This window comes from Panicum virgatum, chromosome 2K, assembly GCF_016808335.1.
Source record: "Panicum virgatum strain AP13 chromosome 2K, P.virgatum_v5, whole genome shotgun sequence".
NCBI lineage: Eukaryota > Viridiplantae > Streptophyta > Magnoliopsida > Poales > Poaceae > Panicum > Panicum virgatum.
In genome coordinates this window covers 59,944,826-60,014,370 of record NC_053137.1, presented here as the reverse complement: position 1 = coordinate 60,014,370, position 69,545 = coordinate 59,944,826, and the positions used below count along the sequence as shown (strand labels likewise).

General features: G+C 49.5%; 5 protein-coding genes and 1 pseudogene across 8 annotated transcripts; 5 read left to right on the top strand and 1 right to left on the bottom strand.

Moving 5' to 3' along the window:
- Nucleotides 1-16,809: 16,809 nt before the first annotated feature.
- On the top strand, nt 16,810-20,942 carry LOC120690981 (probable mixed-linked glucan synthase 3). Of its 3 annotated transcripts, none has more exons than XM_039973923.1 (4): nt 16,814-16,844; nt 16,988-17,324; nt 18,153-18,894; nt 19,202-20,942. In XM_039973923.1, exons 2-4 carry the CDS (start codon nt 16,993-16,995, stop codon nt 20,822-20,824), a joined length of 2,697 nt encoding a protein of 898 aa, XP_039829857.1. In that variant the 5' UTR covers nt 16,814-16,844; nt 16,988-16,992; the 3' UTR covers nt 20,825-20,942. The 3 variants fall into 3 exon arrangements, with proteins under 3 accessions (XP_039829873.1, XP_039829857.1, XP_039829865.1); XM_039973931.1 differs by having other exon boundaries at nt 16,814-16,895; XM_039973939.1 differs by having other exon boundaries at nt 16,810-17,324.
- A 5,803-nt stretch (nt 20,943-26,745) lies between these two features.
- LOC120690971 (probable mixed-linked glucan synthase 3) lies at nt 26,746-29,881 on the top strand. The gene is made up of 3 exons (XM_039973913.1): nt 26,746-27,068; nt 27,376-28,111; nt 28,221-29,881. Exons 1-3 carry the CDS (start codon nt 26,827-26,829, stop codon nt 29,805-29,807), a joined length of 2,565 nt encoding a protein of 854 aa, XP_039829847.1. The 5' UTR covers nt 26,746-26,826; the 3' UTR covers nt 29,808-29,881.
- A 10,038-nt stretch (nt 29,882-39,919) lies between these two features.
- On the top strand, nt 39,920-44,050 carry LOC120690961 (putative mixed-linked glucan synthase 1). The gene is made up of 3 exons (XM_039973904.1): nt 39,920-41,234; nt 41,414-42,155; nt 42,237-44,050. Exons 1-3 carry the CDS (start codon nt 40,987-40,989, stop codon nt 43,881-43,883), a joined length of 2,637 nt encoding a protein of 878 aa, XP_039829838.1. The 5' UTR covers nt 39,920-40,986; the 3' UTR covers nt 43,884-44,050.
- A 9,894-nt stretch (nt 44,051-53,944) lies between these two features.
- Nucleotides 53,945-61,561, top strand: LOC120690944 (probable mixed-linked glucan synthase 8). Of its 2 annotated transcripts, none has more exons than XM_039973871.1 (3): nt 53,945-54,507; nt 58,826-59,564; nt 59,702-61,561. In XM_039973871.1, the coding sequence occupies exons 1-3, from the start codon at nt 54,152-54,154 to the stop codon at nt 61,343-61,345; spliced, it is 2,739 nt and encodes a 912-aa protein (XP_039829805.1). In that variant the 5' UTR covers nt 53,945-54,151; the 3' UTR covers nt 61,346-61,561. The 2 variants fall into 2 exon arrangements, with proteins under 2 accessions (XP_039829805.1, XP_039829815.1); XM_039973881.1 differs by lacking the exon at nt 53,945-54,507 and adding an exon at nt 58,047-58,320.
- Nucleotides 55,908-57,652, bottom strand: LOC120690954 (annotated as a pseudogene).
- A 1,013-nt stretch (nt 61,562-62,574) lies between the features above and the next one.
- LOC120690868 (probable mixed-linked glucan synthase 9) lies at nt 62,575-67,519 on the top strand. Its single transcript, XM_039973732.1, has 3 exons — nt 62,575-63,274; nt 64,692-65,454; nt 65,563-67,519. The coding sequence occupies exons 1-3, from the start codon at nt 63,048-63,050 to the stop codon at nt 67,252-67,254; spliced, it is 2,682 nt and encodes an 893-aa protein (XP_039829666.1). The 5' UTR covers nt 62,575-63,047; the 3' UTR covers nt 67,255-67,519.
- Nucleotides 67,520-69,545: the final 2,026 nt, after the last annotated feature.

Below are 69,545 nucleotides of genomic sequence, written 5' to 3'. Positions count from 1 at the left end.
AGCCCAAGGCCCATCTCACCCTAGAATTAAGCCGCAGACTCAAGGCAAGCCCCGGTGCACATCCTATTATTTTAAATTTTGACACCTATATACGTAACTATTACTTGTGTATTAGATTTAGGAATGGTTTGGAACCCTAGTTGCATGATCCCTAGGATTCCCTGAGTTATACTAGTATGTATAGGACGATAGAAGTGCTATACTTAATGGTTTTCCGGTAGAAGACGAGTGATCTTTTGCACTCGCGAGATATATGATGTTTAGAAGTCGAGTAATTTCCGGTTACTCGCGAGATATGAGATATAGTTATATTCCAGTACATGAGATGTTGAATTTGAAATGATGAGGATACATACGAATGGCAACAGGACAGGGTTCCTGGGTGTCTTAGTCCCGTCTGTGTCGATTAAGGACTAGTCATTGTCGGCAGTGCTGATCGGGGATTGAATTGTACTAACCGCATGACGGGAGTAGGAGGTAGTCGAAACCGGTAAGCCGAGTACTGTCTTGCTTCGAAAGTACAGGACTCCATCTCACCTTCTGGGGTGGTCGAGTAGTCGCGGAGAAACGGGGATGCATATATTACTTTTGGTGGTCTCACGGTTAGCTCGGCTGACCATATGATGGTGGGGCGGTCCTGTAGTTCGAGGCGGGGAGGGGAAAGGTCGATGCGTGGGGTCCGGCGGGGCTTTTGCGTGCCGTGTTGGTTAGGTCCACCTTTCAAGATTAAATCGAATCGATTCGCCGTGTCTCGCGGTTATGAGGGCCTTGATCTCTTTGCTGCATCGTAGTCTCATGATAGAATGAGAAGGATATGTATAAATATGACAATGAACACATGGAATTATTATTTGATTGCACCAACATATTTGCTATAGTTGACTCATGCAAACATTTGATTAGAGTTAATTTGTATAGAATATGGAGTTAAAATACTGAAAGTAAGAAATTATTTTAGTCGCTTTTCTGCAAAATAACCACTAGCCAAAAGCGTTGCATGTCTAGGTATGTGGGCTAAGTTATAACCACTGGTCGGGTAAGTCTTGCTGAGTATTAGTTGCTCAGGGTTATTGCCACCATTAATTTGTTTCAGGGCACCTTGACGTCGATTTCTGCCCCTGCTGCGTCAAATTTATCCGCCGAGATGCAGAGGGGTGGGAAGTTGTGGAGAGAGACCAGTAGACTATAAAGTCGGCGGGTTGCACACTTGAGGGCAGAGTGTGCCACCCTCAGTTTTGTTCAGACCGGTCTGAAGGACCTGTCTGACTGGTGTATACGTGGGGAACCCATGCACACCGGTCTGTCCGGTGGGACGCACCGGTCTGATTGATGGTGTTAGGCAGAACCTCTAGGGGTAATGTAGTGTAGTCCTTTCCTAGTGTAAATTCTAGTTTTATTTGTTGGAAGACTTGTATATCCATTATGTTATTAAACCCTATTTATAAAATTATTGTATCTGAATTTGGTTTGTAAGAAGTTATATATTATTTGTGTCGCGTTGTTCTATTTTCAAGTATTTTGTCATGTTTGTACCATCTGCGCCCACCTTCGCGTGGGACTACCGGTGTTGTTTCGATCGGGTCGTGGGTTGAGAAAGGATCGCCAAATTAAACCATTAAGCTAATGCGCCCGATGTGTTCAAATGACGACAATTACGCTTAATTTGGAGTTTTAATTTAGCGGTTCCGTCACAGCTGGTATCAGTGCCGAAACACACTGGGGGTGGTACGAGCATGACTAATTTACAGATATTACAAATTAAAAATGAATTTCTAACTTAGTATAAAAGTTGTTTAACGAAATGGGTGGGATTACTCGTAATAGCCTTGTATAGTGTTGTTACAATCGTGAGTAGATGTTCAGTTTGGTTGAGAGATTAACGTAGGACGTTCATGCATCATGTCATTGTGTTTTCTTTGTAATTGAAAGTTTCTGTTGTAAGTCATGCATCATGGCATTCATTATTTTCAATTGTGTTTATGAATTTAAGTCAAGGGTTGTCACCCGGGTCTAACACCGAGAGTTTTAGTTCTGGGTGGTGACCGATCTGACCGGTCTTTGACACCGGTCTGACCGGTTGGTCCTCGTGCAGTGTCATGCAGGCCATGCAGACCGGTCTAACCGGTCTCCTGCACCTGTCTGACCGGTTGTGCGCAGACAGAAGCCCCTAAGTTGTGCCTAAATAATTTATTTCCGGTGCTTTCTTCCATGATTCGGATATTAGTTGCAGTGATGGTTATTTTTATGTAATCAAAAAAATATAACGAATCCAATCATGGTTGAATGTAGAATGGCAGGCCCACTGAACCCTCCTGATTTGGCCTAGGCATTGCGGCTATGCTCACCGGACGAGACGAACAGACGGCACTCCTCCGGGAGATTGTGGAGCAGGGCAGAGCGCAGCGGCCTGAGCATCACCACCAGCCAGCTGTCCCTGGATATGAGCAGTTTCTAAGCACCCAGCCGCCGCTGTTTCACAAAGCCGATGAGCCACGGGAAGCAGATAGCTGGCTCCGGACCATAGAGTCAAAGTTCACCCTGCACCCGTACAATGATGGGGACAAGGCCGGATTTGCAGCCCAGCAGCTCAGGGGTCCCACACGCACTTGGTGGGACAATCACGTGGCCATGTTTCCCGAGGGCACTCGGTTCACCTGGGCACAGTTCAAGGAAGCTTTCAGGGCACATCATATCCCTGCAGGGGTTATTCGCAGGAAGCTCACAGAGTTCTTGGCCCTGAAACAGGGTAACAACAGTATCCTACAGTATGCCCAGGCCTTCAATAATTTATCACAGTATGCGGGCTACCACGTGGACACAGATGAGAAGAAGCAGGCTTGCTTTAGGGAGGGGCTCAGCAGTAAGCTCCAAGATCGCCTGGCTATGGTCAAGTTTGACACCTTCATTGAGTTGGTCAACGGTGCTATCATTCAGGAGGATGCCCACTTGGCTCACAAGGCAGAGAAGAAGAGAAAGGCGCCGGCGGCGGGGTCTTCGAGCAGCACTCCCCAGAGGTTTCGCTTGGTGCAGTCGGGCCCACAGCGTGCCCCCTTCCAGCACCAGCCACCACAGCAATGAGGATACAGGCCCCTCAGTACACTCAGCCACAGGGGACAATCAGGCCTCCTGTTCCTCCACAGAGCGAGCAGAAGATTTGGGTGCCGCAGCAGGGGGTGCGCCCAAATTTGTTCCCATGCTACAACTGCGGACAGCTTGGACACTTCGCACGTAATTGCCCCATGCCGCCGAAGCAGGGACAGCCATCCAGTCAGCAGAATCAGAAAGGCAAAGTCGCTCACTTCAAACCTGGACAAGTGCATTACACCACCCTTGAGGGTATCCCGGAGAGAGCTCCAGTGATGATGGGTACGTTTTCTGTAAACGACTGTCCCGTCACCATATTGTTTGACTCTGGGGCATCTCATACATTCATTAGTAAGGAGTGTGCCATTAGGCTGGGATTGAGAATAGAAAACATGCCAAATCCAAACAATATTCACTCGCCCGGGGGCCAATTAATTACCAACCAAATTGTCAGGCGAGTACCTCTCCAGTTACAAGGAAAAAGATTTATAGCACATCTTATAATACTCCCAACTCAAAGAGTGGATATTATACTTGGCATGAACTGGATGAAGGAACAAGGAGTTATTTTAGACACTAATGCACATTATGTGTACATAAAAAACCATCTGATCATGGGTCTATGACCTTATCTTTAAAGAACCTTGAGTCAACCACTTCCACTGTGAATCACACTGAGGGCAAGGCTTTGGCTGACATACCAGTGGTGTGTGAGTACCCGGATGTTTTTTCGGAGGATTTACCCGGGATGCCACCGGATCGCAATGTGGAATTTGCAATTGAATTGTAACCGGGAACGGCACCAATTTCCCGAAGACATTATCGGATGCCTCCCAATGAACTGGTGGAATTAAAGAAGCAACTGCAAGAGTTACTCGACAAAGGCTATATTCGTCCTAGCACTTCGCACTGGGGCTGTCCAGCACTTTTTGTTAAAAAGAAGGATCAAAGCCTCAGGTTGTGTGTGGACTTTAGACTTTTGAATGCCGTTACAATCAAGAATACATATCCACTTCCCCGGATTGATATTTTGTTTGATAAGCTATTCGGGGCCAAAGTATTTTCTAAGATTGATCTCCGCTCGGGTTATCATCAGATCAAAATCCGAGCCGAAGATATTCCTACGACGGATTTCTCTACCAGATATGGACTTTATGAATATCTGGTGATGTCCTTCGGGTTAACAAACGCCCCGGCACATTTACTGTATCTCATGAACTCAATATTTATGCCCGAGCTGGATAAGTTTGTCGTGGTTTTCATCGACGACATTCTTAAATTTTCCAAGAACGACGAAGAGCATGCAGAGCATCTTCGCATTGTCCTTCAGTGTCTTAGGGAGCACAAGTTATACGCCAAATTAAGAAAGTGCGAATTTTGGCTCAAAAAGGTGCAATTTTTAGGCCATGTCATCTCGGAGGACGGTATTTCTGTCGACCCCAGCAAAATCCGAGATGTGCTAGATTGAAAGACCCCTGAGACAGTTCCGGAAATTCGAAGTTTTCTTGGGCTAGCAGGATATTATCGCCGGTTTGTACCGAACTTCTCCAAAATTGCTAGGCCCATGACAGAATTGCTTAAGAAAGGGGTGAAATTTGTTTGGGACGACAAATGTGATCAGGCTTTCCAGACGTTGAGAAAGCTTTTAATGTCGGCCCCTGTCCTGGCTCAGCCAGATATCATTTGACCCTTCAATGTTTATTGTGATGCATCAGGTACGAGTCTTGGCCGCAATCTCATTACTACCTTTGGCTTAGCCAGGTATTACTCTGTCCTTGACGTTTGTGTGTAATGCATTAGGTACGGGACTCGACTGCGTCCTTATGCAAGATCAGCGGGTGATTGCTTATGCCTCCCGAGCACTTCGCCGGCATGAGGAAAATTATGTGTAACAGAACCGCCCAAATTAAACCGGTTTAAGTGCGCTAACTATCATCTTAATGGTTAATCAAGTTACCATGCACTTAAAACGGTGTAATCCGGTCGTCTGTCGGGTTAAGGATCGAAAAACACTAGAAGTCTCGCACGAAGATGAGCACAGATAATTACAAGCAGACAAAAATTCTCAAATTTAATTTACAAAGCAGAGCTTTATAAAATGAGTTTTAAACAAATTATCAGAGTTCAACATGCAGTGGAATTTAAATAGAAGTTTAGTTTAAAACCCACGATAACTACGATGACGTGAGGACGTCACATCGAGCCCACCAATGTGAATCCTGGTTAGCTCCAACCAACAGTAGTTACCTGAAAACAGGGTGACAACAAACCTTGAGTATACTAATACTTAGCAAGACTTACCCGACACGGGTATACTTAGCCCACTATCTAGACATGCAAAGTTTTTGGGCTCTGGAGTTTGTTTTGCTGAAAGGCTACTAATACTGGATCTTTACTTTCAATATTTTGGCTCAATTTAAGTTTATCAAGTACCAACTAGATTTGCTTGACATCTAAAGCAAGCATGGTTGATCACATTAATCTTTACAGAGTACCACAACCATATCTCATCATACTTCTCTTCTCATTTTCACTTCTTTAGTACGATGTGACACAGTGACCAAGGTTCTCTTAACCGAGAGAGATGGCGAATCGATCCGATTTAACCTTGCAAGGTGGACCTAACTCACACGACACGTGCAGCCACGCCGGACCACATATGTCAACCGTTCCCATCATTACCCCAACGTCTGAATCACGCCTGCCAAAACCCGGGTGAAGGGTCCCTCACAGCGAACTCTCAGAGAACTAGGAGGCGACATACACTCCAACACCCGCCATCATCCCACTCCCAGAGTAGCAGGTCGCGATTCAAAGTATCATTGCAAATCAGATATTTAGCTTACCGGTTTCGACTACCTCCTACTTCCGGCATGTGGTTAGTACTGTTCAAACTTGGTCAGCAATGCCAACAATGGTACGGTCCTCAATCGACACAGGCGGAGGCTTACTTTCCATCCATTTCATATCTAGAACCAATTCATCTCCGCCCGGTCTTCATTTCTCTTTCCTCATTGATTCATTCTCAAACCACATTGCCACAAGTAACAAGATCTTAAATCTCGCGAGTGACAGGAATCACTCGACTTCTACCGAGATCCTACTTAGCAGAGCATTTCTAACGACATCTGCATACTAGTATTGACCCTCAGGTACCTAGGGAGAACATGCATACTAGAGTTCCATACAACTCCTAGAACGTAAATGCATGAAATACTTAAATAAACATTAAATACTTAAAATTAGGGTTATGCTCCGGGGCTTGCCTGGGTTTGACACAAAGTCAGTTAGTTAGCTTGTAGTCTTGCACCGGCTTGCCATCATCCCAGTCCAAGCATGCACTCCAGTCGGTCCTTCCGTCTTCTAGATTGGTCCACCTGTGCACCATCTTCTGGCTCGGCTTTAACATTGCCCTCCGGTTCCACGTGTCACACATTTTAGCGTACCTAGATGATATGCAACGATGCAATGCAATTAAATGAAAGACATGACTGGGCAATCATTTATCGAGTAAGCACCGCAAACAAGCTCAAAAGGCAAAAATGGTTTGGTGATACCATACGAGAGTTCATTCAAGTATTTTAGCCTGAAGTGTTTCCTACTAAAAAGCATTACTAGCTTGCTTAGAAAATGCTAAGCAAGGATATAAAGCAAGAAAGAACAATTTATTTAACCAGCAAGGCATAAAAGTAAAATAAATAAAAGCAACCCATGAACTGGTTCTCAAGAGGTTAACATAACTTATACAGGACTAACTTAAATTGTTGGAATTAACAAGCAATCATGATTTTCCAGCATTTATTGATAACAGGAGGTAATTAAATTAACCCCAACATGACATACAAATTAACTTAAATCAAAACATTGCAAGAACTCACCAAAAAGGATTAGCCAAACCTGTCTAGCTAACAAGAGTTAATATACTTCACCCAGAAATGACATAACTTGATGGATTGAAACATGCAGAAAGGAATTGCTTAGCAATGCTTTTGTAAAAAGAAGCTATAGCTGGAAACTAAACAAATACAAAAACTTTAACTTGCAGCCATGTTTCAGTAACAAAAAAAATTAACTGGCATGATAAAATATTGGTAAAGAGTGTAACAAAAATTTATTAACATTTATCGGTGACCGAAAACATTTATTTTAGCCCTAGGATGGAAATCCAACAATAATAGATCCACAAACAGACACCTAGGCTATGTACCTAAAAATTTTCCAGTGAAATACACATGCAAAGAGTAGGCTACCACAAAATTTTCAGGATTTTTAGACAAACAGAACAACAGATACAAAATAAACTAGATTAAACACAACCCAAAATTTTAGCAGGGGCAAAATTGACATTTCACATACATGAGTATTTTTCCTCTGAAGATCTTGATTTAAGAAACCTAACAAAATTTAGTTTGCATTTTCCTGATTTTTCTATGATTTTCAATTGAATTTAGAAGTTCACTGTTTTTAAAACTAAAAACGAAAAAGAACTTTGCAAACAGGCCCCTGGAAACTTGCACCGGAGACCCTGGAATTATTTGGGGCCTTGCAATTTGGCCCTTGGCCGGCCAAAACAGGGGAGGGGCGCAGGGAGAGCGGCGCCGGCCGCTTCCGGCGACCGCCGTCGCCGGCGGTGAGTGGACCGGGGTGGATGGGCTAGAGGACGTCGAGAGCTACCTTGGGGAGGCTTCGGTGCGAGCTGAGGTGACCGGAAGGGGGCACGCCGGCGAGGACAGGGGGCGGCAGCGGCGCTCCGGCGTGGCTGGGCGGTGGTGGCCGGGCCGACGAGCATCAGCGGGCGACGGGGAAGCTCGCTAGCGGGTCAGTGGGGGCGGATGAGGGTCAGACAGGGGAGCTCCGTGGCGAGCTTGGCGGGGGCGGCGGCCATGGCGTGCGGCGTGTGGCTCTGCAAGGCCGGCGAAGTCGGCGCGCTCGGCGGCCAGCACTGGACGGCGCTCCCGCGGCCCGTGACGGCAGTGGCAGTGGCGAGCTCGGCCGGCGCGGCGGCGGCGCAGCTCGGGCGTAGGCAGGCGGCCATGGTGCGCGCACAGGCGGGTAGCGACGCGGTGATGGCGTTTGTGCGAGTAGGGGGCCTCGGCTTGGGGTTCTGGGGAGTGAGGGAGCGAGGGGAAGGAGAAATCGAAGTTGGCTTCGTAGACGACTTGAGCAGCGGCGAGCTGCACCGGCGCGGCGACGCGTGTCTGGGCACCAACGTCGAGACGGCGACGGCGTTGGCGCCGTGTCGAGCAGAGCACTCGCAGGGGCGCGTGGCGAGCGCAGGAGAAGCCAGGGCGAGCGGTTTTGGGTGATACTAGGGGCGCACGAGATTGATTTGGCCGGGGCGCGGTGCGAGGCCGACTAGTGGCCGGCGCCGGCGGCGAACGGCGTCGTCACGGCGAGAAACAGAGAGGGGGGAGAGAGGAAGATGGTGGTGAGGGTAGTTCTGTAAATTAGGTCAAAGTTCAAAATTTTCTTTTGTAAACTCAATTTTTCTCCATTTTCATGGCCTCAAATGAAAAACTTTTGAATACCAAACTTGCTTAAAATTTCGAGATCTACAACTTTTGTTTTAGTCACTTTTTCATTTGAATAATGGTTTGAAAGATAAAATTTGAAACTTGAGTGCATTTGAAAATGTCCTATTCAAAGCAAAATTAAAGGTTTTCTTTAAATTTCGTGCTGAAACTTGAAATTTAGCCAAAATGAAAGTTACATAGGAAGAAAAGTTCTACAACATTGATGTTGGGCAAAAGTTGATTCGAGTTTTGGATTTGGGAGAAAACAGGGGTCAAAGCTAAGTCAATATTTGAAATTTAACTAAGCCTACATGATTAACACTAATGGCCATGCTTAAGTGATGATTAGTGACTAAGCACGGAATTAGCACCTAAATTAACACTGGGGTGTTACATTATGCCACCCATGATTTGGAACTGGCAGCAGTGGTGCATGCATTAAAGATCTGGCGCCATTATCTTCTGGGCAATCCAGTGCATATATACTCAGACCACAAGAGTCTCAAGTATATCTTTACTCAGAATGAGCTGAACTTGCGCCAGAGACGGTGGTTGGAATTGATTAAGGACTGAGATCTGGAGATTCATTATCACCCAGGTAAGGCTAATGTTGTAGTCGATGCCTTAAGTCGCAAAGCCAGTTGCAGTTGCATCTCAGCAACAATGGTGTGTGCAACTTTATGTCAGGAAATGGAGAAATTAAATCTAGCTATTGTATCTGAAAGCACATTTGCCAATATCACCCTCACACCTACGCTACAAGATCAGATTGTTGATGCACAGAAAAATAATACAGGCATGGAGAAGATCAGACAAAGGCTTATGGAAAATGACCCTAGGGCTGCATGTTTTCACCAGGATAGTGAGGGTGTTTTGTGGTTTGATAATCGCCTGGTCATACCTAAAGATTTAGAGCTACGGAAGCGAATTCTTGATGAAGCTCATCTCTCGAGGTATTCAATCCACCCAGGCAGTAAGAAAATGTACCAAGATTTGAAGCATCGCTTCTGGTGTACAAGGATGAAACGGGAAATCGCCAGATATGTGTCGGAGTGCGACACTTGTCAGAGGGTTAAAGCGAGTCATTTGAGATCAGCCGGGCTTTTACAACCCTTGAGTATTCCATCCTGTAAGTGGGAGGATATTAGTATGGATTTTATTGTCGGCTTACCAAAAACATCCAAGGGTTATGATTCAATATGGGTTATTGTGGATCATCTCACCAAGTCGGCACATTTTCTGCCGGTAAAGACAACACATACGGCAAAACAATATGCCCAATTGTATATGGACCATAATGTGAGTCTCTACGGGGTTCCAAAGACAATCATTTCGGACCGGGGTACTCAATTCATTGCCCGGTTCTGGGAACACTTTCACGCCGCTCTTGGTACACAACTTATCCGCGGTTCAGCCTATCATCCTCAGACATATGGCCAGACCGAGAGAATAAATCAGATTCTGGAGGATATGCTCAGAGCGTGTGCGCTCACCTATAGCCAAAAATGGGATGAATGTCTACCCTTAGCCGAGTTTGCCTATAACAATAGTTATCAGGAGAGCATCAGAATGGCTCGTTTTGAGGCATTATATGGGCGAAGGTGTAGGACCCCATTGAACTGGTCAGAAGCCGGAGAAATGAACTTTTTCGGACCCGATATTGTTTGCGAAGCTAAAGAACAAGTCTGGGTTATTCATGAAAATTTAAAGATTGCGAATTCAAGACAAAAGAGTTACGTGGATAAGAAACGTCGATCTGTCCTGTTTCAGGCGGGAGATTATGTTTACCTGCGGGTCTCTCCAATGAAAGGGGTTCAGCGATTCGGCGTAAAAGGAAAACTTGCACCTCGCTACGTTGGGCCTTTTCTTATCATTGAGCAATGCGGGCCGGTAGCGTATCGCCTGGAACTTCCTGCCCAATTATCCGCGGTTCATAATATATTTCATGTTTCTCAGCTCTGGAAATGTCTCCGTGTTCCAGAAAAGGTGGTTGACATAGAGAAATTGCAACTGGAGCCCGATCTTGTCTATCCAGATATCCAGTAAAAATTTTCGATCACAAGATTCGGGTCACTCAAAATCACACTAGCAACTTCTATAAGGTGCAATGGAATAATCACTCCAAGAGGGAAGCTACTTGGCGGACGGAGGAATTTGTTCGGACTAAATGTCCGGAATTGCTACAAACCTATCGAGGTACTCACCAATTTCTAACTTTCCATTTAGCACCCTCATTAAATCTTGGGACGAGATTTCTTTTAGGGGGTAGGATTGTAACCCCCAGGTATTTATCCTCGGTAATTAAGTTAATTAAGGTCATTAGTTTCAAACTCACACGGCAAAAACACAAAACCAAAACTTCTCCTGTCAGCCTGGGCCGGACCGGTCTGACCGGTCAAGACAACCGGTCTGACCGGTTGAACTGGGTTTCAATCGTTTTGGGCCCCACAGCATTTAAACCACACTCTCTCTCTCCCTCACTGACTCCTTCACCCTCACCATGCTCAGCTCGCCTGCTGAGCTCTCTCCCTCTCATTTTTCTTCTCCAAACCCTACTCCCCAAATCTTTCCTCTCCATTTGATCCAAGGCCGAGGAGAGCTCTAAATCCACGTGGGGGATCATCTCTGCTTTGTGCTCCTTCCCGGAGTGAAGTGGAATCCGAGTTTTTCATGGGGAAGAGGCTCATTCAAGGTATTTTGCTAGGGATGGTCGATCTCCTCTTCTAGATGATTTTAGGTGATTCCCTCCTGTCAAATACGTTCCAAAGTATCCCTGAACTGGTTCCTAGTAGGGTTTTAGGATTAGTGGCCGGATTTCACCACGATATGGATTTTAGCTTTTGTTCTGGGTAGGACCGGTCTGACCGGTGGCATGGTTGAATTAAGTGTGACTGGTCTGACCGGTCGGATGGACCGGTCTGACCGGTGGGGTATTGGCTGAGTGGGTGAAATGCGGGGTAGTTGGTACAAATGATTAGAAATCAATTGGGTTATTAGTTACTCATAATTTTTGTAAATCATGCATGCCTTCTCACGTCATGTGCATATGCATACATGTAGCAGCCACGGCGGAGGAGGTTGTGTACGAGGTGGTTGCGGAGCCACAGGAGCCGCAGAGGCAAGCCCTGCAGCAGGAGGATCGTGGGGAGTCAGCCCAAGGCCCATCTCACCCTAGCACTGAGCCGCAGACTCAAGGCAAGCCCCGGTGCACATCCTATTATTTTAAATTATAACACTTATATACGTAACTATTACTTGTGCATTAGGTTTAGGAATGGTTTGGAACTCTAGTTGCATGATCTCTAGGATTCCCTGAGTTATACTAGTATGTATAGGACGATAGAAGTGCTATGCTTAATGGTTTTCCGGTAGAAGACGAGTGATCTCTTGCACTCGCGAGATATAGAATGTTTAGAAGTCAAGTAATTTCCGGTTACTCGCGAGATATGAGATATAGTTATATTCCAGTATATGAGATGTTGAATTTGACATGGAATAAATGGAGAATTGAGACCGGACGGAAAATGATAAGGATACATAGGAATGGCAACAGGACAGAATTCCTGGGTGTCTTAGTCCCGTTTGTGTCGATTAAGGACTGGTCGTTGTCGGCAGTGCTGATCGGGGATTGAATTGTACTAACCGCATGCCGGGAGTAGGAGGTAGCCAAACCGGCAAGCCGAGTACTGCCTTGCTTCGAAAGTACAGGACTCCATCTCACCTTCTGGGGTGGTCGAGTAGTCGCGGAGAAACAGGGATGCATATATTACTTTTGGTGGTCTCACGGTTAGCTCGGCTGACCATATGATGGTGGGGCGGTCCTGTAGTTCGAGGCGGGGAGGGGAAAGGTCGGTGCGTGGGGTCCGGCGGGACTTTTGCGTGCCGTGTTGGTTAGGTCCACCTTTCAAAATTAAATCGAATCGATTCGCCGTGTCTCGCGGTTATGAGGGCATTGATCTCTTTGCTGCATCGTAGTCTCATGATAGAATGAGAAGGATATGTATAAATATGACAATGAACACATGGAATTATTATTTGATTGCACCAACATATTTGCTATAGTTGATTCATGCAAACATTAGATTAGAGTTAATTTGTATAGAATCTGGAGTTAAAATACTGAAAGTAAGGAATTACTTTAGTCGCTTTTTTGCAAAATAACCACCACCCAAAAGCCTTGCATGTCTAGGTATGTGGGCTAAGTTATAACCACTGGGCGGGTAAGTCTTGCTGAGTATTAGTTGCTCAGGGTTTTTGCCACCATTAATTTGTTTCAGGGCACCTCGACGTCGATTTCTGCCCCTACTGCGTCAAATTTATCCGCCGAGATGCAGAGGGGTGGAAAGTTGTGGAGAGAGACCAGTTGACTATAAAGTCGGCGGGTTGCACACTTGAGGGCAGAATGTGCCGCCCTCAGTTTTGTTCAGACCGGTCTGACCGGTCTGAAGGACCAGTCTGACCGGTGTATACGTGGGGAACCCAAGAACACCGGTCTGACCGGTGGGACGCACCGGTCTGACCGGTGGTGTTAGGCAGAACCTCTAGGGGTAATGTAGTGTAGTCCTTTCCTAGTGTAAATTCTAGTTTTATTTGTTGGAAGACTTGTATATCCAGTATGTTTTTAAACCCGGTTTATAAAATTATTGTATCTGAATTTGGTTTGTAAGAAGTTATGTATTATTTGTGTCGCGTTATTCTATTTTCAAGTATTTTGTCATGTTTGTACTATCTGCGCCCATCTTCGCGTGGGACTACCGGTGTTGTTTCGATCGGGCCGTGGGTTGAGAAAGGATCGCCAAATTAAACCAGTAAGCTAATGCGCCCGATGTGTTCAAACGACGGCCATTACGCTTAATTTGGAGTTTTAATTTGGCAGTTCCGTCACACCCTCCCCTCCCCTAGCTCGCCGACGGCCGCTCCCCCCTCCCTGACTCGGGGAAGAAGATGAACAGGGACAAGTGGTGCTTCTGCGATAGGTCGGATTCCACTAGCGCGCGAAGAGAAATAGCCTCCGTGCCGATAATTGGACCGACGAGCTATATCCGTCGGGCCCGCCTTAGGCTGCCAGTTTTGTTTCCAAGCTTGGGCCAGCGGCATCATCGAGCCACAAAATTGTAGGAGTGGCCCATTAGGCTAGTCTCAATGGGGTTTTATGGAGAATTTCATGACATTAAATATCATCAATTTTGATGATATGGCAAGGAGAGAGAAGGATAGGGTTTTATGGGATGTGAGGAGAATTTCATCACCATAAAACTCATTTGGCACAGTTATCTAGTTCTCAGTTTAGATAATTATGGCTAAAAAACTCCCACGGAGACTCTGGCGTTTGTCGCTGATGCATTGCATCTGGACTCTGGCGTTTCTATGGGCGCGGGTTGGGGTGGTGTGTGTGTCGACTAGACGTGGCTAAAACGAAGCAACAACTAACTGGTCTAAAGAGCACCTATCGATCAAAGTAATTAATTTAGATGTGATACAAGACAAATTGGTTGTTGGAATGTCGTTTTCTTTTCCTAAAAAAAACAGGCATGGCAAGTACATGCCGTTGCATTAAGGCCGCTGGAATAACGACAAGAATTCAGTAGTCTGTTTCAGTGGGCATGGGCTGCTGCTTAAGGTGCAAATCGGTGACCGTTATGTGCGTCTCGAACTCTTTTTACTTCAAATATTTATACAATTTTTTAAAATAGAAATTTATTTTAAAATAATATTACAAATATTTAAATTAAAGATGGTTGGAGGTGCACATAAAGACCATCAATTTCACTCTACTTGACTCTAAACTGGCACTAACAAATAAGATAGAAACCATTGTGAAGGAGAAGGACCTCAATTTCCCATCATCCAATGAATTTTCTCCAACAAAACTGCATTATCCACAAGGACAAAACTTGCAAGTATGTTTTCCACGTTACCTTACCTAAACAATTGTGTTTATTGGGATCTTAGCTTCTTAGACGCCCAGATAGAGAGCATGAACAGTATGAAGATGGCAATGAAAGTAGGTGCTCAATTCTCCAGTAATAACCAGAAAATTCAACATTTTACACTGTGGAGAGAGGGGGCTATTTATACCCCTAACCCTCGGCCAGGTTTTCCTAAATTGCCCCCTCCCAACTCATTTACAGCTCACTTTTAGCCGGCTTCGGGATAAATTACAAGGTGAGAGGTGTACAAATCCGACCTTCTCACGTATTCGAAAGGTGTACAAATCCGACCTTCTCGCATATTAACGTTTCACACACACATCTACAACCGACGAAGGTTTTCACTTCCTTCGGGGACCTCCGGGAGTCACAGCCGTGAAGGTTCCATCAACGAGCGATCAGCCATCACCTTCGTTCCCGAAGTTGATCCCTTTACCCGAAGGTCCTGGTCTTTGAACTTGCGCTTCTGAGCAACCGTTCGTCACCTTCGTCCCGAAGAAGGCGATATCCTTCGTAACCGAAGGTATTGGTCTTTGCGCTTGCGCTTCTGAGCAGCCATCCGTCATCTTCGGGCTACAGAAGGTGATATCCTTCGTCTCCGATTATTTGGTAAAAACTACCAGAAATCTCACTTTGGCACTGTCGAGCTTCTTGTTCTTGTTGCTTTTCCTAGAACGTGATCAAAATGACAGGGTCGCCCTCTGACAGTACACACGAGGAGTCAAAACACACAAGGGGGCTACCGCCTTCCGGTAGGTAGTAGCTTAGGCTACCTGGATACGGACCTTCTGGGTCAAAAAACCAGGTCGAACTCTTTCAATCCTCTGGAACCTGGAGTCATCATCAGCTCAGCTGTTTGCGCGGCACCTAATTAATCAAGTTCCTGGCTGGACACATGAGAACCGTTTGTATCTAGAATAGTGGACCAGATGAGAAGCATGTCTACCCAGGGGAGGAGGCGAAGAATCTGACTTACCACCACTGCCGCACAACGCACCAATCAATCTGCACGTAGTGAATTCGAATCAAAAACGTTCAGGCTCTTGTCCACATTTTTCATACCGATCGAGATACCATCGTCGCGCGCAGAAAGACAAAATCTTCTTAGCCCTATCCACGGTAATCGTTCGTGTCCGCAAACGTAGCTGTAGCTACGAGGACCAGGACTGAGATATATTGTGAGAACAGAGAACATATGCTGCACTGCATGCTTTGGTGGTATGCGCAGTAGTGGCACACCGGCATGCACTGAAGAACAAAGACGGCACTCTCTTGGTCCTGTGCGCCGAGGGCTAACTCCTGCAATTCATCATAGCATGGCTTGGTTTTTACCTCCCTGTTACTGTCGTCCTTACGCTGATGACGTCCCTCTGCATGACGCCCTGGGGATGATATCAGACAAGATCTACCCAATGTGGGAACGAAAACACTAGCGCTGCCAGCATGCCAGCTGCAACCATACGTGAGACACGTTTGGCCTTAGCTTAGTGATCCTACGCGCGTTGCATGTGAGTAGTGGCGGAGCCAGCAAAATTTTTAGGGGGTCCGGAAGACCAAGGGAAGGCGAGCCTATAGTATGACCGCAAGTCCGCAACGGTGATAGCGCGGGCGTGCGGTGGCGTTCCTGCCTCCGCATGCGGCATGCCTGGAATCGCTGTCCACGAACCTTGAGCTCTCGTCCCTGTGGCCTTCTTCAATCTGCCGCTCCTACTGAAACAGCTCCGACTACAGTTTTTAATAAAATTGAAACCGAAGCTATATTTAAAAAAATATTTAGTAAAACAGCTTCAATTACTTAGGTGCACAGTAGACGTAGAAGCTGCAATTATTTGCTTAAGTCGCATAGGCAAAACCATTTTACGTCTTATTCATAGCCCACATAATGAAACCATTTTGAAAATGACACTTTGACAATAATAAAGCCGGTGAGGAAGCTATACAAAAAAGGGAGGAATTTCCCTAAGGCAACCCCCCCCTCCGCGTTGCATGTGAGAGGTGATGCAATGGATTATTACTCAAGTTTGGGGGCGTGTGGAGAAGGGGGACTAAAATATATCGGATATTTGGACACTAACTATAAGTATTAAATATAGATTTATTATAAAACTAATTACATAAATGAAGACTAATTGCGAGATAAATCTATTAGTCCATAGTTTGACCATGTAGTAAGCATATACTACGATGCGACGGAACTCCCCCCTCCTCCAAACACCCCTCCCTAACGAATGGGAGTAAACAGCCTATTATATAAGGCCGCGTGGCTACCTGCTGCGGTGTACGTACGGAGCACCATACAGTCCTCTCCTCCCTCTGGGTACGTTGGCTACTTGGCTCCCAATAGCTACGAGCAGCAGCATCCCCTGGTGTATGGTGGCACGAGACCACTAGCACTAAGCTAACCAGCAATTTCATCGCGCACATCTCGAGGAATGTAACTAACCCTGTGCATGATTGCAGGCTCCATGTCTTCGGCGCCGGTGCCGGGTACCAACGGAGCAGCAGCTCCCGGGGACGATGCCACCGGCCTCAGCGAGCCGCTGCTCGCCGTCGGCGGCAGCGACGGCGGGTTTCACGCCGGAGCGCTGACCAAAGTGGTCGTGGCTACTGCGCTCGACGGCAAAGCCAAAGCGAACAAGGGTTCCGTGAAGGCGGAGGCGAAGGACGGGTACTGGGTGGAGGTGCCCCGACAGTTGGACGCGACGGCGGCGGCGGACCTGGAGAGCGGCGGCGAAGGTGGCCGGCCGCTGATGTTCCAGGAAAAGAAGGTCAAGGCATCACTTCTCTACCCGTACAGGTGATCAGAAACGCACGCACGTTTAAAAAAATAGTGCAACTTGAAAATAGGACTTGCATATACATCATGCTCATCATAATACTGTGGATTTGGCTCCCGTCTGCACCAGAGACAACTATTTGGGTTGATAGTTTTCTCAGCGGTGGCAAAGCTAGCGCTAATATTACCGCGATGCACTACTTCTCAAGAAATCTGCAAAATTTGTAGCAATCCATGATGAATGTAAATCAAGTTAGTGGTAATTTTTTTTATTACCCAGGTGCATTTAGCACCAGGCTGTTGAACGTAGAGTCACCGTACACCCGTTCTCAGTGGGCCGGAAACCGTAATATGAATTCTGTTTAAAAGAGGTAAGAAAAGGTAAGATGGAGTACCGTAGCATAGCCCTTTACTCAAACATGGTTTAAATTGGTGGACCAAATTTGACCGAAATCTGGATTATATATATGATCGTGACACCAGAATCCGAAAATAAGAAAAAACCAGGTAGAAGATGATGAATAATTGAATAGTGTGGAGTGTGAACTTAGTGGAGGACTGAAATCACCAAATTTCGCAGAAATTTCTTAAATCATTTTTTCGAGCAATAACTTTCTGAAATCATTCACCCACCCACCGTACCCTATCTCACTACACCACAACACCAAAGTTGCGTCGGATGCGAATCAGAAAACTTAGTTATCACCGATAGACTGAGAGACTGGTGGTCGGTAAAGGTAAGTCTTCCTTCAGCTATATATGCATATATATGAGAAATGAATATGTAACTACTATGATAGTTTCGAATACAAAGGTTAGTCTTGTTAAAGCCATGTATATGATAAACAGGTTATTAATTCTGATACGCATCATCGCAATCGTCTTATTCATCGGATGGCGCATCAAGCACAACAACTCCGACGTCATGTGGTTCTGGGTAACCTCCGTCGTCGCCGACGTCTGGTTCACCTTCTCGTGGCTGCTCTACCAGCTCCCCAAGATCAACCCCATCAAGAGAGTCCCCGACCTTGCCGCGCTGCAGCAGCACTACGACCTCCCTGATGGTAGCTCCATCCTCCCAGGCATCGACGTCTTCGTCACCACTGCCGACTCAGTCGACGAGCCGGTGTTGTACACCATGAACTGTGTCCTCTCCATCCTCGCCGTCGACTACCCCATTGACAGGTACGCGTGCTACCTGTCCGATGACAGCGGCACGCTGATCGAGTACGAGGCGTTGGTTGAGACCGCGAACTTCGCCGCTCTGTGGGTGCCCTTCTGCCGGAAGCACTCCATCGAGCCGAGAGCGCCAGAAAACTACTTCCAGCGGGAGGGGATGATCTACACCGGCAGATCACCGGGTGAGTTCATGAACGACTACAGCCATGTGTGCATGGAGTACGAGGAGTTCAAGGCGAGGTTGGCGGCGCTGGATGGCACTATTCGGGAGAGATCAGATGTTTACAATGCTTTAAAAGCAACAGAAGGGGATGCAAAGGCGACTTGGATGGCTAATGGGACAGAGTGGCCAGGGACATGGGTTGAGCCAGCAGAGAACCATGTGAAAGGGCATCATGCAGGAGTTGTTCAGGTACAGAATCATCTTTATTTATGGCTATCAAGAAGCTTAAATAACTTAGACATATATATTTGTCTAAAATCTGAAAAATCTAGATATGTGCTACTCCCTCGGTTTCAAGGTTATTTTGACTTTTCTAGATGCATATAGTTTTACTTACATAAAAAAGTTATAGTTGCATATCAATAACTATATACTTAAAAAAGTCCAAAACAACATATAATTTAATTTGGGACGAAGAGAGTAGTGTATGTATAGTTAATAGTTGTTGGCTTGAAAATTTTGTAACGATGTGTCGATGTGTTCCTCTGTTTTACAGGTTGTGCTAGAGCACCCTAGTAGTAGCAGTAAGTCGCAACCTGAGGTTCAAGTGAGCAGTGTGAGCCTACTCAACTTTGACGGCGTTGATGTACGCCTCCCAATGCTCGTTTACATGGCTCGTGCAAAGAGCCCAGACTACGACCACAACAAGAAGGCGGGCAACCTGAACGCGCCGCTGCGTGTGTCCGCCCTGCTCTCGAACGCGCCCTTCGTCATCAACTTCGACTGCGACCACTACATCAACGACTCCAAGGCCCTGCGAGCAGCTATGTGCTTCATGCTGGACGCAAGGGACGGAGACAACACGGCCTTCGTCCAGTTCCCCCAGCGCTTCGAGAATGTCGACCCCACGGACCGGTACGGCAATCACAACAGGGTTTTCTTCGATGGAGCCATGTACGCCCTCAACGGCTTCCAGGGGCCTTCTTTTGTTGGCACTGGCTGCATGTTCCGCCGCCTCGCCCTCTATGGCATCGACCCGCCGAGATGGAGATCTGACGATATTCAGGTCGACACTGTCAAGTTCGGTAACTCTGTTCCCCTCTTGAAATCAGTATTGGCAGCCTTAAACCAGGATCGCGGCATCGTCACACCACCCGCAAACCTAGATGACTCATCATTCCTTGCTGAGATGACGACGGTCGTGTCAGCTTCCTTTGATATTGGGACCGATTGGGGCAGGGGTGTTGGGTACATATACAAGATAGCAACCGAGGACATGGTGACCGGCTTTCGCATCCACGGGCAAGGGTGGCACTCCATGTACTGCACCATGGAAGTGGACGCGTTCCGTGGCACCGCACCGATCAACCTAGCCGATCGCCTCTACCAAATTGTTCGATGGGCTGGTGGATCTGTAGAGATGTTCTTCTCCCATAACAACCCATTGTTCGCCGGACCCCGGCTCCACCCGATGCAGCGGACCGTATACCTCAACTACAACATCTACCCCGTCACCTCGGTTTTTATCCTACTCTATGCATTGTGCCCGGTGATGTGGCTTATCCCGGAGGAAATACTCATCCAGAGGCCATTTACTAGATATGTCATCTACCTCATCATCACTATCGCGCTGATTCATATCATCGGCCTCCTGGAGATAAGGTGGGCGGGCACCAACTGGCTGGATTGGTGGCGCAACGAGCAGTTCTTCACGATCGCCTCACTGAGTGCGTACCCGACAGTGTTGCTGCACATGGTTGTGAAGCTCCTCACGAGGGGTAAGGGCATCCGCTTCAAGGTCACCTCAAAGCAGACGACTGCGGAGGATGACGACGACAAGTATGCTGAGATGTATGAGCTGCGGTGGGTGCCGATCATGATTCCGGCGGCGGCGGTTCTATTCTCCAACACCATGGCAATCGGCGTGGCCATGGGGAAGACGGTCGTGTATGGTGCGGTTTGGCCTAAGGAGCAACAGAAGAATGCGGCGTTGGGCCTGTTGTTCAACTTGTGGCTCATGATTCTCCTCCAACCATTTGCTTTGGCGATCATAGGAAGACGGAGCAAGAATCCCAACATCCTCTTCGTCTTGTTTCCGGTGGCATTCGTGGTTTTCGCATTGGTGTACATTGGTGTCCATTTTTTTGTTGTCAATTTCTTCCCGTCCATGGAGATATAAAAAATATTGTAGTTTTAGTTGATTATAATGTCAATGTGATCAGTGTCAAAACTTGCTGTAAGAAATTAATCCTTTTTTATATGAAATAAAAAGGAAAAACCTTTTTTTCTGGTTAAAATTGTGAACCATGGGCCCATGTACAAGGCCGATGCTGACAACGTAGTAACATAACCACCAACCGGGATGCATATCCTGGCAAGATTTGCTGCGCCCAATGAACAGGGAAACCAGCTTGTGCCTTGTGGTCGAGCCGAAACCACCAGCCGCCCGGGCGCCGAGTCTATTTCTCGCTCGCGCGAGTGCGAGCCGAGCCGTCGCAGACGCCCCTCCTCCTCGCTGCCGGTCACTGCACACCGGTTGTCCGGCCCCACCTGCCCGGCAGTGCTCCCGTACCGCCTCGCCTCCACCACCGGCCGAACCACCACCACCGCCTCTAGCCCCCTCCTCTAAGTATGGTGGCCACCCCTCGCCAGCCACCCCCTCCCATCCCCTGGCTCGCCGGCGGCCGCTCCCCCCCCCTCCCTGGCTCGGGGAAGAAGATGAACAGGGACAAGTGGTGCTTCTGCGATAGGTCGGGTTCCAGTAGCGCGCGAAGAGGAATAGCCTCCATGCCGATAATTGGACCGACGAGCTATATCCGCCGGGCCCGCCTTAGGCTGCCAGTTTTGTTTCCAAGCTTGGGCCAGCGGCATCATCGAGCCACAAAAATTGTAGGAGTGGCCCATTAGGCCAGTCTCAACGGGGGTTTCATGGAGAATTTCATGACATTAAATATCATCAATTTTGCTGACATGGCAAGAAGAGAGAAGGATATGGTTTCATGGGATGTGAGAAGAATTTCGTCACCATAAAACCTATCTGACATAGTTACCTAGTTTTCAGTCTAGATAATTGTGCCCTAAAAACTCCCACTGAAACTCTGGCGTTTGTAGCTGATGCATTGCATCTGGACTCTGGCGTTTCTATGGGCGCGGGTTGGGGTGGTGTGTGTGTGTGTCGAAAGCAACAACTAACTGGTCTAAAGAGCACCTATCGATCAAAGTAACTGATTTAGATGTGATGCAAGACAAATTGGTTGTTGGAATGTCGTTTTCTTTTCCTAAGAAAAACAGGCATGGCAAGTACAAGCCGTTGCATTAAGGCCGCTGGAATAACGATAAGAATTCAGTAGTCTGTTTCCAACAGGCATGGCCTACTGCTTAGGGTGCAAATAGATGACCCTTATATGCAGGCCCGTCCAAGAGAGTGTGCGAGGTAGACAGTCGCACAGGGCCCCCAAATAGATGGAGCCCCAAAATCCAGTATAGGTATAGGCCCTCAGCTATTCTGAAAATCAGTCATCCAAATAGTTGATGCTTTGGTAAAAATCGATTGATAAGCTAATAATAAATACTCGAATCAAGGTGTAAGTAGTCACTTGTCATTGCTCCTTTTCAAAGATTAAATAAAATTGAAAATATCTCAAAATATTAAAAAAAATAAAAACATCTCAGATGCAAGCAACAATGGCTTGAATGTTTTATTTGTTCTATAATCCGACAATTATCCATGTATTTTTCTTTCGGAAAAAGTCTAAATTACTACCCTCAACTATAGCCAAAATCTAGATAAACCCCTAAACTATCGTTTGGTTTATTTTACCCCTCAAATTATGCTCTTTGGTTCAAATTACCCCCTAATATAATTTATCTTTTTCATTTCTCCATGTATAGGTGAAGTTTTAAGTTGAAATTTTACAAGATGATAGTACACATCATAACACATGTTAGAAAAATATATCGTAATTTTTTATCATTATTGTGATATGTTAGAATATTTAACAAAAATTAAACATTGGAGTTCAAAATTATATGAAAAATAAAGTTGAAAAATTACAAAAAATTTCTAAAATATGCATCGTGATGTCCACTACCACCCTGTAAAATTTGAGGTTAAAATTCATCTTGTGTATGGAGAAACAAAAAGAACAAATTGTATTATGGGGTAGAATGAACTAAATGACATAATTTAGGAGGTAAATTGGACAAAGTTATAGTTTAGGGGGTTATTCGGACTTTGTCTATAGTTGAGGGTAGTAATTTAGATTTTTTTTCCTCTTCTTTATAAATAGAAAGAAGTTTGTTTCCTCAATCGGTTAATCCTTGTAAAAGAAGACTCGACTAGGGGACGAGACATCTCCTTGATATTACGCTGCAGCTCAGAACCCAAACTGGCTAAGCGAACCACTTCTCGGGCTAGTTCGGCGGACCAATTGCACCATGAGAGTGTTGTGTCGTTCAATTCTCATCATTTCTACTAAAAATAGAACGTTGTTCTAAAATGTGTAAGAAGAGATAAATACTATAAGCATCCGCTCAATCTTAATTCTTAATTAGTTATATATTAGATAAAAATATTTTTTGAAACATTAGGACCCCAATTTGCATTTCGCACCGGAGCCCCAAATTTTTGGAGGCGGCCCTGCTTATGTGCACTTCTAACCCTCACAAATATTTAAACTAAAGAGAGTTGGAAGTGTACCTAAGGACCATCAATTTGCACTCTACTAGACTCTAAACTGGCACTAGCAAATAAGATAGAAACCTTTGTGAAGGTCTGAAGGAGAAGGACCTCAATTTCCCATCATACAATGAATTTTCTCCAACAAAACTGCATTATCCACAAGGAAAAAACTTGCAAGTATGTTTTCCACGTTACCTTACCTAAACAATTGTGTTCATCTAACGGATGCGTGTATGCAAGCTCATCTTTTTTTTAGATCCAACATATGAACCACCAGCTTTATTGTGCTCATCTAGCTTGTTAATAGCAGTACGCATCTGGATCAGGCGTTCTCTCGAATTTTAATTTGATGGGCATGTTGGTACGATAGTTAAGACATGAGATGAAATAACTTGAATTAAAAACATCATATGGGGTGTGTACTTGAGCAGGTATACTTTCTGGATGTAAAATATTAATTCAGGCTTGATCCAATGATCTATGATCACACTATATTAGATGCAACTCTGAAATCTGAAGATACAAATTTCTTAGAAATGATCATCTTTTAGTTGTGTATTTCATTGAGTAGAGAACAAGATTAATTGATGCGGATAATTTTCAAATATCAATTCACCATGGTCCTACTAATATTTCTGTAGAAACTTATGGCCATATGTAGTAAATTCTAGCAACTTTATCCATAGCTGATATTTCCCATTGGTAGTATGCTTTTCACCCTGGGCAGATAGATGCCAGTGGGATGCAGACTTACTATATACTCCCTCCATTTCAAAATATAGGTCATTTTGGCTTTTTTAGATTCATAGTGTTTGATATGTATCTAGATATAACATATGTCTAGATACATAGCAAAATATGTGAATCTAGAAAAGTCAAAACGACCTACATTTTGGAACGGATGGAGTAACACACATAATGATAGTTTCACGAATGCCTTTATGGAAAGTTTCCACAAAAAGTTCAGATGATGATGATGTGCAGTTGTCCACCAATTGGAACAGAGACATCTGCTGCAGTGCTGTATGGGCCTTTCTTGTGTTGGGAATGATTACGAGTCTAAAGCAAATTCTAGATGAGTAATAAAAAGTATGGTTTTGGATATTGTTTGTCTAGCAGTTTTGTGGGTTTTTAGTGGTAAGTAAGAGTCACATTGCTTTCCACAGTATCGGTTGTACTGGAGCACTTGTCAAGGTTATTTGGGAAGAATGATATAAAGCCTTGCAAGGTGGCAACCAATATTCCCTCAAAAAAGGTAGCAACCAATATTCAAGGACTCCATGCAAATTAACCAAGATGGATCACTGGCTTGTGTCTGAAGACAGACACACTACTGGAGGTACCTTTACAGCTGAAAAGCAAATGAAAGACATCAATATGGATGGAAGGCTGGCACTGTGTGGAAGCACTCATGGAGAAGAATATTTTAGTGACCACATGGCACAGATGTAAACGGGAATGTTCCAGTAGCAAATCTACTGCAGCGTGAATGTTCTTATATGGTCCCAGACTTTGTTCATTTTATTAACTACTGTAGATAGTATAAAATATTTTGACTGCTCTCTGGACCCAAGTCTCATTTTAATGGAACTGAGGCATAAATTTTCGATGCCCTGTTAGTAAAAAAAAAATCACCAACTAAACATTTGCAGCATAAAATTTAGTATAAATCTTTTTTCCTTCAATGATTGAACCCATGATCTAGCTCGTGCAGCTCACAGTACTCAACTAACCCGTAAATAAATGATGAGTCTGGCCATATATTAGGAGTATTAACCCATGAATCTTTGAGCCTAAATCCCCAAACCGCTCCATAATAATAGAGGCACTAGATTCTCCTCGTCTTTTTGATTAGCACGTGAATTTGTAACCATTTTTCTGTAATCAATTAGACCAGATTCTCCAATTTCCATCGGTCAGTAGGCACACGAAATTATGTATGCATCTCTTGGCATTTATTTGTGTTTGCATCAAATCAGATCAGAATATCAGATCTGATCTGATCTGATCGCAGCCGCTGCAAGCTAGCTAGAGGTTCCTGGCCACAAAGGTGCTACGGTCCTCTCTCGCACGATGGAACACAACGACAGGCAGGAACATGCGGCACGATCATGGCAGGACTGGAATCATGGTCAGAGTAAACAGGTGCAGGCACGCATCAAGTTGTACTTAAACTAGAATACTTGATAGCTATCTGGTCCCAGATCTGGGAGGGAGAAGCCAACAAACAAACAAACTGCGCCAAGAATGTGCATGATTTTCTTGCTCCCCTTCCATGTTCCCCCACGGTGACAAGATGTCAAGATCTGGTTTCATTCCCATGCGCTGCTGATGGTAAAGGGCTAAAGGCTGCTGCCTGCTCAAGGCAGATCCGATCTCCATCCAGGCAGCCACGAGAACTTACTGATGATAGATGTGAGGTCTGTGGAGAATCAACTAAAACTACCGCCCATATACTATTGCAATGCGAGTTTGCAGCCTGCTTCTGGGAAGAACTGGGAATGGACATCTCATCGAGCGACACAGATAGCGTGCTTCTGCGGATCTCTCGACCACAGGCGATGCCAGAGAAGCACTTCAGTACCTTCATCTTGCTGTGCTGTTGGGAGCTGTGGAAACGCCGCAACAATGTGGTGTTTCGGGGAGAAAGAGCGACGATTCAAGAAACGCTGAGGGCCTGCCGAGCAGATGTAGAGCTATGGAAACATAGACTACGACAAGAAGACCGCTGGGTAGTGGCGGCCTGGTGCGCGAGGCTGCATAATGGCTAGATAAGCTAAAAAACGTGTTTGGTGTTGGAGTTGAGTGGGTGACACTTTTGGCAAGTGTTCGCCAACTGTAAAACTTTCTTGAATTCAGCCATTTGGGGCAATTTGGCAATACAATCAGGTGGGGATCCTCTCCCCCGTTGACAGTCAAAAAAAAAAAAGAGAACTTACTGTTCCAGTTAACAAACCAGAGCACAGCACATGCGTCTTCTCCTGCCGCATGTTAGCTGGTTCTCACCAGCACGCCTGACAGGCGCCAGCCAAAGAAAACCAGCGCTCCCAGCCGCCATTTGCACCGGCACCACGACGTGCCCGCCGCGAACTCCCGTGAACCCCGGCCGGTGCGTTGCGGTCAGACACATGGACGCCGCCGCCGGCCCGGCCCGGTGTCCGTTCCAGCCCGTAGTTTTTAGTCTGTCTTGCTGCTACACACGCCGGATCATCGACCGATCGATCCATCGGGCACAGATGACAACTAACAAAGATCTGGGTGCGTTTTTCACGGCTGGTGTGTGCAACCTGTGAACTGCCCGGCACCCGGCCGGCACGCCCCAGTCACCCTCGTGCATCGACACGGCGGCCGTGCCCCCATCCTATATAGGTGCAGCCCCCTGGCTTCCTCTCGTCGTGCGCCACTTCACTGGCTTGAGTGTCAGTGTCCTCACGTTCCTCTGGTCCTTAGCGGAACTGAAGAGGAGAACGTACGTCGCAGCTAGCTAGGCCTTGACTGGCATGGCTTCGCCGGCGCCGGCAGCCGGTGCCGCCTACGCGGCCAATGGCGGCCTCACCGACCGGCTTCTAGCGAGCGCGAACGGCCACGGTGCCGACGCGAAGAAGCCCGGCCACGGTGCCAGGGGCAAGTACTGGGTGGCCTCCGACAAGGCGGAGCGGCGGGCGGCGAAGGAGTCCGGCCGCGAGGACGGCCGTGCGCTGCTGTTCCGGAGGTACAAGGTGAAAGGCGCCCTCCTGCACCCCCTACAGGTAATGCCAGCTCGCTCACTGAATTTACTTTACTTTGTTGGAAACTAGCCAGAAACCATCAGAATATGTATGTATGCATAACTTGCTGTGAGAATACTAGATTTGTACTAACTTTGGGAACTGTTGATTTCAAAGTTGACTTTGCATGCCTGAATAGACCCTGCTGGATTAACATACTCTCCTGGAAGATTTGACTGTATCTTGTGGTCACCAACTAACTCACACACGATGGCATAATGATTAATAAACATTAACTTGCACGTCTGGGGCGAGACCACCTGACGAAGGCATGTTCTCGTGCTACAGGCTGCTGATCATCGTACGCCTGATCGCCGTCCTCCTCTTCTTCGCGTGGCGCATCAGGCACAACAAATCCGACATCATGTGGTTCTGGACCATGTCGATCGTCGGCGACATGTGGTTTGGCTTCTCGTGGCTCCTGAACCAGCTCCCCAAGTTCAACCCCGTCAAGACCATCCCGGACCTCGCCTCCCTCAAGCGGCACTCCGACCTCGCCGATGGCACCTCCAGGCTCCCAGGCATCGACGTCTTCGTCACCACAGCCGACCCCATCGATGAGCCGGTGCTCTACACCATGAACTGCGTCCTCTCCATCCTCGCCGTCGACTACCCGGTCGACAGGCTTGCCTGCTACCTCTCCGACGACAGCGGGGCGCTCGTGCTCTACGAAGCGCTGGTGGATGTTGGAAAGTTTGCGCCTCTCTGGGTTCCATTCTGCCGCAAGTACTGCATTGAGCCGAGGGCACCGGAGAGCTACTTCGACATGGTGGCGCCGCCGCAGGCCGGAAGAGCTTCGCAGGAGTTCTTGGACGATTACAGGAGGGTGCAGATGGAGTATGATGAGTTCAAGGTGCGGTTGGACAAGCTCCCTGATGCCATCCGCAAGAGGTCTGATATGTACAACAGCATGAGAACTGCAGAGGCGACTTGGATGGCAAATGGGACGCAATGGCCAGGCACATGGATCGATCCGACAGAAAACCACAGAAAAGGACACCATGCTCCAATTGCTAAGGTACTAAAAAGTTCAGGTTGCTGTTGTTGTCTATCTTTTAGTAAGTAAATAGCTGACGAGACACTAATGCAATCCCCTAACTTCAGTTCTGGAATCTTATTATTAACAGGTTGTCCTGGATCATCCGAACTGTGGACATTCACAACCGAATGCTGAAGGCAATCTCAGCATCAGTGCCACTGATGAGCGCCTCCCAATGCTAGTCTATGTCTCTCGTGATAAGAACCCAAGCTATGACCACAACAAGAAGGCAGGTGCCCTGAACGCGCAATTGAGGGCCTCTGCTCTCCTGACTAATGCCCAACTCGTCATCAACTTCGACTGCGACCACTACATCAATAATTCTCAAGCCCTACGTTCGGCGGTCTGCTTCATGCTAGACCAGCGAGATGGTGACAACACTGCCTTCGTCCAGTTCCCGCAGCGCTTCGACAATGTTGATCCGACGGACCGATACGGCAACCACAACCGAGTATTCTTTGATGGAACCATGCTTGCCCTCAATGGCTTGCAAGGGCCCTCATACCTCGGTACTGGTTGCATGTTCCGTCGCTTAGCACTCTATGGTATTGACCCACCCCACTGCAGAGCAGAGAATGTCACGGTAGAAGCTACCAGGTTTGGTAACTCCACACTCTTCCTAGACTCAGTGTCAAAATCCCTAAACCAGGAAAGGTCAGCCACACCGCCGCCACCACTTGATGACACATTTCTCGCCGAGATAGAGAGGGTCGCGACCTGTTCTTTTGACAAAGGGACTGATTGGGGCAAGGGTGTAGGGTATATCTATGACATAGCCACAGAAGACATAGTGACTGGATTTCGCATCCATGGGCAAGGGTGGCGCTCCATGTATTGTACAATGGAGCATGACGCATTCTGTGGCATTGCACCAATCAACCTAACAGAGCGCCTCCATCAAATTGTGCGCTGGTCAGGCGGGTCTCTAGAGATGTTCTTCTCCCACAACAACCCGCTTATTGGCGGCCAGCGACTACAACTTCTTCAACGGGTCTCCTACCTCAACATGACGATCTACCCAGTCACATCAATCTTCATCATGATCTATTCTCTTAGCCCAGTGATGTGGCTTATCCCTGATGAAGTATACATCCAGAGACCATTCACTAGGTACGTCTTGTACCTTCTCGTAATCATCCTGATGATTCACATGATTGGGTGGCTCGAGATAAAGTGGGCGGGGATCACATGGCTGGACTACTGGCGCAATGAGCAGTTCTTCATGATCGGCTCAACAAGCGCATACCCGGCAGCAGTGCTGCACATGGCAGTGAACCTCCTCACAAAGAAGGGCATTCACTTCAGGGTCACTTCCAAGCAAACAACTGCTGACACCAATGACAAGTATGCCGACTTGTATGACTTTCGATGGGTGCCGATGCTCGTCCCGACAATGGCGGTTCTGATTTGCAATGTTGGTGCCATTGGTGTAGCCCTGGGAAAAACCATGGTATACATTGGAACATGGACAGCAGCCAAGAAGATACATGCAGCGCTGGGTCTGCTGTTCAACTTATGGATCATGTTTCTCCTCTACCCATTTGCACTAGCAATCATTGGACGGTGGGCAAAGAGGCCGATCATCCTTGTAGTCTTGTTATCGGTTATCTTTGTACTTGTTGCCCTATTGTATGTAGGTCTCCATATCTTACTTTCTAGTGTTATTCCATTCTAGGTGGACAGCAAAAACAATGTAATTTCTTGTGTAGTTACCAAGGGACCAATTATGTTGTTCCCAAAAAAAAGGGACCAATTATGTCCCACTGTATCAAATAAGCTGATGCATTCTTACTAGGTAATAATTAAAAATGGTACTAATTGAATGCAGACCATTTGAATTTCGGCCTCACACAACCCAATTCATCGATGGCAGGGCAAATGTACATTTGGCAGCTAATGTTAGCAGTTGTTTTTGCTTTTTTTTTCGAGAATACGTAGGAGAGCTGCGTATCATTGCATTAAGAAGAAAAAGGATTGTAGTTTATAACGCGGGCCTAGAGGGGCACACGCACACCTCAACCGAACTTTAAAAGACTATACGGCCCTAAAAACAACCGAATAACACCTGGAAGAACCCAACCAACTAGCTAGAGATGACGCTTCCACCTAACGACGACTGAAGAGGCCCGCCGATTCCAGCAAGTTTTGTCGCACCGGTCTGAATCCAATTGCCTCCCTCAGCGATGATGTCGGTCAACAGGTGATTCAGAGTCCACTCAACGTTGTTGAACACCCGTGCATTCCGCTCTTTCCACACCATCCAAGAGACGAGCATCACGGCTGTATACAGTCCCTTCTTCTGATCTTTGGACAGATCTTGACGCAAAATAAGCCACCATTCTAGGAAGCTTAAATCTGCAGTAGGCGGAGGGCTTTGGTAACCGAGCACAGTAAACATGGAGTGCCAAACCTGCTTAGTGAAGCTGCAAGTGCAGAGTAGATGATCGGCTGTCTCAACTTCCTGGTCACACAATCGGCAGTATGTATCCGTTGTTAGCCCACGACGATGCCTACGGTCAGCTGTCCAAATACGACCTTTGACTGCCATCCAAGTAAAAAATTTGACTTTTAGGGGCGCCCAAGCATTCCAAATTGGTCTTGCTCCCTTGAAACGAGTGCTCCCAGGGAAGAATGCCTGGTAAGCTGACCTAGCCGAGTAGGTGGCATCTGGAGTCCATTTCCATTTGATAATATTCTCCACGCCCAGCCTCAATTGCACGCCTTCAACAGCCTCCCATAACAGTAAGTATTCAGAGATAGCTTGGACAGTAAGCGTGCCAGTAATGTCTTGAATCCAACTCTTGTCAACCATGGCAGCGGCAACTGTTCTTGTATTCCACAACTTCAGTTTGATGAGCTTGCAGAGTTCAGGTGCTAACAGGCAGGGTGAGTTGTGGCCGAGCCAATGATCTGACCAGAACAGGGTTAAATTGCCATCACCCAGCTCGATGACGATGGAGGCATTGAACATCGCCTGCACTACAGAATCTTTGCCAAAGTCCAGTTCCAAATTTTTCCAAGGTCTGTTAGCATCCGTACGCTTGAGCCAAAGCCACTTTAAACGCAGAGCATAAGTGGCTAAACGAAGGTCCACCACTCCCAAACCTCCAAACTCTGTTGGCTGGCGAACAACAGGCCAGGCCACCAAACAATGTCCGCCATTAGCTTTCTCTTTTCCAGACCAAAGAAAGCCCCGTCTCCTTTTGTCAATTTCTTGGATCACCCAATCAGGCACCTTGAGAGAGATTAAGGTGTGCACTGTGCACGCAAGCAGCAGACATTGTGACTTTCACCAGGGTTAACCTGCCGGCTTTGTTCATAAGTGATGCCTTCCAAGTCGGGATATAAGCTGCCACCCGGTCAACCAGAGGCTGAAGGTGGGCTTTGCGCAGACGTCTCACCGTCAGTGGCAGTCCGAGGTATTTTATAGGGAAATCAGCAATCTCAGCCGGCAACAATTGGCCAGCAAGGGAGACTTCACTGTCACTACATGCAATGGGTGCAATCAGACTTTTCTGCAAGTTTGTAAGCAAACCAGAGGCATCTCCAAACAGTGCCAGTATCTCCTTAGTGGTGATCAAATTTTGGGCCGCCGGTGACACAAATAGCACGACATCGTCAGCATACAAGGAGCACTGATGTTGGATGACATGGCTGGCAGGTGGAGACAGAACACCCAGTGATGCATCTCTCATGAAGAGACGCTGTAGCATTTCCATCACAAGTATGAAAAGCATCGGCGAAAGCGGATCACCTTGACAGAGGCCCCTCACATTGCAGATTAATCTCCCTGAATCGCCGTTCAGGAGCACCCCTAGTCAAAGCAGTGGAGACAAGTGAGGCAATCCAGTCTCTCCATTGTGTGCCAAATCCTAGAGCTTGTAGCACCTGCAGCAGGAATGGCCAGGACACCGTATCAAACGCTTTAGAGATGCCCAACTTGAGAAGGAGCGCCGGTTTCCTCTTCCTGTGCAATAGCCTCGCAGCTTGCTCCACAAACTTGAAGTTATCATGAATGGATCGCTTCTTAATGAACGCACTTTGATTCACTCCTACCAAGTTATCCAGCTCCGCACTACTACAAAAATCATTTACCGAGGCGGGCAAAAACACTTAACCGAGGCGCTTTTGGCAACCGCCTCGGACATAGCGTCACGGTAAATAAGCCATTTTCCGAGGCGGTTGCTTGCCCGCCTCGGTTAATCAAATAAAAAAACAAAAAAAATTAAAAAGCCCGTGGACAGGCCCGCCGAGCCCATCCACGGGGAGGCCGCCGCCATCGCGCCTCCGCTCGTTCCGCCGCCAAGGAGGCCGGATCCAGGGGCGCCGCCCTGCGCCGCCGCCGGATCCGGCCCTGCAGCAGCCAGATCCGGCCCACCGCGTCCGAGCCGAGGTGGGGAGGGAAGGGCCGAAGAGGTGGGGAGGGAGGGGCCGGCGGCGCTCGGGGAGAGGAAGGATGCCGCCATGCCCGCCGTTGCCGGGTTCGGATCCCGCCGCTGCATGGTCCTGCATGCCCGACGCCGCCGAGCCCGCCACCGCCGGGTCCGGATCTCGCCGCCGCACCGGAGGGGGTGCGCCCCACGCCGTGGTAGTGGGAGCAGGGAGGGGCCAGCCGCAAAGGAGGGAGGGTCCCGCTTCGGATCCCGCCGGCGGCGTCGCGTCCGACCGCCGAAGCAGTGTCCCACCACCAGAGCAGCTTCCTGCCGCCAGATCTGGCCCGCCGCGGGCGTGAGGACCCCGGGGCCGCTGCGCCTCTGTTCGCGCCGCCGTGGGGGGCACTCCTGGCTGGATCCGCCGCCGTGGGGGTCCACTTGGCTGGATCCGCCTGGCGCCCGCCGCTCGCCGGCATGGGCTGCACCTGCACGAAGCGGAGGCGGGGAGGAAGCGCGGGGTGGCGGCGGGGGATGGCGTGCCTGCCCAGGATGTCGAGTGCGAGCGGTGGTAGGGGATGGGGAGAGGAGAACTGGCGGCAGGGAAAGAGGGGAGAGAGGGAGAGAAATGGATGACTCTTCCAAACCCTAAGTAGCTGTATATATGCACTGGGCGCCATATTGGGCCAAGATGGACCGTTTGGGCTTGAAGTTGGATTTGTATTTTCCGAGACGGACCCTTTATCTTGACCGCCTCGGTTAATAGACTTTGAGAGGCGGTTTTCCATAACTGTCTCGGTTAATAAAAAGTGACCGCCTCGGTTAATGCTGGCCATTAACTGAGGCGGTTTTTTTTTCTTGCCCGCCTCCGAGGCCTTTTTAAAATGCCTTGGTTAATCAGTTTTTGTAGTAGTGCCGGTGCCAGGCGATTAGCCAAACATTTAGCAACTAGTTTACCAAAACTGTGTATCAAACTAATAGGCCGGTAGTCACTCGGTCGTTTCGGATCCTGACACTTTTGTAGCAGTGTGATAAGTGCTCCGTTCAGACGCTGCAGGTTTTTGCTTTGAACTAGGCATAATTTCTTTGCCACCAGGGACTTATGATATAACTGGAAATATACTGTATAGGTCTCGATTCATCCATACTATTGCTCTAGTAAGCGGTTAATAATTCACTTTACTTCGCAGCCTGATTATAAGCCATATATATCCCTGGCAATGGCAAGAATGATAGATTCCGCAAAATGGAACAGAGCTTCTCAAACTGAATTTCAGCCAAGAACAGACAGCAAGACGGAGGGACCACACGGATATCTAGCACCATGTATGGCTCTATCAAACTCGAAAATAGAGAACTAACACGAGTTCTCAAAAATCAAAGGTAGGGGGGGAACACACTACCAGTTCACGCAGGCATTTGATCAAACGTTTGGAGGATACAGCACGGGACAGCAGGATCTCACTGAGACAGTCAGACCAACCACTTATTCCATCCAACTAGAGGCCGAGGATGCAGAGGGTTACCCGTGGAAGGAGAAGACGAAATTCGACGTCGACCTGAGTGGCAGGGGAGCGGAAGCGCCGCCGGCGAGTCGGCGACGTTACCGGAGACAAACGCCCCAAGCCAGATTCGCCGTTCGCGGCCGCTTTTGGCGTCAGACGACGGCTTCGTGGGCTTGATTGTTGAGAGAATTTGAGCGGATTTTTACATTGATGGGCTTCCAGATCAGATGCTAGGCCGCTTTCGGCCTCGGGAATAGGTGCTTCATAGGCTTCGTTGTTTTCCAGACATTTTGAGCCGCCGTCTACGTTAGTGGGCCGAGCATTAGAAACATGAAAAAGTCTTTAAACTATTGTAAAGTTGTTTTTTTAAAAAAAATATTATAAAAATCTGATTTTAACCTTCAACTATAAAATCAGATAACGAGGGCCATCCAACTATCAAAACCGGATAAATTCAGCCCTTTATATGGTTTCGATTCAAAGGTAGTTTTGTATTTTAAAAAAAAACTAATTAAATCTGCCTGAAAAAATTCTAATTAGATCTAAAAATAATGAAAAGATACTTTAAATTAGAAACATATGAAACTAATACTATTTTTTAAAAATATAAGTTATCTATTATTGCTCTGTTTAAATACTATTACGCAGCACCAGCTTTAACATAAGCAACTCAAGTTCAAATCCTGTCGGACGTGTTTATTGCTGGAGTAAAGGGCGGACTCACCGGCAAATGTTAGGAGTCGCTCGGGCTACTAGCAGTCAAACCATCGCACAAGGCCTAATAACTACTTTTTTGTTCCGAAACAATTTTTTTTGTTCTCGAACAAATTGTTTGTATTGCTAGAACAATTAAAAAATTATTCTGAAACAAAATAAATTTGTTCTAGAACAAATTTGACTATGGACCAGTTTAGACCCAATAACATAAAATCTGTAGTGGGTGACAAGTCTGCTGGGGTCACATGCGTGACCCCGGCAGCGCCCGACTGATCAGGGTAGAGGGCCCGGTGCCTAGCGTCCAAATGAATACGGCTGGATAACGAGCCGTCGGCTCCGATTCATTAAGATAACGAGGTGGCCCGGCTAGGCTCGTTATCTTGAAGAACTTATATTAATAAAGCAAGTCACAACAAAATAAAATGTTGCACGAAATAAGACAAATGGGCAAATTTGGGGTTGAAACATCAAATGGATTATAGTTTGAAACGGAGAGAGTACATAGTTGAAAGACTTTTCAAGTTATACGGGAACTATCAAATTCCCAATACATTATGATCAACATACGAACTACTCCCTCTGTAAAAAAAAGTAACTTCGTCATAAATCAAATATATTAATATTTTATGGGCCTACAAACTCAGAATCAAATATGTATACATAGCAAAAATTATACATCTAGATTTGCCAAAACAACCTACAATGAAGGAGTAATAACCAACCAATGTAAATGAAATAGAACCGTGCACCCCTTTACTAATGGTCGACTAATTGAGGGAACTACTTAGGGGTGGTAAATGGCCTAAAATTTTGAACTAGAAAACCTAAGGCCCGGGTCCTAAAAGGGCTAGGTTCTAATTTTATATAATTTTGAGCTAAATATTTAAGGGCCTTGTTAGGCTGTGAAGATGCCACTATGGCCATGGCCCATTATCACCCCTGTCGGAACCTCAGGACTGGGGTACCCCTCTTACCATGTCAAGACTCGTGTAGTTATCAGTAACTACGCCCTAAGGAACTGAGCAGCCGGACCCCTGGGATCCGGCTCCATCTCGTCAGACCAACGGCACCGAACCCGCTTCCTGCTCGGGGCAGGTCCGGTGTCGCCACGTGTCCCGGAGAAGAAAGCACTCAGGGCCAAACGGCTGGGGGCCCCGGACCCCCCACGGGGTCCCGGACCCCCTCATACTATCCGGACCCCTCAGCAGGGAGAAAACAGACACCCCACCCAGGGGGTCAGGAGCCGCCACGTGTCCGCAGGTGGCGGCACGCGCGCGTGCCGAGACGCTTCCCCAGGAAGACTCACCTACCTACCGCATTCAATACAGTAGGCGGAAGTGCGCACTGCCATAACAAAGGCCGAGGCAGCTTTGGCCAGGTTGCACTGTTGGTTGCGTGTTACCAAGGAGCCCAGAGCAATCGCTGGCGCTGCTTACTCCGCGTATGTCAGCCTACTATGCCAGTTGGATACGACGGCTCGGCTTCGCCCATTAAGGCACCTACACGGTAGCCTCGACAGACTACGCCGCAAGCTACATTGCTCCAACCGGCGCCTCGCCGATGGGACAAATAAAAGACCCCCCACGGTCAGAGAGTCTACAGGACGAGGAAGCGTATCCGAGAAGAGATTCCCAACCACTGTAGCACCATTAGTATCTTTCCAGTATAATATACATCCTTGTTGGGCCCACCTGCCGGGGTCCAACGCCTGTGTACGCGTCCTCCTTTGCTCTATAAAAGGGAGACGCCCGTTAGAAAAGGACTCAGGCCCAGGAGAAGCCCGGGCTGGGCAGAGGATAGACTCATTCATACCTAGTGCAATACATCACATAGTGGACGTAGGGTATTACGCTCCGGCGGCCCGAACCACTCTAAAATCCGTGTGTTCTTGCGTTCTTGCCCCGAAGCTAGATCGGCCTAATAGCTTAGCACTTCCCCGAGTACTCCCCCTCGGGAAATATACGAGTGCGTTCCGCGACCCGGCTGTGGGTACCCCCGAAAGCCCGCGACATTTGGCGCCGTCCGTGGGGATGGAGCAAGTGTTGGCTAGATCTCCAGGCTTCTGAGGCTGAGCTCATCCTCTGCAACGGCGACGAGAAGATGATGAGAGGCATGGCGGCACCTACACCGCATGTCATAGCGCCAAGGCAGCAGCGCCCTCGGTGCGGCGGCGCGCGGCAGCGGCGCCTGCTGTGCGTCGCCACTGCGACACCTCAGAGCCGGCGCAGTGGCGTGCAGCGGAGACGCCCGCTGTGCGCCACCCTACAACACCCCCGCGTCGGCTCAAGGTTTTCTCTCAAACAACCACTAGGACTCCCCTGCGGCAACATGGCATCGGCTCAAGGCTTTCTCTCAATGTGAAGCCTGGGGCCGACCACTGTGGCCCGGGGAAAGTCTATCGTCGTCTCCTCCCTCGCCAGGACCGAGTCTCTCTTGGTGCTGCTGCAGACAGGATTCCGCCACCAGGCGCGGGGGCCTAATGCCAGCACCAAGGTCGAGCCGGCGAACGACCGCCCTTCTCCACGCTCCGTGCTCATCCAAATGAGCACCCAGCTTGTGGTGAGCAACCATCGGGCTGGCTTCCGACGGCAGACGGTAGCGGCAGGGCCACTCCCATTCAAAGCCAAAGAATTTGTTCTCATGCTATCTGAGCGTGGGACAATTCTTGTGCTGGGAAGGGCCCCGCAAGCTCCCGAGGTGATGCTGGATGATGCTGTACAGGCACGTTCAGACCGCCTTCGCCCCCAACAACTGAGGAGTTTCCAAGGTGGCAGTTCCACTCCGACCAGGGACGAGCATGACTCACAGGGCGATGGCTGAACGTTAACATTAGATAGGATTGAATGTATTTCTCCTTTGTAATAACATGGTGCCTACGTGTGGTTCAGAGCGGTAAAGGTCCGCTCTTGTAAACCCGACCTCTAGCTTCATCAGGCAACACCAACAAGTGGTCCAGAGCGGTAGAGGTCCGCCCTCATAATCCCGATCTCTGATGTACACCACTAGCCAAGAAGTAAAGGAGATCTGCTTCCTCAGCCTTATCTTTACATTAACTTAACAGCACTCGCCTGATCAGCTTGCATTTTTTGCTAATGATCCAAATAGAGTTGATGGCTAGTGGTCAGGTTGGAATGCCCATTCTAGCTGGAAGGCAGTTCGGACCCCTAGGGACCTGCTCAGGAGAAGTGATACCCGTATCCTGGGGAAGAGAGGCTCCGCGTGGCTTAGCCTGGTAATGTACCCTAAGCCTACGTACTTCTCTGCCCTGTTACGAGTCCCCTAGTATCCGAGGTTGCTGTTTCTAGGGGTCCCGGGCTCCTTTCTAGTATAAGGCTTGGTTTCCAGAGCCACACCGCTAGGTCCGGATACATATCTCGACGGATCGATGGCAACGCTCCAAGTCCACTCCGGTGGCCCGCTCCGGCGGAGACCGCTCGCCACGGTCACTCCAAGTCCACTCCGGTGGCCCGCTCCGGCGGAGACCGCTCGCCACGATCGCTCCAAGTCCACTCCGGTGGCCCGCTCCGGCGGAGACCGCTCGCCACGGTCACTCCAAGTCCACTCCGGTGGCCCGCTCCGGCGGAGACCGCTCGCCACGATCGCTCCAAGTCCACTCCGGTGGCCCGCTCCGGCGGAGACCGCTCGCCACGGTCGCTCCAAGTCCACTCCGGTGGGCCGCTCCGGCGGAGACCGCTCGCCACGATCGCTCCAAGTCCACTCCGGTGGCCCACTCCGGCGGAGACCGCTCGCCACGGTCGCTTGAGGCCGGGTCCAGGATGAGGTACTTGCTCCTTGGACAGCTCGAGGTCTGCTTAGCTCAGTTCCGAACCCTAAGCCAGCACCCTCGCCACCCTATGGAAAGCACTCTAGTACCTGAACCTGGCGATAAATGCTACGACCTTAAGGGGGTCCGGAGCACCCGCTCTCGTCATGGGCACGCCAACGCAATCAGTATTGCGTCACGATAATGGCCCCACCTGCGGGTTCGTACCTCTCCCAAGGTGGGCCCGGGGGCCACTGTCGGTACCTCAGGACTGGGGTACCCCCTCTTGCCATGTCAAGACTCGTGTAGTTATCAGTAACTACGCCCTAAGGAACTGAGCAGCCGGACCCCTGGGATCCGGCTCCATCTCGTCAGACCAACGGCACCAAACCCACTTCCTGCTCGGGGCAGGTCCGGTGTCGCCACGTGTCCCGGAGAAGAAAGCACTCAGGGCCAAACGGCTGGGGGGCCCGGACCCCCACGGGGTCCCGGACCCCTCAGCAGGGAGAAAACAGACACCCCACCCAGGGGGTCCGGAGCCGCCACGTGTCCGCAGGTGGCGGCACGCGCGCGTGCCGAGACGCTTCCCCAGGAAGACTCACCTACCTACCGCATTCAATACAGTAGGCGGAAGTGCGCACTGCCATAATAAAGCCCGAGGCAGCTTTGGCCAGGCTGCACTGTTGGTTGCGTGTTACCAAGGAGCCCAGAGCAGTCGCTGGCGCCGCTTACTCCGCGTATGTCAGCCTACTATGCCAGTTGAATACGACGGCTCGGCTTCGCCCATTAAGGCACCTACACGGTAGCCTCGACAGACTACGCCGCAAGCTACATTGCTCCAACCGGCGCCTCGCCGATGGGACAAATAAAAGACCCCCCACGGTCAGAGAGTCTACAGGACGAGGAAGCGTATCCGAGAAGAGATTCCCAACCACTGTAGCACCATTAGTATCTTTCCAGTATAATATACATCCTTGTTGGGCCCACCTGTCGGGGTCCAACGCCTGTGTACGCGTCCTCCTTTGCTCTATAAAAGGGAGACGCCCGTAAGAAAAGGATTCAGGCCCAGGAGAAGCCTGGGCTGGGCAGATGATAGACTCATTCATACCTAGTGCAATACACCACATAGTGGACGTAGGGTATTACGCTCCGGCGACCCGAACCACTCTAAAATCCGTGTGTTCTTGCGTTCTTGCCCCGAAGCTAGATCGGCCTAATAGCTTAGTACTTCCCCGAGTACTCCCCCTCGGGAAATAGACGGGTGCGTTCCGCCACCCGGCTGTGGGTACCCCAAAAGCCCGCGACAACCCCAGTACTACTTCCTCTTCATTCTAAAAGGACAATATAAAAAAATTGGACCTAGGTATACAGGGAAGGACAAGCTGAAAGTGAGTTCAGAGATTTGCCAAACTTGCAGACACTGGAATTCTACTTCAAGTACAGGAACTCCAGATCCGTCTACTCTTATTTCTTCCAATTATTATCTGACCAACTTAAATTTTCAACAAATACGATTGGTCAAATGAAAAAGATTCACGGGCATTTTTTCCTCGTGGTGACAATCAAACAAAAAGTACAGAGATTTTCTAGCGGCCTGCCTGGTTGTACTTAATTTTTAGGCAACATTCTTCAGAAAGACTTCACAAGCCAAGGTACACTGAAATATCAGTGGGCGAGCTGAGCTGGTGTTGGGTACATGGAGACCACAGGCGTTGGTTGGGCGGTTGGGCCGCTGGTTTCACCATTCTCGATCGAGAGTTGGGCAGTCCGCCACTCATAACAGTGCTCCGAAACCCATTCACCACTTCGCCTGACGCCGGAGTCTCGTGCTTTCCTCAAAGTTCTCACAGCCACCGGAGTCTTGCTGTTCACTGCACAATAGAATGGTACAATGCGTTCTCCCGTGGCTTTCAGCCCAGCTGAGCTGTAGACACATCGATCAAAAACAACTCGTTAATAACCCTGGGTAGAGTGCACCGGAGATCAAAACAGCCCAGCTGAGCTGCAGGCTCATCGATCAGGAACAGTAGCACCGGAGTCTTGCTGTTCACTGCACAGTAGAATGGTACAATGCGTTCTCCCGTGGCTTTCAGCCCAGCTGAGCTGTAGGCACATCGATCAAAACAACTCGTTAATAACCCTGGGTAGAGTGCACGTTTGTGCAAAGATGTCATCCATCCGTGTTGAAAATTTTGAAAGACGCAAACCGAGAAACATTTTTATTTTGCAAGAAGGTGACTTTTGGCCTGTAGATTTTGATGGGTCAGAAGCTAACTGATTATATTGCTGGTTTGCTGTAGTTCACTAGATAGGCTGGTCTGAAGGATGGAAAGAATAAAGCAGTGGCGGCTTCTCAGTTGCTGTATTTTGACCATGACAGAGAACAAAAATGATACTCCTCCCTGCCTACCAACTTGTTCGCTTTCCCGCCCTATATAACCCCGGTGGCAAGCACCAAGTTGACACGGCTAGCAGGCTAGGAGAGGTTCACCGTCCAAGATGGCTGCAGCAGTGACTCGCCGGATCAATGCCAGCCTCCACGTCGAGGCAACCGGCAACAGCGCAGCCGACGGGGAGATCCGGCGTGACAGCGCAGCAGCTTACTCGCCCGCGGCCAAGCGGATCAACGACGCCAAGGACAGTGATGTCTGGGTGGCCGTCCAGGAGGGAGACATGCCTGGCGACTCCACCCAGGCTCTGCTGTTCCTGACCATGAAGGTCAAGGGCAGCATCCTGCATCCTTACAGGTTGATTTGGCCATCCATCGTGGACTGTCTCTAGCACTAACTTTGCATTAATGATCTCCTAACTGGCTAACTCGATAGCAAAACTTGCAACCATTACATGCTCTTCTGAAACTGACTTCTATCAAAGTTGTCTGTGACTCCACGGCTAGATATACTGATGTCTGCCCGTTATCTGTCAGGTTCGTGATTCTTCTGCGGTTGATCGCGGTCTTCGCATTCTTCATATGGCGCATTCAGCACAGAAACCATGACGGAGTGTGGCTCTGGTTCATGTCCATGGTTGGGGACGTCTGGTTCGGCTTCTCATGGGTCCTCAACCAGCTCCCGAAGCTAAACCCCACCAAGCGTGTTCCAAACATCACCGCCATCAGAGATAAGTACGAATCCTCCACCTCCGGTGAATCCAAGCTGCCTGGCATTGATGTCTTTGTCACCACTGTCGACCCAGTGGATGAGCCTATACTTTACACGGTGAACTCCATCCTCTCCATCCTTGCCACTGATTACCCAGTGGAGAAGTATGCCTGCTACCTTTCAGATGATGGTGGAACGTTAGTCCACTATGAGGCAATGTTTGAAGTTGCAAATTTTGCTAAGTTGTGGGTTCCCTTTTGCCGGAAGCATTGCATAGAGCCAAGAGCCCCAGAGAACTACTTTGGGGTGAAGAGGCAACCATACATGGGAAGTATGCAAGAAGAATTCATGAGTGATCACAGGCGTGTGCGCAGAGAATACGAAGAATTCAAGGTGAGGATAGACTCTCTTTTTAACACAATCTACCAAAGATCTGAGACATACAACAGAAAGAATACCAAAGATGGTGTCAAGGCAACTTGGATAGCTGATGGAACACAATGGCCTGGCACATGGATTGAGCAAGCTGAGAACCATAGAAAAGGACAACATGCTGGAATTGTAAAGGTATAATCTGCACCCTTTCATAATGATTATATTAAATGGAAATTTCCACTAGATATTGGGAATTAACATGCTCTTTGACAGGTCATACTAAACCATCCAAGCCGTAAGCCACAACTCGGACCGCCAGCAAGCATTGATAATCCATTTGACTTTAGCAACGTTGACATGCGCCTCCCCATGCTTGTCTACTTATCCCGCGAAAAGCGCCCTGGCTATAACCACCAAAAGAAGGCTGGTGCCATGAATGCGATGCTCCGTGTCTCTGCCTTGCTCTCCAACGCACCCTTTCTCATCAACTTCGACTGCGATCACTATATCAACAATTCACAAGCTTTTCGAGCCGCCATGTGCTTTATGCTTGACCCCCGTGATGGCCAAAACACTGCCTTTGTCCAATTTCCACAACGCTTTGATGATGTCGACCCAACAGACCGGTATGCCAACCACAACCGTGTCTTCTTTGATGGCACCATGCTCTCCCTCAATGGTCTACAAGGGCCTTCCTACCTTGGCACTGGAACTATGTTCCGTCGTGCTGCGCTCTACGGCATGGAGCCACCGCGATGGAGAGCAGACACCATCAAGGTAATAAGCAAGGCCAAAGAATTTGGCGAATCAACATTATTCATAAACTCAATGATAGATGGTGCAAACCAAGAACGGTCTATCACACCAATATTCCTTGAAGAGTCAGTCAACAATGAGTTGAGTACCCTGATGACATGTGCTTATGAGGATGGGACTCCATGGGGGAGAGATGTTGGATGGGTGTACAACATCGCAACGGAGGATGTGGTGACAGGATTTCGCATGCACCGGCAAGGCTGGCGCTCCATCTACTGCTCCATAGAACCAGCTGCATTCCGTGGCACTGCTCCAATCAACCTCACCGAGCGTCTCCTCCAAGTATTACGCTGGTCAGGTGGCTCCCTTGAAATGTTCTTCTCCCATAGCAATGCATTCCTTGCTGGTCCTCGGATGCAGCACCTGCAGCGCATTGCATACTTGAACATGTCAACCTATCCAATCGTCACAATATTCATCCTAGCCTACAATCTATTTCCCGTTATGTGGCTCATCTCTGAGCAATTCTACATCCAAAGGCCCTTTGGCCCATATATCTTATACCTCATAATAATCATTGCAATGATCCATGTGATCGGCATGTTCGAGGTGAAATGGGCGAGCATCACTTTGCTGGACTGGTGCCGCAATGAGCAGTTTTACATGATTGGCGCAACTGGTGTGTACCCGACAGCAGTGCTTTACATGGCGTTGAAGCTCATCACAGGGAAGGGTATTCACTTCAGGCTCACATCGAAGCAGACAGAAGCTTGCTCCAATGATAAGTTCGCTGACTTGTACGTCGTGAGGTGGGTGCCTTTGCTAATCCCAACCATTGCAGTTTTGGTTGTGAATGTCGCAGCTGTTGGAGTGGCAATAGGCAAGGCTGCAATCTGGGGGTTGTTCACAGAACAGGCACAGCACGCAATGCTTGGAATGGTGTTCAACGTGTGGATCCTTGTGCTTCTCTACCCATTTGCACTCGGGATCATGGGACAGTGGGGGAAGAAACCTGCCATTCTGTTTATTCTGCAGCTGACGTCCATTAGCACAGTCGCTATCATGTATGTCACCTTCCGTACCATATACCCTTCAGACTGGTCAGAAATTGCAACTTCTCTTGGTAAAGCAGAATTAGTGAGTGGATCATCTGGGAGGAAATAAATCATTCTGATAATGCCACTGCACACTAGTGGAATAATTTGGAAGCTTTCATCTATGGTTTTAGATCTATCAAGGACTGTATTATCCATCGTGACATGTTGATATGAAACCTTTCAAGAATTCTCTTGTCCTTGCTTTGTATTTAACTATGTGTATGTGATGTCAGATCAAACTAGATCCGTGAAGCAGTAGCCTAGCAACATCTCTGCCACTCGTTAAGTCCTCTGCACAATTAATTATCAAGCGCCTAGTCATGATTGAAATATTAGTTTAATCGCTCCAGTAGTATTTAGCATTTAGATGACCTTCCCAAAAGTTTTCATTAGCTTGAGAAGATATGTTCCATAGGCTTTTGCAGAACAGCCTAATTAAAGTAACAAAGCAAGCATGAATAAAGTATAACGTAGAGTAACTCTAACACCGTGTTGGCGCCAATCTAGGGCCAACACACGAATGCGCTTGATCGCGCGGTGAGCGACGGCACAATTGCAGCGTCGATGCTCAGACCGGTCGGGGTAACCGGTCAGACCCGTTCGCCGGTGCAGAACGGCGAAATCTGACGAACACTCGCCTGGGAGGGAACCAGTCAGGGCAAGCGCGCGTAGGGTTGTATTAGGATCGGCAGGCCACCTAGAACGCCTTCAGACGTTGCGGAGACGAAGTAAGAACAGCAGAAAAGGGTTGGAAGGAGCTAGGGTTTGGAGATAAAAATAGAAACGATAAACATAAAGAAAAATAATGTATTGATGTGTTTTTTGATCGATTGGATGTCTCAATCTGCCGTGGCCCTTTATATTTATAGGGTGAGTGGACTTGTCCCGCAAGAAATCCAATTACAAGATCTAAATCTATGAAAATCTCTAGTTGTACTCGGACTCTACTTGGACCGGTCAGACCGGTCAGACCCACCGGTCAGACCGGTCGGTCTCCTGCCGGGTAGGCTACAGCGCCCTACCGGTCAGACCGCTCGGACAGACCGGTCGATGCCAATTTTGACTGTCAACAAATGCCCCCCTGTTTTTTGGTAAAGCTTGCTTGCCAAAAAACCATTCTTCTGAGCCAAAATTTTCTAAGGACGATGATTAACATCACATCGGCCATTTTTTTGTGCTAAGGGTGATAAACAATTATCGGCCATATCTTGCTTAAGTTGATGTTGAAGCAACTCGTTTCGGCCGCCATACCTTCTTTATGATTGTTGATGTCTTTGGCTCGACCTCTTCTTGTTGCTCCATTGTCTCCTTCTTGCGCATACGCTGCAACTTTCTCTTCTGGGTATGAGATAATTCTGAAGGACACCACTTCGACTGTAAATATTTTGAGTCTCGCTTTGAGCCTTTCTCATCCGCTTTGCTGCAATCAATATCCTGTTTGACCAGATCGTTGCTAGAAACAACCGGTCTTTGTGGTAAAGCATAATTTGGATACATAGGATGATAATGAATATAATATGATTGCATATAAATCCTACTATAATCCATAGGCAAATAAGAGTATGGAAACCAGCCATACCACGGAGTAACCGGTTCATTGGATGGCGTATCAACTTGTCTTGGATGAGAATCCGATTGCTCCTGATGTTTCGTTGAGGACTTCATATCTTTGACTTTACTTGATCGCCTCTTCTGAGCAGTTCCCTCCTTCTCATATTTAGCCAAGAGTTCCTTGAAACTCAGTCTTGTCTTGCTTTTGGAGGAATTCCCAGACTTACTGGGCGTACCGGTCAGACCGGTTCTAGAACCGATTAGACCGGTCGGACCGGTCAGACCACCTTTTGGACCGGTTAGACCGGTCGACTCGCTATCGGCCCCTTTTTCCTTGTCCTGCCCCCCGAGCGTTGAAGCCTCTGTTGCAACTCGAGGAGTCTTGCTCTGCAGCACCTTTTTCTCATGCCTTTCGTCACCAACCACCACATTTTTCCCTTTAGTCGATTCGGCTTGATGCGGCCGAATCAATACTTTTGGATTTGACAACTCAAGTGTATGAACGGGAAAATGATTTTGATCAACTTGCATCGCAGGAACAACCAATCGTCCTTCATTTATAGCCGATTGTATTTGTCTACGAAGAACATTGCAATCATTCGTGGCATGAGAAAAAATATTGTGTAACTTACAATATGCACGCCGCTTCAATTCCTCCGTTGATGGAATAGTGTGAGAGAACTTAATCTTCCCAAGCTTTGCCAATTCATCAAAAATTCTATCACACTTTGTCACATCAAAAGTGAATTTAATCTCATCTTGCCGATTTTTAGAATTCGGCTTTAAAGAAGTAAAAGTGCTGGGCTTATCACTAGATGACCATACAAATTCAGCGGCATATACTTCATTACCCTCATAGTCTGAAGATTCTCCTTGTAGCATATGCATACTAAGACGATCGGGTTTAAATTTTGCATCTTTACTTCGGTTTTCTTGAGCCAAAGCCCTTTGCAACACTTGATTAACGGTTAGAAACTCATATCCTTCTAATTTTTCTTTAATATGAGATCTCAAACCATTAAGAGCTAATTCGGCAAGATCCTTCTTAGAAATAACCAAACTATAACATCGGCTTTTTGTATCTCTAAATCTTCTAACAAATTCAGCAACAGATTCATCATGTTTTTGCTTAACCGATGTTAAATGACATAGCCTCAATTCATTATCACCATTGAAAAAATGCTCATGAAATTTACGTTCTAATTGAGACCATGTTTGGATAGAATTAGGAGCTAATGCCGAAAACCATGAAAAAACAGTGCCAGATAAAGACAAAGGGAACATTCTAATTTTCAAATGATCAAGACTCCCATAAATTCTCATTTGTGCATTAAACTGACTAACATGCTCCCATGTAGTCCTACTATCCTCCCCAGTGAATTTAATAAATTCAGGCACCTTGAAATTCTGAGGATATGGTATGGAATCAAAACTCTTAGGATATGATTTTTGACAAACAAGAGTTTTATCCTTAAGTTCTATCCCGAAAGACTCTTTAAACATAACAACCAAATCTTTCTTATGTTTCTCAAGTATTTGATTAAAATCATTGGCCTCTGATCATTGGCGCTAGAACTAATCGGCATTTGCGGTGCATGATTCGGCTGTGTATATGGTGTTTGCTGCAAATAACCATGGTTTGGCATTACACCATATGAATAGCCCGAACTTTGGGGAGGCATAGTATACGGATTATAAGTCATAGTGGAGTATGGAGGAACACCATAACCAGTAAACCCATTTGTTCGGCTAAAATCAGCCTGAACAGGAGGCATACTAACAATAGGTTCAGGAGACGACTGATACGTCACCAGAGCACCAGGACCGGTCTGACCGGACTGGTTGGAACCGGTCCACCGAGACCGGTCTGACCGGTTTGTGCAACCGATCTGACCGTTCCATTCGCGTACTGCTCTGGAGGTTTCTGACCATCATAAAAATTCATCGGCATGCTGTACTGTGGTGCAGGTATCGCCGATGATTCAGGAGACATAGAGTGATTTTGAAAAGTACCAGCAACACTAGACATAGGAGCACTACTATCATTGGCCAAGGGTTGCTTTTCTAAAGAGTTATCAATCATATTTTGAACAGTAGCAAGCATCTTTTCTTGACCATCAACCATTAATTGAGTAAATTGCTCCAAAATATCAGGAGATGCTGAAGTACTTACATTATTATTTGCTTTGGCTTGTTCTTCTTTACCCGAAAGAATGACCACCTCCTTATCCTTTAAGACTTCACCCTTCCGGTTCCTGGAGAAGTGAGACAAGAACCACTAACGCTTCTCTTCGATTTCTTTCTCTTTGCACCGTGTGTTCTCCACTTCGCACTCCTTGATGAAGGCTTCATAAACTTGACGATCTTCAGCCGACAGTTGATCAGGAGTGGGCCTAACGATGTTGCTGGCATCAACATCACTACTTGACAGCTTCACCATAGTAGTATGTGGAGTAGATTAGATCGGTTTAAATAACCAAGATCTTTCTTCCCCAGCGGAGTCGCCAAAATATGTTGGCGCCAATCTAGGGCCAACACACGAATGCTCTTGATCGCGATGTGAGCGACGGCACAATTGCAGCGTCGATGCTCAAACCGGTCAGACCGGTTCGCCGGTGTAGAACAGCGAAATCCGACGAACACTCGCCCGGGAGTGACCCCGTCAGGGCAAGCGCGCGTAGGGTTGTTCTAGGATCGGCAGGCCATCTAGAACGCCTTCAGACGTCGCGGAGATGAAGGAAGAACAACAGAAAAGGGTTGGAAGGAGATAGGATTTGGAGATAAAAATAGAAACGATAAACATAAAGAAAAGTAATGTATTGATGTGTTTTTTGATCGATTGGATGTCTCAATCGGCCGTGGCCCTTTATATTTATAGGGTGGGTGGACTTGTCCCGCAAGAAATCCTATTACAAGATCTAAATCTATGAAAATCTCTAGTTGTACTCGGACTCTACTTGGACCGGTCAGACCGGTCGGTTTCCTGCCGGGCAGGCTACAGCACCCTACCGGTCAGACCGGTCGATGCCAATTTTGGCTGTCAACACACCGTATCTACTATATTCGACCACAGCTACATCTAGTTTCCACAGCATATTTCTAGTCCCTTAATCTTGTAAATAATATCTATAAAGTTGCGATTGGCTTCAGATGTTGGCAAGGGTAAATGCATTATGTGATGGTGTTTTCAGGGAAACATGCACACCAATTAAGAGTTGAGAGAATCTACATGAATTTTAAAATCGGTTTTGTGAACAAAGTAAACTCAGTGAGTGAGAGGAGTTATACCACTTACCACTTATGAAATTGCTACAGCAATAACCGGGGGCACAATTGAGACTGAGGTACTCGTCCACTTGGCAGTCCAAAAGGCGCGGTCAGGAATCCTTCACTGCACCGCACGTGTTGCGCCATGATCTTAACCACTTCACCTTCGCAGCAGCAGCTTTTTACATTCAGGGGCGGATACAGGAGGGGGGCTAGGGGGCTCAAGCCCCCCTAAGCTCCCCTAATTACACGTAAAACACTGTAGCAAGACCTCCAAATCACCATTAAATCTTCACACAAATCAACATCTCTATTGTTTCAGCCCCCCTTGCCTCCAATCCTGCATCCGCCACTGTTTACATTATAGTAATCCATGCAGCTCTCAAGTTTTTTGCTTCACAAAGACGCATGATGCTAGTATCAGCCTTCTGTTAGGCAAAACAACAAACAGCATGGGCGCGTGCATGACTGCAGAGTGCAGAGGAAGAGTGATCGTAGATTCGTAGTGTCGTACCATGGGCTGGTGGCCGGCGGCGGGAGTCAAGCTGCGGGCACCAGATCAGAGGCTCGCGGGAAACCAAACCGGAGGCTATGCTGCGCGTGCTGGTGCGGGTGCGCGGCCAGCGTCGGAGCCGCCGAGCCTGGAGGAGCAGAGCAGACAACCCACAGAGCCGCCCGGCTCGGAGATGAAGGCAAGAAAGGGTGCGCCCACGGCGCGCGGCAACGCTAGGGACATTCCCGACCTCCGCATCAGACAAGGCCGCGGACCCCGACGAATCGCGCGTGCGCTTCCGGTTCAAGAACGGATTGGATACCTTGCGTTGGGAGCTAGGACTGGACAAGGGTGCGAATCTTCCCGATTCGAGCCGGAAAGCATGGCGGCGGCAGCGGCGGCGGCTGGCAGAAACCAGGAAGACAGAGTAGGGTCAATTGCAAAACTGTCCTCGTTTTCACATCTAACTGCACGTTTACCCTTATTTTTTAGATTTTGCATGTTTACCCTTATTTTTTGAATTTGAACCATCAATCTACCCCTATTCTGTGAAGGGAAACTAACAGTATTAACAAATGGGTGAAAAGACATATATGCCCTTGCTAAGATTGACCCCAAATTCAACATGACAAGAGCCGCCACGACAAAACCGGCGGCCACAGCATGGGCGTGGGCGGCCGGCTGCGGCAGCGGCTCGCGCAGATCCTCCTCCATTCGTCCTGCGCCACCACCTCGGTCACCAGCAATGCCGCGGCCTCGCACCGAGAACCACCTCCTCCTCGGTGCGCGCACGAGCAGCGGCCCAAGCCCATCGATGGCAGGTCCCAGCGCCGCCGCCACCGCCGCCGCAGCACGCAGGCGCTTGTTCACATCTCCATCGACTGTTCCGCGTGCACGGTCGCGCGCGGCGGTTCTGCCTTCGCCGATGCCGGCGGAGAGGGACATCGATGCCGTGACGAACGGCACGGGCAAGAAGGGCGATGGCGATAAGGCACGCCCGCCGCTGTACAGCTGGTCGTTGTTCACCGACACCGACAGCGAGCTGGCGCCGTTCAGCAGCGACGGGGAGAGGGGCCAGGAGACGGACACGAGGTCGACGCTCTTCTCGTCCCACAGCTTCTCCTCCGACTCCAAGGCGGACTTCTACACCGCCACCGGCGCTTGCGCCAGGCCGAGGCGGCACACGAACCCGCCTCCTCGCCACGTACCGCCTCGGCGCGCCCAGGCCCGCCGACACGTTCCGGCCGCCCGCGGCATCCGCGACGGCGGGTAAGCAGACACGGAGAAGAAGAAGAAGCTGGTGGACCGCAAGGACGGCATCCGCGGCGGCGGGTAAGCACGAACCGATTCGCGGCCACGCACTGACCGCCGACCACGAGCTGTGCTGCGGCGCTGCCCGCCGACCGCGACCCGAAACGAATAGCGGTCGTCCCTGCGCCGCCGCCCGCCGTCTGCGAGCTCAGGCGCGGCCACATGCTACCCGCGAGGCGAGCGGCTGCCGAGGACCTGCGTCGCCCGCCGCCCGCGACGCGAGCCGCGGCCCCGCACTACTCGCAAGGCGAGCACCGGCCGAGGCCCTGCGCCGCACGCGATTCGAGCCGCAGCCACACCTGTCCCCACCGGCCGGTCCTCCACCGTCCGCCGGCGTTGAGAGAGAGGATCCTTTGGTTCGTTATAGGAGATGGGTCACGCACTGGATGCGAGACGAGGTGTTTTGGGTAAGGCAAGGGTAAAAACTTCATTTCCTACCTGTTTCTTTCTTCACGTTTTTTCGCTACCGAGTTGATATTGGGTAAAAATTGGTTCAGCTCAAGGCGTTGAGAAATGAGGGCAAACGGCCAACTCGGATTAAAAAAATAGGGGTAAACATGTAAAATTTAAAAAAGAGGGGCAAATATGCAGTTGAAGCTTGGAACGAGGGCAGTTATGTAAATTACCCGACAAAGTAAATCAGGGCCCATTCGTGATCGTGATCTAACATAAGGGGGTGTTTGTAAAATATCATTGAGGGGGGGGGGGGGTTGGGGGGGCAGTAAGCAAATATTCAGATCGTGATTAATCACGATCCAAACTAGGGAGTATGTTATATGAAAATTTAGAGATCAAACTGCAAATATTGGCTAGGATTTCGAATCCATCATCCATGGGCCATTGCCGTAATTTTCGCGACCGTTGGGATAGTGATAGCAACAAATCGTGCAAGCAAAGGATAGTTTGCTGCTGCAGACGAATCGTTCTCTCTCTCGGTTGGCGGAACAGATTCAGGAGGTAGTGATACAATTTCTCCCCAAGCCAATACTTTGCTTGTAGTTGTAGACCGTAGTCCAGCCCAGAATGAAAATGCCATGATCATGATGAGCGCCCCCCCGGCTTGTTCTTGTTCTCATGCAAGCGCCGCTACGACAGATTGACCGGCTGGGCAAGTGGCGGTTGGCATCAGTAAGCCAGGGCTAGCCGGTGGTCATCGTCTGCACACGCTGCCGGTATTTCGTATGCTCTTGCCTGAGCCATCATGCACGCGTCATGTCCAGGTCAGGTAGTCGCCTTAATTAAACCCGATAGCGTTTAATCTCCTTCCTTGGTCCCAGACACCTCACGGCCTCACCGACACTCTCCGGACACTCTCCGCCCGCAACCAGCCACTCGCGGTAGTGGTGCGAGCGCGCAGCTTGTCTCGCACAAAAGGAATCCGGCCCGCCGGGAAACGCAAGAATAAGACCGGCGCGCGCGGGCCGCCGGTGGACGCCATGATGACGCCGGGGCCGAGGGATCGAGCGGTGGCGGACAGCTTCGTCAGGCAACGATCCATCCGAGCGGCGGCGGGCGAAGCACCTCGTCGCGCCCGATCGATGGAGCGCATGCACGCGAGCAAAGCGGGACGACGGGTGCGTTGCTTTGCTGACGTCAGCAGATGTGATGGGCCGTCTACCCCCGGAATTGAATTTGGCCTTATCGATGGTGGCGCGCGTGCGTGCGGGCGCGCCAGCGGCGTGATGCGGATGCGCCATCCGATCCGATCGGTCTCCGCCGCGTGCTGGTGTTAACCCAGCGCTGATGCTGATGCGCGGCCGCCCGTCAGTGTGCTCACATGCTGCTTCAAGTAAGGGAATTTGATTCTTCACTGCACTTTCTTAGCTTGGCCGAGTCAATTCTTCGAAGGTAGCAAAGCCGTGGCTGCCTGTAAAAGCATTGCCTGATGAATACCATGGGCTCTGATCTTGTATTAGTAGCACTAAGCTACTAGGTGCCCATATATATAATCAAGCCACAATAATTAATCCAAAAGGCTGAGCGTTTCGTATAGCTCATCTAAAAAAAAGTCTATATAGCCAGCTAGCCATAGCGCATATATATAGATGCCTCTGCATGGTGGATTGTAAAGGTGCTGGAGTGCAGTTCTATACTATAAAGGCGCATTTGGGCTGCATCTATCAGTGCGCCCCCGCCCACATTAACAGGCGGATCCAAACGCTATCGGGTTTATTTCTAAAACCGTGGGTTGGGTATGGGTTCGATCAGATCCATGCCGTGTCTGGAATGGTCGCGTCTGATGTTTGCTGCCCAAGCTGTTGGCGACTGGAGTGCAGAACAGAACAACATGCAGCTGCTTGCTGTGCATCCATGTGCGATGTACTACTAGTAGCATGCATGATGGTACAAGCTACATACAGCATGTGTTGTACGCTCTACAGCACCTCTGCCGAAGAAGCAATTCAATATTCCCATGCACGTGCTGAATCTGGGGATCTACCTCTAAGAGCAGGTATAGTGGTGGGCGGGAAGCCGGCGGAGAGCTGGCGTGGCATAGGAGAGAGAAGGAGGCGGGTAGCATGCTAGACGCCGGCTCAAGCGGGCGGAGAAGCTCTGCCGCTGCTGCTATTGGTTGAATCAGCGGGACCCACCACCATCAGGCCATGCGCTGCCGCCGGCAGTCGGCTGGCTTATAAGCCATGCCCTAACGCCGCGGTGTGAATGGCTGTCCTCTCACGCCGCCGAGGACTGCAGCACGGGACACGACGCCGTGTGCGTTGCCGTCAGACTCAGCGCCACTACGTCAGTGTGCAAGCTGGAGGGCTGGCTGGAGTAGTTTGCAGAGATGCAGTCTGCAGTGGCATGGACGATTGCCGTTCCGAGCCACCATCTGCAGTTCTGCATGCGAGGGTTTTTGTTTCCTAGCGTCTCGATCCGTTAGGCGGCATCAATCGGCCTGCATGCACATCTCCATCGTCACATGACTGTACACTGTGCGCAGGGCACACCGTACTCGTTCACATTCGCAAAATTCTTTGTTAATGAAAAAGCAAAATTATAAACAAGCGCGCCGTTTGGGTGATGGGATCTTGGCTGTAATTGCTTGAATACATCCATGATTATTGGTCCATTGATTGATCGATATATCGGGATTATCTGCCTGCATGCATCCTGTTTTGTTTAGTACATGTGTAACCGACAGTTTGGATTATTAATCAATACAACGTGCTACGAATTATTAGGTTTCTTAAAAGGAAAAATATAAGAGTTTTTTGTTTGATTTGGCAATTAGCCGTTATATATTCAACTCTTTGTTCTCGATCGAACAGGACGGAACGCATGGCAATAATCTGCTGGTCCTGTCGCTGCAATTTAAATAATATAGTAATCTGGTCCACCCTGTAGAGCACTGTAGCTTCGTGCGCCCCCGTGATGCACGCCGATTGGCCGTCGACGAGGCCGGCCGACAGCCCGGCGCGGGGCCTTCTTCCTCGACCGCTTCTAACCGACGATGGAATTAGTGCTCAGATCAGCACGCATGCGCGTTTTTTTTATGCGCCACCGTACCCTTGGTAGACAAGTGATCGAGCAGAGTGTGCATGCGCATATATCTCTTCACACTCCTCTTCCCAGTGCTGCACCGAGCGAGTGAGCTCACCACCCAGCACCAGCAGGTACGACGCCTCATCACTTAGCTTTGGGGAGCTATAGGCCAGCTAGTTCAGTCGCTAGCTAGCACGCAGCTGCTAGCTACTGATTGATCGACAGGAGGCATGGCTCCTCAGCCGCCAGCGAACGGCGGCGCCGGCCATGGGGGCGGCATTGCTGCCGGCGCCGCGGCGCCGTCGGCGGAGAACGGTGCCGGGCATGACGGGGGCAGCATCAGCGAGAATAACGGCGGTGTTGCCCGCGGCACGACGGCGCCACCGCCGTCGGTGGCGGCGAACGGCAACGGCAAGCTGCACGGCACGAGGAAGCGGCGGCCAGCGGTCAATCCCAAGGACCGGTACTGGACACCCATCGACGAGAAGGAGGCGGCGGCGGCCGTGGAGGACGGCGGCGAGGACGGGCGGCGGCCGCTGCTGTTCCGAACGTACAGGGTCAAGGGCATCCTCCTGCACCCCTACAGGTGCGTGTACTACCATCGTATCCGCCCAAATTGATCACGCACTGCGCCCACGCTTCAGCTAATGCCTCTGTATTTCTACTTCTGTCCAAGCCCGTGGTTACCACTTTTGGGAGCGTCAGCTATCAGCTACGCTTACGCACACCCATTTCCCGTCCTGACCTTTATAGTTTGAGCGTAAACTACAACTAGACTAGACTAGACGGTGCTAGTAGCAGTACCAGAAGAATTGTATACCCTCTTTCGAAAGTAAAAAAAAAAAAAGATACTTTTAAAAGGCTACTTGTCACGGCCCACGGGCCGACTGGGCTGCGTGGGTTACTGTAGCGCAAACTACTGTAGCACCACGGAGCTCAGCTCCTCCCAAACCGAAAGTAGAGAAGGAGCCGAACCAGTTTAAATAGCCGGTCCCTGGGAAGTTAGTAACTCCGGTTCGAATCTTTTGCGCGAAGCGAGGATGAAAGCGCAAGAGAGTTATTTAGCAGGTTTGGTTTACTCAACGTGTAGAGTAGATCTTAGCCGTTATTCCGGGCTGGGTCGTTACAGGGGTATCAGAGCCATACTCTCGCGGTTTCACGCCACGTACGGGGCAGAAGTGTGCGTACATGAGCACGTCGGCGCGTGGAAACACAGATGCCAGCAGCCCATGTGTGTTCGGTGGACGGACACACATGGGCTGCTGGTAGTGAACCCACGGACGTGGCACATGGGATAGCACTAGACGTATGAGACGTGGGCCAAGAGAGGTGATCCTGCTCCTTTGTCCCGTATGGGTAAGCTGGTTCGACGAGGACGTCGAATCCTAACGGGGGGAGATTGTCACGGCCCATGGGCCGACTGGGCTGTGACGGTTACTGTAGCGCAAGATACTGTAGCACCGCGGAGCTCAGCTCCTTAGTCCCAAACTGAAAGTAGAGAGGGAGCCGAACCAGTTTAAATAGACGGTCCCTGGGAAGCTAGTAACTCCGGTTCGAATCTTTTGCGCGAAGCGAGGACGAAAACGCAAGAGAGTTATTTAGCAGGTGTGGTTTACTCAACGTGTAGAGTAAATCTTAGCCGTTATCCCGGGCCGGGTCCGTACACTGCTAGTATTAAGTTAGAAGTTGCCAATAAAGAAATAAAAAATCATCTACTAAGCCTGCGAGTTTAGTCGTCACTCGTCAGTTCTTTGGCTACCAGTAAGGCTAATCCCAGTGGGAGTATTATAGGAGTGTCATAAATATTAAATGTACTAACATGTACCAATAGTATGAGGAGAAAAAGGAGAGATGAGTGTCATAAAATATGAGAGAATTATTATCACCATGACACCACTGACACAATTTTCAAATTTTCAGTCTCGATAACTGTGTCGATGACACTCCCACTAAGACTGGCCTAAGAAAGTTATCACTTGATTGAGATTTTCTCTAGACTCTCTGTATCGTTCAAATTTTATCAGATGTCTCCGAAGAGATAGGTTTTCTCTAGACTCTGGAGGGAGGGAACACTGCACAAAGCCTTTCAATCAGCAGTTCTTCAGTAGTGGACTAATTAATGGTGGGCGATTTAGTTGGTGTAATAAACAATACCGGGCTTGTATATTTTCTATCGGAAAAAATTCTTTTTGCCTTCCTGAACTATGCGTCAAATTTGAGTTTCCTCCCTAGACTTGAAAACTTACGAAACCAGGCAAACGACCTCCCGGAGACCGCTTTTAGGCGGTTTTGTCCGACATGGCGCCCTGTCACCAGTCCGTCGTGGAGAGTGGCCCGAAGATGTGGCACTGGGCCCACAGAGGCGACCTGGGATTCCAATAAAAAATGGCGCCGCCGCCCTCCCTTGCCTCTCGCTCGCCAGTGTGCGCCTCGCCATGCCCCGGCACACGCCGTCGTCGCCCTCGGCCACCAGCTGCAGCGCCGCCTCGACAACCGCCGCGCGCGCGAACCCCCGGAACCTCATGCTGCCCCGGCTCATCCCGTACAGCGTCGATATGCAGTACTCCTCCTCCGTGCTCCCCGGCGCCGCGGAGCCGTCGAGCATCAGCCTGACGACTGCGGCCACCGCGCCGCCGTCCATCAGGGCGGCACGCCCGTCGGGGCAGCCGGCCAGATTCTCCAGGATCATGACGGCCAGTCTCCGCAGCGCGGCGGTGTCGGCCTCGCTACTGCGGTCCCGCGCCTCCGCGGCCGCGAGGAGCATCCGCACGGCCCCCGGCGCGCGCGCGATCTTGGACCGGTTCATCCCGGAGAGGGAGACGTGGTACAGTGCCATCCCGGCCTCGCGCCGCGCGCGGTACCCCGAGGCGCCGGCGAACAGCTCCAGCAGCGGCGGGATCGCGCCCAGCACGCCGATGGCGGCGCGGTTCTCGTCCTCCACGGCGAGGCTGTACATGGCGCCCGCGGCGTGGTCGCGCGCCTCCGGGTGGCCGCCGCGGAGCACGTCCACGAGCGGAGACACCGCCCCGGACCGCACAATCCGCACCTTGTTCTCGGGCTCCAGCGACAGGTTGACCACCGCCGCCGCGGCGTTGACCTAGACGCCGGCATCGGCCAAGAGCAGCATCGGGCACAGCGCCGCGAGGAGGCGCGGCGTGCAGAGCTACCTCCTTACCTCCTTGTTCTCCCGCGTCGCCTGCCGCAGCGACACCAACGCCGACGCCTGCTCCGCGGGTGTGGCGCCCTCCGCCCCGAGCACGGCCATGACCTCCTCCTCCAAAGCGTCACCCCTCTGCTTGGAGCTGGGCTCCTGCAGCACGAAGCTGTCGACGCTCTGCCTCCTAACCCGGACCGAGGAGGCGGCCTGTGGCCGCTGCGACCTGGAGCTCTGGTCCTCGCGCTGAGGCGGCATGAGGCGGCGGACGATGTCGTGGGCGGGTACGGCAGCGGGGCCGGGTGCGGCAGCCCGAGGCGGTCGCACCAGTTGAGGATGGCGGTGCGGAGCGCGACGTTGGGGACGAGCACAAGCGGGGTCGACGAGGAGGCGGACGCGGCGAGGTCGGCGGCGACAACGACCGGGTCCGCCATCAGCGAGCCCGAGATTGGGCAGAGGAACTCCTCCGGCGGGTTGGCCGTGAACGACGATGGCGGGGAGGGGAACGGCGGTGGCGCCCACCAGGGCCGGCCGGTGCCCGTCGCCATGGGCTCGGCTGCTCAGGTGAAGTCGTCAACCCCGCCAAAGGAATGGTGAGCGAGAGGCAGGGGAGGGCAGCGGCGCCATTTTTTATTGGAATCCCAGGTCGCCTCACTGACAGGTGGGCCCAGTGCCACGTCTTCGGGCCACTCTCCACGACCGACTGGTGACAGGGCGCCACATCGAACAAAACCGCCTAAAAACGGTCTCCGGGAGGTGGCTTGCCTAGTTTTGTAAGTTCGGGCCCATACATTTCTGATTTTCAGTCCAGGGAGAAAAGTCAAATTCGACTTATAGTTCAGAAAGGCAAAATTGATTTTTTCCTTTTCTATCCGGCATAATAGAAACTGGGCCGACTAGATGCAAACCCGCCTGCTCGTTCTCGTCACACGGCCTTTTTTAAGCGGCCTGCTTATTGGCCTACGGACCACCCACACTCCTCCCCAACCCAAACACACGGATACGGCCCACTCGGCGATGACCGACGGCGACGAGCGAGAGCGAGAGCGACCCTACCACCGCCGATGGCGGCGGGGCGGCGATGCTGCGCCTCCGCCCCTCGGCCCGCGGTCCCGCATCCCAGCTCCCGCCGTCCAGTCCGGGGGCTCTCCCGGGCGGTCCGCCTCCGCTGCTCTCAGCACCGCCTCGCACGGGTCGCCGGGGAGCGCTCAGCCGACGTGCTGCCTCCGTGGCGCGTTCCTCCAGGTCCTTGGCTTTGGATTCTGTAATTTCTGGATCTCCTATGCGATAACTGTGGCTGAGAGTAGAGATGCCCCACGCGCATTGTGCAATACGAGTGCCTAACGGAATATTTCCATAACAAGAGTATGGATGAATGGGTGCAGTCCTGTAGTTGAATTTTACAAATCGTTTAGTGACACTTTGAAATGAATTTACAAAACTATCATCTTAGACGCGATAGAACAATTTTTTTTTTAACAACTAGGCAGGAGCACTGATGCATTTAAGAGAGAAAGCAGAGTTTACAGTTAAAACAAAGGGTTGTTATTACATGAAACAAAATGAACTCCTCGACTCATGATTACAGCTAGGATAGCACAATTTATTGGTGATGTATTACAACATTTAGGTGCAGTGACACTAGTCATTCATACTGTAAAATTCCAGCCATTCTAATTTCAATGATAGGACTTCTAGCGGTTCTCCCTGTCTAGATGTTCTAATTTTGTTTCTGGTTTTTGTGCGACAGGTTGCTGACCTTGCTCAGGTTGATTGCTATCATCCTATTTTTCATATGGCGTATTAGGCACCCACACGCCGATGGCATGTGGCTCTGGTGGATATCGATTGTTGGGGATTTCTGGTTTGGTGTCACTTGGCTGCTAAATCAAGTTGCGAAGCTCAACCCTATCAAGCGTGTCCCAGACCTCGCCCTCTTGAAACAACAGTTTGATGATCTCCCTGATGGCAACTCCAATCTACCTAGACTTGATGTTTTTATCAACACTGTCGATCCAATAAATGAGCCTATGATATACACTATGAACTCTATCCTATCCATTCTTGCTGTAGACTACCCAGTTGATAGGACAGCTACCTACCTCTCCGATGATGGCGGGTCAATAATCCATTATGAAGGCTTGCTTGAGACTGCAAATTTTGCTGCACTGTGGGTTCCCTTTTGCAGAAAGCATTGCATTGAGCCAAGAGCTCCTGAGAGCTATTTTTCCGTAAAGTCGCGCCCATACACTGGAAATGCACCAGATGAGTTTGCTGATGATCACAGGCGCATGTCTAGGGAATATGATGAGTTCAAGGTGCGTCTAGACGCACTGTTTACTAAAATCCCCGAACGCTCAGATGCATACAATGCAGAGCTCAAAGAAGGTGCAAAGGCAACCTGGATGGCAGATGGAACACATTGGCCAGGGACATGGTTTGACCCTGCTGAGAACCACAAGAAAGGACAACATGCTGGAATTATTAAGGTATACAATGCTACTCACTTTTCTTTGTGGAAAAAGCTTAGTTTGTAATACCAGCATCTTGTACTTGGCATAGTCATACATGAGTAACCTAAGAAAGTATATTCATCTATTTACCCCTAACATGACTGTCTCAACAGGTTATGTTGATTCACCCAGGTGATGAACCTCAATTTGGTGCTCCAGCAAGTGCTGCAAACCCTCTAGACTTCAGTGCTGTTGACATGCGGCTTCCAATGCTTGTCTACATCTCCCGTGAGAAGAGCCCATCCTGTGACCATCAAAAGAAAGCAGGCGCCATGAATGTGCAGCTGCGTGTCTCTGCCCTTCTGACTAATGCACCCTTCATCATCAACTTTGATGGCGACCACTACGTCAACAACTCGCTGGCCTTCCGTGCTGCAATATGCTTCATGCTTGACCGGCGCGACGGTGACAATACTGCTTTTGTTCAGTTCCCACAGCGCTTTGATGATGTCGACCCAACAGACAGGTATTGCAATCACAACCGTGTCTTCTTCGATGCCACCTTACTCGGTCTAAATGGCATCCAGGGACCTTCCTATGTTGGCACTGGTTGCATGTTCCGCCGAATTGCTGTCTATGGTATTGACCCACCTCGTTGGAGATCTGATGACTTCAAGATAGTGGATAACGCCAACAAGTTTGGCAACTCAATGTACTTCATCAACTCCATACCATCAGCTGCCAACCAAGAATGGTCCATGACATCACCGCCGGCAGATGAGGAATCAATCAAAGAAGAGCTCAATAATGTCATGAAGTGTGCATACGAGAATGGTACTGAGTTTGGCAAAGAAGTAGGCTGGGTGTATAACATTGCCACAGAGGATGTGGTGACCGGCTTCCGACTGCACCGGACAGGGTGGCGCTCTATGTACTGCCGTATAGAACCAGATGCTTTCCGTGGCACTGCACCAATCAACCTCACTGAGCGCCTTTACCAGATTCTGCGCTGGTCAGGTGGTTCCCTTGAAATGTTCTTCTCACACTGCCCACTCCTTGCTGGTCGTCGACTCAACTTCATGCAACGAATTGCCTACACCAACATGACAGCCTACCCAATCTCATCAGTCTTCCTTGTTTTCTATCTTCTCTTCCCAGTCATATGGATCTTCCGTGGCGAGTTCTACATACAGAAGCCATTCCCCACATATGTGCTGTACCTTGTCATAGTGATAGTGATGACAGAACTGATTGGTATGGTCGAAATCAAGTGGGCAGGCCTCACTTTGCTGGATTGGATCCGCAATGAGCAGTTCTACATCATTGGGGCAACAGCTGTGTATCCATTAGCAACGCTGCACATAGTGCTGAAGCTAGTCCTTCGTGGGAAGGGTGTCTCATTCAAGCTGACTGCGAAGCAGGCTACAAGCACCGTGAACGAGAAGTATGCCGAGATGTATATAGTGCAGTGGGCGCCACTGCTGATCCCCACAATAGTGGTCATTGCCGTGAACATTGGCGCGATTGGGGCGGCGATTGGCAAGGCGATTGTCGGGGGATGGTCACTCCTGCAGATGGCAGACGCGTCCCTTGGACTGGTATTCAATGCGTGGATCCTGCTGCTGATCTACCCGTTTGCGCTTGGGATCATGGGGCGGTGGAGCAAGAGGCCTTATATCCTGTTCATCTTATTTGTTGTTGCGTTTGTTGTAGTCGCAGCAGTGGTTGTTGCCATCCATGCTGTGCGGACTGGCTCTGTTCGGTTCCACTTCAGACATTCAGGTGGTGCTAGTTTCCCTACAAGCTGGGGTTTTTAGCTTGTGGTTATCTTTTGAGTAGTGGCACCCGTCATGGTAAATTCCGCTAGCTGAGAGTTTTTTCTTCGTTGTGAAGCTTTTACATGATGTAAATCGTGCATCGGTTGTACAAGTTTGTTCAGTTTATGAAAAATTATCCATTTGTATGGGAATGATACAAAAGTTGTGTTAGAGTAAAAGATTCTTCTTTATGGTGGAACAAAAGATATGTGGCTATGTTCTGTTCATTACGTTGGTGAGTGGTGACTCTTTTAGTTGCATTAGTAGATTTTCCCATATACACCGCGCTGGTCTTTTACGGGTCCATTTTAGACATTTGTTTGGTTCCAATTCCCCTACTACTGTTTTTTTTTCTTTTGCTTGCTTTCATTGCTTAGTGGTGCCTATTTCCCATTTCTGAAGATTTACATGATGGAAATGAATCATTAGTTACTTGTACAAGTTTGTAGAATGAATGGAGAATTGGCCATTATATTTGTCTCGTGACCTTCTAATTAAGTATTGGCACGGTGGAGCTCATGTATTCCTGGCCGGAAGGAGGAGCTGATTAGTGGCGCCCAGAGTTCCTTGTGTTTCATTCTGGGGTCTTTTTACGTGATGTGAATCAAGCATTGTCACTTGTAAAAGTTTATTGAGTGAAAGTTTGACCGTTTGCCTGTGAAGCACATTAGAACAAGCAACTGGTCAGCCAAATACGCCAAAGAAGCAGTTTGCTGAGCCAGCCCGGGTTCGAGTCATGGCACAAGCTTCTTAAGATGAAAATCAGGGGGCCGTCTCTCCCCTGGTCGAGTTTTTTTTTTTTTACTGTCAGTCCAACTGTCGATCTTGATTTGGGGGTGAAGAACCGTGGGGATCTGCGAGCACGATTGTAGCTGCAGATGTGACAATTAATCATATACACATGAAGAGTTGACAACGACTGTTTCTTTTACTAATTTTATACCTAAGAGGAAACGTCCACACACTCGATCCCTCCTTCCCACAGGAGTTGACGCTGAAACAGAGAGAACAATGAACAACCATCTAGATCTGTAGTTCCAGGCGTCCAGGAAATATCTCGACCGTCGGTGGCCCGGCGCAACTGCGTACTCCGGCAAGATTACTCCGTCTAGGCGACAAGGCACCGCAAGTTGCCGTCTTTGAGAATGCCCATCAGTTATTTTATCTGATTTTTCTTCCTGACTCGGTCAGATCCGCCATGCCATGCGCATCCATGGACCATGGACCCTAGTAGTTCCTAGCTAGCGCACGTTTCCAGCGTGGCCGCATGGGAGATTGCTCCGCAGCATCGATCTCGATGTGCTTGTCTGTAACTGTAGCAGCATCGCATGGCCATTGCTCAGCGTCCACTCTCTGACCGCTCGCGACTCGCTGCCCGATGCATGGCCTGATCCCAGTTCCATAGCCAGCCTCCAAGGCGGCAAGGCCACCGCCCCCCGGGAAGCATCTGACGCGAGCACGAGCACGAGCACGAGCACGACGCGCCCGCACACCTCGGCCTTTTCCTTTTTCGACGACGCACCTCCAATCTAATCTCCCAAATCACCACTCGATTGGATTCCTCTCCTCCCGCCGTGAAGTCCACTCGTGCGTGCCACTGTATATAAAAGATGCGCGCGCCTCACTGCTTGGTGCTTGCCCTGCCCCCCATAGCTTCGGCTCAGTCGCCGGCCCTGGGCTAGTGCTCGTCGAAGGCGCAGGCATGCCGTCGACGGCGACCGGTAACGATGCCGGCCTCGCCGACCCGCTGCTGCCCGGCGGCGACGGCACGGGGCGGGCCGCCGGCGCAAGCAGCAAGGACAAGAATAAGAACTGGGTGCCCGCCGACGAGGAGGAGGTGCTGGCGGCGGAGGAACGCGGCGGCGAGGACGGCCGGCCGCTGCTGTACCGGACGTTCAAGGTCAGGGGCATCCTCCTGCATCCTTACAGGTACGTCGTCGGCTACTTCTGAAATCTTCTCTTCCTTTTCTGAACGTAAAGCTCGTAGGAGCTTTGCCAGACTTAATTTGAAATCTCGATGCTAGTTAATACTCCCAATCCTTGCAAGGCTGCATAGATACTATTGTGGCGCTTAATCGGCAGCCAAATTTCTCTCAAAACGTTGGGTGTTTTTCCATTTCTTCACAGGGCTAGAAGTGAACAGAGTAGATGTGGCCGTAGTGCCCAAAGCCCCAAACGACCTGCAAACAAAGTAGTACTACAATTTACAGTAGAAAAAGCAATAGGAGGGTTGGTGCGCAATGACCAATGAAGAGACTTTCACAGAACCAAAGTGCATAAAGATATAGCATAAAAGTGTGTAGAAAAAGAGCAAAAAAGGACGCATTGCACGTGATGGCCTCTGGGTTTCTGGACCGCACGTTCGGGCGGCTTGTTTATTTCAAATTTCAGTGCCATTATTTTATAATCATGTGTACATTACACCGATGATTTTTAGTTTTTTTTAAAAGTCAACGGACACTGTGAGGTGTATCAAATAAAAAAGGAAGATAAATACTTGTACAAAAGAAGAAGAAAAAACAAAGAGCTTTTACAAGGTTGCGTGATGGTCAGTCTGACATCTTCCTTCGCTCATGATTTGCTAAGTTTTTTTTCAAATTCCTATGAGATCTACATATCATTATATTAAGAAAAAATATATAATTTAATTATGCGGTGGGAAGCGTAAGCAATAGCACAAGAAAGGAAAACAGCTCGAAATGACTCTGCTAAGCTTAAAAGCTAGTGTTTAGGAATGTCTTTGAGTTATCAACACCTGGTCACCAATCACCTACCTAGTTCTCAACTAATATGGCCCTCAATTACACACTTTGCTTTGTAGCATCATCACGCGCAATTTGTAGATTTGAATTAGACAACAAAATTAGGCGGTTACTTGTTGATTTGGTTCATAGCTAGACTTGTTGGATTTCTTTTCCCTCTATTCTGTTTTTTTTTGCATGTCAGTTATTAAAAAAAGGGAGATTCTATTGTAAATGAAGCATGGCAACGAATTTGAATGCCTATGCCTAGGAAGAAAATCTACCAAAAGTTTGGCTGTACATGTAAGGCGTGACTGGAATTTTGTTCCTCCTTGCAATTTGGATCCTTTTTTCTCTCAAAAAAAAAACACATATGAAGGCTCAATCGGACCGAGGCACCGAGCTAATGCTCAATTCCTAAAATAGGTAAGGTTTCTAGTCTCTCAGTCACCTAAAACTAGAAGTCTATAAATGCATATTTTCATCTTGAGAGTTGTTGAATGTTGTTATTTTGATCTGACCGTTAACAGCGACAAAAATATCAAAAGATTGACTGAACTTGCACACCTTCTAACCTTCATTCTCTGTTCATCCCCGTGCAACAGGTTAATAAACCTGGCCAGATTGATCCTCATCATCCAGTTTTTCATATGGCGCATGAGGCACCGGGACTCGGACAGCATGGTCCTCTGGTGGATCACGGTGGTCGGCGACTTCTGGTTCGGCGTCAGCTGGCTCCTGAACCAGGCCTCCAAGCTCAACCCCATCCGGCGCGTCCCCAACATCGCGCTCCTCAACGAACAATTCGATCCTCCCGCCGTCGCCGGCGGCGGCGGCTCCAGCCAGCTCCCCTGCGTCGACGTGTTCATCAACACCGTGGACCCCGTGGACGAGCCGGTGCTCTGCACCATGAACTCCGTCCTGTCCATCCTCGCCACGGACTACCCGGTGGGCCGGCACGCGACCTACTTCTCCGACGACGGCGGCTCGCTGGTCCACTACGAGGCGCTGCTCGAGACCGCCAGGTTCGCCGCGCTGTGGGCGCCCTTCTGCCGGAAGCACCGCGTCGAGCCCAGGGCGCCCGAGAGCTACTTCGCGGCGGCGGCGGCGGACGGGCCGTACGCCGGGGACGCGCCGGGGCAGTTCCTCGACGACCGCCGGCACGTGCGGCGGGAGTACGAGGAGTTCAAGGAGCGGCTGGCGGCGCTGTTCACCATCATTCCCCAGAGGTCGGAGGCGTACGAGCGCGAGAGCACGAAACGGGGTGGTGCCCGGGCGACCTACATGGCCGATGGCAGCCATTGGCCTGGCACCTGGATTGAGCCGGCTGAAAACCACAAGAAAGGACAGCACGCTGCGATTGTTCAGGTACATACACGGCAACCCGCAGTCATGTACAATTTTTGTGTTCGTTTTGATCTTTGAGATCGGAAATCAAATGTGCTGCTCTGATTGCTGTCAACGTCGAGGACACAGGTTGTGTTGAAGCATCCGGGCGACGAGCCTCAGCTGGGCGCGCCGGCGAGCTCTGATAGCCCTCTGGACCTGAGCGCCGTGGACGTGCGGCTCCCGATGCTGGTGTACATCGCGCGGGAGAAGCGGCCGGGGTACGACCACCAGAAGAAGGCCGGCGCGATGAACGTGCAGCTGCGCGTGTCGGCCCTGCTCTCCAACGCGCCCTTCATCATCAACTTCGACGGCGACCACTACATCAACAACTCGGCGGCGTTCCGCGCCGCCATGTGCTTCATGCTCGACGGGCGCCACGGCGAGGACACCGCCTTCGTCCAGTTCCCCCAGCGCTTCGACGACGTGGACCCCACGGACCGGTACTGCAACCACAACCGCGTCTTCTTCGACGCCACCGCCCTCGGCCTCAACGGCCTCCAGGGCCCTTCCTACGTCGGCACCGGCTGCATGTTCCGCCGCGCCGCACTCTACAGCGCCGACCCGCCCCGGTGGCAGCCCGGCGACGGCGTGTCCAAGCTCCCGGACAACCCCTGGAGGCAGTTCGGCAACTCCATGCCCTTCATCAACTCTGTCCCGCTGGCCACGCACCAGGAACACCGGCCCGTCGCGCCGCCGCCGCCGGCGTCGCTCGACGACAAGCGGCTCGCGGCGGAGCTCGCCGACGTGTCGACCTGCGCGTACGAGGACGGCACGGAGTGGGGCTACGGCGTCGGGTGGGTGTACAACATCGCGACGGAGGACGTGGTGACCGGCTTCCGGATCCACCGCAAGGGGTGGCGCTCCATGTACTGCGCCATGGAGCCCGACGCGTTCCGCGGCACGGCGCCCATCAACCTCACGGAGCGGCTCTACCAGATTCTGCGCTGGTCGGGGGGATCCCTGGACATGTTCCTCTCCCGCAACTGCCCGCTCCTCGCCGGCCGGCGGCTGCACCCCATGCAGCGCGTCGCCTACACCAACATGACCATCTACCCCATCTCGGCGGCCTTCATCTTCGCCTACGACCTCCTCCCGCTCATGTGGCTCTCCGGCAGCGAGTTCTATATCCAGAAGCCGTTCCAGACCTACGCGGCCTACATGTTCGCCGGCATCGCCATGATGGAGATGAGCGGCCTGGTGGAGATCAGGTGGGCGGGGCTCACGCTGCTGGACTGGTGCCGCAACGAGCAGTTCTACATGATCGGCGCCACGGGCGTGTACCCGGCGGCGGTGCTGCACAGCCTGCTCCGGCTCGTCGGCCTCAAGGGCCTGCCGTTCAAGCTGACGTCCAAGCCGCAGTCCGCAAGCGGCGGCGAGGCGAGGGAGAGGTTCGCGGAGCTGTACGACGTGCAGTGGGCGCCGCTGCTGGTGCCGACCGTGGTGGTGACCGCCGTGAACGTCGCCGCCATCGGCGCGGCTGCCGGGAGGGTGGCCGCCGGCGGGTGGTCGTTTGCGCAGCTCGCCGGCGCCGCGGGCGGGCTGGTCTTCAACGCGTGGGTCCTGCTGCTGCTGTACCCGTTCGTCCTTGGAATTATGGGGCGATGGAGCAAGCGGCCGTACCTGCTCTTCGTCATGCTCGTGGTCGCGCTCGCCGCCATCGCGTTGGCGCACGTCGCGCTGCTCGCCGTGCTCGCTCCCGGTTCCGTGCCGCCGTTCCGGCTGGGACGATGGTGGTCAGGCGTCGGCGCCATCATTTCTCCGGCGAGCTGGCGGTTTTAGCTGATGATGTCTCATTAATCACATTACCTCACTTCTTGTTGTTGCTTTTTTTTTTTTGAGAGAGAGGGGTTGTTAACTTGTTATTGCTAGCTAAAATGAGGCCCGTGCGTCACAATGGGGGCCGGGAGAGTCTGTTTTTTTTTTGTTGGACAGCTAGAGCCATTTTGTTTATTTGCGGAATCGGCCCAGGCGGGCCATTAATTTCACCAACATAGGATGATGGTATACAGGAATCGATCAAGACTGTGGTCATGGTTTCGATGCATGAACACCTTCGCGTTTCTAATGTTCCAAATGATTCAGGTCAAAAACCGTACTTCTGATTCGCGTTTCTAATCCTCTATGGATGAAAATTAGCTGGACCACTTGTTGATAATTCTGTCTCCACATCGCTGTCTTGTGCTGATCTTATTTCGTTGGCAATGCCGGCTGTATGCTCTCTTATTTTGCGCAATAATTTAGCCAGTTCATTGCAAAGCCGTTACCAGAATGTTCCTTGCAACCGAAACAAAGTGCTGCCCGAACCTGAAGTCTGCATGAGACCTAACTGCAGGCTGGACTGGGTGCTCATTGGCCTGTACACTTTTTTGACCCCAGAAAGGATCCCAAATCGTGGTCCTCTTTGAAGCGTAATGATTGTTGGGCCTTATCGTAACGGCCTTGCAAGTTGCAGCTGATCATGTTTAGCAGGATAATCTAATGATTTTTCCCCTTTTGATGCGAACTGTTTAGCTCAATCCCAGAACAAACCAGCATCATGGTGTCCATCAGAGGTCTTAACGCTCTAGAAGTTGAGAGAAAACGGCAGCGAATACCTGCTGTCTGCGGTCTTCGAGTTTTCCAAGTCTCCATGCTATGCCTAAGTTTTTACTATTTTTTTTAGAATAATAGGTTTCCCCGCTTTATTTCAAGGAAATAAAGTACAAAGTGTTTTGTTCAAGCAGTAGGTTCAGCGTATTTTTTTTAGGTGCACCCGCATGACAGATTAGCTACAAAAGGTTCGACATTCAACAAGTGGAGAGCAAGATCTTCAGATATCGATTCCGTAGTTGCAGGGCTGGACACCCTCCCAGCTGATAACACCAAATTGGATGATGGCGGCTCCTGGGATCCAAGTAGATGTAGAGGTTGACGCAGCTTGAACTCTAGCACTCCCAGAGCATTCATCAGGCCCGGCAGATGTTCCTCCTTGCACAGCACTTGCCAGTTCCTCAGCGTCCCCAAAATCTTGTGGAGCAGCACCCTCTCGTCGCGCCATTTTTTTTGCCTGAAAACGAAGATCATTACGGACTTTCCACAAGCACCACATAAGCGCAGCACAGCTCATATTCAAAACACAATGATTGTTGTTACTCAACCACCATCTAGCAATAGACTCATAATTAGAGCCCAAAGCAATGTTAAAGATGTCTGAAAGATGTTTCCACATTATATTGACTATAATACATTCAAAGAAGAGGTGATGAGTAGTTTCATGTTCATTGCAGAAGAGGCACCTTAAGTCCTCAACATGTCTTCTCTTAGCCAAATTAATTCTAGTTAGAATTTTATTATTGGACAAGAGCCAAAGGAAGATATGAATTCTTGAAGGCACAGAGAGCTGCCAAACAGCAGGGGTATGTACTGGAAGAATCCCTCTAAAAGTAATGATTTTGTACATACTTTGTACAGAGAACTTGCTGCTGCCATCAAAGGCCCAGCAAATGGAATCACAATCCTCACTGAAGGAAATGGATTCAGCAATGGATACTAGGTCCAACCAGGATAGCATAAGTCTGTTGGAAACTCTTCTCCTAAAGGTGATCATAAGATCACTCCCATCCCAGACATCGGCGATGGTAACATTCTTTTGATTTGAAATAACATAAAGTTCCCAAAACTGGGTAGCAAGGCTGCAGTCACCAAATCAATGATCTTCCCAAAATCTTATAGATTTGCCATCACCAACCTTCCATCTAACCCCAAGCATAGCTGCTTTGCTAGCCCATAAAACTCCTTTCCAAAAAGGGGAAGCACCAATTTCAGGGCAACAAAAAATGTTGGGTTTATTTGTCTTATACTTAGAATCTACAATTTTCCTCCAGATCAAACTATCACTAAGGTGATATCTGTTGATCCAGGAAGCTAGGAAGCAGAGGTTCAAATCCCTCAGGTCTGGAATACCCCAGCCACCAAACTCCTTTTTCTTAGCCAAGCTATGCCAATTGGACAAATGATATTTACTTTTGTTCTCAGCATCATTCCAAAGAAAGTTAGCCATTTGAGAGTTAATAGTCTCAATCGCCCACTTA

Bases quoted from the DNA above. Each gene is read 5' to 3' on its own strand.
- LOC120690971 (XM_039973913.1), top strand. From the start codon at position 26,827: ATGGCTTCGCCGGCGCCGGCAGCCGGTGCCGCCTACGCGGCCAATGGC. The intron at 27,069-27,375 runs CCTACAGGTAAT...CATGTTCTCGTG, and splicing joins AAAGGCGCCCTCCTGCACCC to CTACAGGCTGCTGATCATCG. The intron at 28,112-28,220 runs GTACTAAAAAGT...TATTATTAACAG, and splicing joins ACCATGCTCCAATTGCTAAG to GTTGTCCTGGATCATCCGAA.
- LOC120690981 (XM_039973939.1), top strand. From the start codon at position 16,978: ATGATTGCAGGCTCCATGTCTTCGGCGCCGGTGCCGGGTACCAACGGA. The intron at 17,325-18,152 runs GTGATCAGAAAC...TATGATAAACAG, and splicing joins TCACTTCTCTACCCGTACAG to GTTATTAATTCTGATACGCA. The intron at 18,895-19,201 runs GTACAGAATCAT...TCTGTTTTACAG, and splicing joins ATCATGCAGGAGTTGTTCAG to GTTGTGCTAGAGCACCCTAG.
- LOC120690944 (XM_039973871.1), top strand. From the start codon at position 54,152: ATGGCTCCTCAGCCGCCAGCGAACGGCGGCGCCGGCCATGGGGGCGGC. The intron at 54,508-58,825 runs GTGCGTGTACTA...TTTGTGCGACAG, and splicing joins ATCCTCCTGCACCCCTACAG to GTTGCTGACCTTGCTCAGGT. The intron at 59,565-59,701 runs GTATACAATGCT...CTGTCTCAACAG, and splicing joins AACATGCTGGAATTATTAAG to GTTATGTTGATTCACCCAGG.
- LOC120690868 (XM_039973732.1), top strand. From the start codon at position 63,048: ATGCCGTCGACGGCGACCGGTAACGATGCCGGCCTCGCCGACCCGCTG. The intron at 63,275-64,691 runs GTACGTCGTCGG...CCCGTGCAACAG, and splicing joins ATCCTCCTGCATCCTTACAG to GTTAATAAACCTGGCCAGAT. The intron at 65,455-65,562 runs GTACATACACGG...TCGAGGACACAG, and splicing joins AGCACGCTGCGATTGTTCAG to GTTGTGTTGAAGCATCCGGG.
- LOC120690961 (XM_039973904.1), top strand. From the start codon at position 40,987: ATGGCTGCAGCAGTGACTCGCCGGATCAATGCCAGCCTCCACGTCGAG. The intron at 41,235-41,413 runs GTTGATTTGGCC...GTTATCTGTCAG, and splicing joins AGCATCCTGCATCCTTACAG to GTTCGTGATTCTTCTGCGGT. The intron at 42,156-42,236 runs GTATAATCTGCA...GCTCTTTGACAG, and splicing joins AACATGCTGGAATTGTAAAG to GTCATACTAAACCATCCAAG.